Genomic DNA, 72089 nt, shown 5'->3' on the forward strand with positions numbered 1-72089 from the left:
TTGCCAAGAGAAAGGGCATTGGAGACAAAGCTGCCCCATTTACCTAAGAGATCTAAGAGATGGGAGAGTCGAAACATATGGCTCTAATTTAGGTAAAATCCATTGACTAACTCTTTTAAGCTTCATTCTAGATTCTGAATACATAATGTGATAAGATTACAATTGATGTTTTGAAGGATCGAAGAAAAGAAAGGAAGCTTAAGGGAAGAAGTGAGCAGAATCTAACCGTGAAGGAATGGATTTCGATCGCATTTCTCGAAGATTAGATTCTTGAACTACTACTTAGAGTTAGAATTAGATTGCTAAGAAAGATGTATTAGCATAAGTTTTTCAATGAGTTGCATTGTAAGGACAAATTTTTCCGCAGTAAAATAAATTTTGATTTTAAATTTTATTTATTTATCCTTACAATGGCGTGTATGAAAAAATTGATGTTAAAATGTTTCTATTTTAGCAATAATGGATTTGGTTCTTATTGTGTTATGGAAAGTCGAGAATTTACCAAAAAGGGAGAGTTTCTCATCGCCCAAGTATCAATTGGACAGAAACTTGGAATCATGCAACGTGGATGCACGATGAATGAGAAATTTCGTATTTGGAAATTAGACTAATTCATTGACAAAGTGTCAAGTGAAGGACTAGGAGATCGAGTACACAAAGTTGTGTGTTGATCAAAGTCCACCATAAGAGTAACAAGATATTCGTCATAATTTACTAAAGGTTTAGTAAATATGATTGTACTTATAAGATTAAGTGTAATTCTGAATTGATTGAAAATGTTTAAATCAATAGTAGAACGAATAAAAAGAATCAAGTAGGCAGAAAGATAAAAGTTTCTCCATTCTAAGAAGAAGGGAGAGTACCTTTTATGCTTTATGATAGGTCTTAATGATTAAGAACCATATTTCAATTGATCCTCTAAGTACAATTGTATGTTTAAGAAGAGGAATCAAGAATTGAAGAAATGGTTAAATCAAAAAGTCAATCATACTTCGTTCCAAAACAAGTCTTAAAGTTAAGATTGTGACATTGAGTGAAAAAAGTATTAAGAAGGTTTATAACATTCATTAAATGTGGTAAGTTGTGATGTCTTGGATAAGACAAAGACCAACTAGGACCAATTTATGAAGTGTTTTGATAAAAGCTACACTAACTATTGAATATTTGTTTGTCAAGAAATGATTAATGACAAGAGAATCTTATATGTCAAGGAGTCAGTGGGAGTCTTAATGGTCTTGAAAGGTTTCAAGAACAAATCAAATAAACCTTATCGATCATCACTAGCACACGAGTTAAGGTTTATAACCTTTCGTGATGACATTATTTTGATTCTGTGCCAATCCAATCGAGTTAATTATGCATGAGAGTTCTATGAGTTCTCATTTTGAACACATAAAAGGCAAAGCACCTTAATCAAATAAAGGTACATTGATAGGAAAGGGTGAGCTACTTAACTACTTGGAAGACATGGTGGGCAGCTGTGCTACCATAAGGTAAGAAATCAAGACTAAGAAAGTTCGGTCCATATGAGTTTGAATTTATTGTAAACTTTGGTTTCAACAAATTCACATGGATAGGAACACATACACTGTTTAAAATCTAATTGTCATAAGATTTCCTCCTTCATGAAAATGATTGTGAGGAAATGCTTTCACTAAGAAAGATTTTAAGAAGATAGTGATTGTAAAATTGCATTCTCGAATTCAATTATGGTTACGGTATCCCTTTCCATAATTTGAATTTTGAGGTTTGGCAATTAGTCTTAAGTGTTTAGACACATATATGAACTATCGAAGGCAAAGGTGTAAGTTCAAGAAGCCTTGATAATAGATTATCAAAGCACTAAGTATTAGAAACATGGACTTAAGAAATTCAATAGGTATTGTCTTTCTGGAAGTTAAGATGTTTATGAATACATGTCGAAGCTAGTGGGAGCATAAGTGTTATGTTTTATAATAATCATCATGATAGTGGGAGCATAAATGTTATGATTGTATGATTATTAAGGCACGTATTGCAAAGTTGACAATATTAATTATAGAAAACAAGAGTTATACCTTGCAAAGTAGTAAGGGTTATAAAGTTGTTTTGCTATAATTAAAGGAGAGAATATTATGCTTCATTTCAAATCTAAAGGCTTAGGTTGAGAAATGTTAATAAATTTAGTCAAAGGAACATAGTGTGTTCTTAAAATTTCGATTATGATTACGACATTCCTCTTCACAATTCGAATTTTGAGAACATAGCAAATAAAACATTATGCATTGTGTCCCATACGCTTCGGGTAGAGGATCGATTACAAATGCTTTAATGTTTGACCATTCAAAAATTTCCAAATGTCTAGCGCATTTAGAGGGAAAAAGGACTAGAATCGGTTTTGACTAAAATGATTAAACAACTATCAAAGGACAATCCAAAGTTCGACGAGGATTGGTCGCTTGTGAGTAGTTGGAAGTACAGTATTGGAAAATATGGAAATGTTTCCATATTGGATGGACCACATCGACATCATTACGAATAGATAAGATTCTATTAAGAATGAGTTGTCATATGGAAAATATGGAAGCGTGTCCATATTGGGAATTGAATATTGAAAAATCTATGACTAGATTAGAAACCTTTATGCAAAAGGATGTTCGAAGGAATGTACTTTGAGTGAGAAACATCATATCTAAGGAATTGTCTTGCAACAATCTCCGATAGAAGACTTTATAATATCATTGGCAATAGTCTTTGTGACTTTGGTGCAGTGACATTATGAAAGGATAAGTTGCATAGAACGTTAGAATCTAGCATATTCTATAAGTAGCAAGAATTTGATATTCTTTCACTTAGGCAAAAAGGATTTGGAGTTGTGAAATGAGAATGATTGGAAATGTGTTCAATGTGATCTATTTCATAAAGTAAGAACCATGAGTAAACATTGTGTGCATGCTAGGTGCATGGGACAAGTGTTGGAATTCAAGTAAGAAGTTGATTACCCGAAACGACAAATAATGAGTAATCAATATGGTGATAAATAAAAGGCGTTTTATTTATACTCAAAGGTTTGAGGCCATATGGGATTAGTATTATTCTTGTATTTCACATTTGCATGTTTTGACTTCCAGAATAATTGAGTTTATTAAGAATAATCGAATTATTCGAACGGGCCACAGTCATTCATACGTTGGAAGTAGGTATGAATAAAGACTGTCGTGAATTGGTGTGTGGATTGTCTAAAGAGCATTAGACAGAAGCAAATGTTTGCTGCAAAGTTCATGAGTGCTTATGAATATGAATTTGAGCATTGGATCAAACCCACGCTCACTTGGATCACTCCATGAATTGTATCACGAGTGATTAGTGAGACGATAACATCTTATATTCTTGAAACCGAGATGTGTGAGTTGTATCTTGCGAATCGGTTGCACATTGATAATATGTAAACGCACTAGTAACTTGGTGTTATAAAACATATTGTTGTGTGTGATTTGGTTAGTGAGTGCAAGCAAGCATTGTATCAAAGTTTATCCGTTCCTTTTATCCAAGGAAGGATAAAAGCGATATCTTTTGGGCCCCTCGATGGTTTAGTGATGACAAACGTAAATGCTCGGCCGGGCTAGGGCTAATTTGATTTGTTCAATTAGTCAGTCGTCATAAATCGGAAATCGAGGTATAGTACAAAGAGAATGATTTGAAATCATATCTCATACGATATCTAGAATGGAGGAATATATGATCCCTTATCTAAGGACATGCGTATCTGATAGGATCAGAGTTGACAGCAGCTTTGGAAAGCTACGATTGCAGATCAGGATCCGAAGTCATACGCATAATAGTTATTAGACTTATCCAAGTGGGAGACTGTTGGATTAGTGTCTAAGTCCATAACTATTTTGGTATGTACTTGACCCGATGGTTGGAGAAATAAATAAAGAGAGAGGTTATTATGATTTATTAATATGTTATAAGAATAATATATTAAAGGAGAAATCATATTTGTTTAATTAATATTGGTCAATAATTAATTAAGAATTAATTTTGTGATCAAGTGAATTAAACTAGATGGGCTGAATTGTAATTATAAGGTAAGGATTATCTTAAATATAGGGTGAACGAATTTAAGGAGATAATGCCTTAGAATTCGACTAGGATAAGGGTTTCTAAGACTTATCTTATGGTTGCTTGGTGGGCAAGCAACTAGATAAGAATAAGGACTAAAACCCTAATCTTTACACCTATATAAACCCCTTAAGGCTCTTGAATTCGTCCAAGCCTTCCCAAGAAGTCCTAAGGATGAATTCCTACCTCTCTCCTCTCTCTTTATACTTTCTCCATTTGCTCTTGGTGTTTGTAAGCCATTAGAGGAGTGACACTTGTGACTCTAAGCCTTCCAAAGTCAATTCAAGGAGGAATTAGGATTGTTATTGCTACATAACAATCAAGGTAATATCTTAAACCTAATTATATGTTAATATCGATTTCCATATAATAGAATTAGGGTTTATAGTCTTGGATAAATTGCATGTACAATAGAGAAACCTAGATCCAAGCATTAGGGTTTGTATGAGCACATAGGATGTCTTATGACCAAAACCCATCAAATCTCTCATCAAGCTTCCATTTGTATGCTCTTAAATGACTAGGGGGCCTCAGATTTGACTTTCATATCAAAAGGGAAGGCTTGACTCAACAAAAGAGATCCAAAGTTCATAATTGGGACAAACCACCAAAACCCTAGATAGATCTAAAGATTAGAAAGGAAAGATGCAAGCTTTTTCCCTCCAGAAGCTTTGCAAGATGCTTTTAATGCAGGAACTTGAAGCACCCACTTTATCTAAGCTTGCTTGACCACCCCTTCTACTTGAAATACACACAAAAAGGCCACAAATGCACACTTTTAGGCTCAAGAATGATATCACAAGGTTTTCAAGAGCATATGGACGATCTAAGGTTGGGGAGGCTCTCTAGGGTTTAGTCCACGGAACATAAGGTTGCTTAAATAGACCTTAAGTCTGGATAATTAGGGTTTTGCAACCCTGGCGCGTACGTCCCGCGTAACTCAAGGTACACCCAACATACCTTGATTCCTCCGCGACTTCATCTATGCAGTACGCTAAGCGTACAGTTAAGTACACCCAGCGTACTTAAGGGGCCATTTTGAAATTAATATTCTCTTTTAGGGTTTTTGAGACTTACAAGAATTTTGGATGTTACAACTCTCCCCCACTTGAACTAGACTTCGCCCTCGAAGTCCGTGGCTGAAAACCGGTCGAGGTAATACTCCCGCATCTCCTTCTCTGGCTTGCATGTCCATTTAGAGACCCTTCGGTGCTGCTATTGCATCTTTACCAACTTCAATTCCTTGTTCCGAAGTCCCTTCGTCTTCCTGTAAAGAATGACAATTGGCTTCTTGACATAATTCAGACCCCCATCCACCTGAATATCATCCAAGGATATAACCGCGGACTCGTCAACAATACACTTCCGAAGCTGAGACATGTGGAAGGTGTTGTGGATCTAACTAAGCTCCTCTGGAAGCTCTAAACGATAGGCTACCTTGTCCAATCGGGCTATGATTCTAAACGAGCCTATAAATCAAGGCCCTAGCTTGCCTCTCTTATGAAACCTGATAATCCCCTTCCAGGGTGACACTTTTAGTAACACAAAATTCCCCACCTGAAACTCAAGATCTGATCGCCGTCGATCAGCATAACTCTTATGGCGGCTCTGCGCGACCCGCAATCAGCCGCGCACCTGCTAGATCAATCTGGTGGTCTTGAGTACCACATCCGTGCTCCCCATCACCCGATGTCCAACCTCATCCCAGCATACTGGGGTCCTGCACCTCCGACCATATAATATCTCGAATGGGGCTCGCTCGATACTGGCATGATAATTGTTGTTGTACGAGAACTCTGCCAGTGGAAGGTACGTATCCCAACTTCCTCCAAAATCCAGCATGCATGCTCGCTGCATGTCCTCCAATGTCTGGATCGTCCTCTCACTCTAACCGTCAGTCTGAGGATGATTTGCTGTACTAAAGTGTAGTTGGGTACCTAATTCCTCGTGGAACTTTTTCCAAAACCTGGATGTAAACCGAACATCCCTATCCGAAACCACTGACACTGGCACCCCGTGCCTTGCCACCACTTCTCGAACATAGATGTCTGCCAAATTTTCTGCGGATATACTCTCGGAGATTAGAATGAAGTGGGCACTCTTCGTCAGTCTATCCACAATAACCCATATGGCATCCACTCCCCTCGCCGTCCTCGGTAGCTTCGTAATGAAGTCCATAGTGATCTCTTACCTCTTCCAAATGGGAATGAGTAACGGCTGAACCTTGCCATGAGGCCGCTGGTGCTCAGCCTTGACCTTCCTGCAGGTCAAGCATCGCTCCGCAAACCAGGCGATCTCCTGCTTCATGCAGAGCCACCAATAACTCAGTCTCAAGTCCCTATACATTTTTGTTGCACCTGGATGTATAGAAAACTTGGACTTATGTGCCTCCTCTAACAATCTCTGCCTCACTCCCCCTCCCAATGGTACCCAAACTCGCTCACACTGAGTCAAAAGGCCGCGACTATCTTTAAAAAACAAAGGATACTGACCCCAAATTTTCTCTATCTTCCAGTTCTCCTTCTTCACCCCCTCAAACTGAGCCCCCTTGATCAATTCAACCAAAGGCGAAACCATTATCATCCTCATACAAATGTCCCTAATCGGGGACCCCGATACCTTGCGAATCAAAGCATCGCCCACCACGTTGGCCTTTCCTGGGTGGTATAGGATCTTGCAGTCATAATCCTTCAGTACATCTAACCATCTCCTCTTCCGCATGTTGAGGTTCTGCTGACCATCAAATACTTTAGACTCTTGTGATCGGTATAAATAACGAACCGCACTCCATACAAATAGTGCCTCCAAATCTTAAGAGAAAACACCACCGCCCCCAGCTCCAAGTCATGCGTGGGGTAATTTGCCTCGTGAGGCTTCAACTGCCTTGAGGCGTAAGCAATCACATGACCAATATGCATCAATATTGCACCAACCCTGATATCGATGCATCATAGTATACCACTAAATCATCCAGCCCCTCAAGCAGTACCAGAACCGGAGCCTCGCATAACCTCCGTCTTAGGGTCTCAAAAGCCCTCTGCTGATCCTCACCCCACCGAAAAGTCACATTCTTCTTGGTCAAATGGGTCAATAGGGTGGCAATCTTGGAGAAATCCTGGATAAATCTCCGATAATAACTCGCTAAATCCAAGAAGCTACGAATCTCCGTGGCATTCCTCGGTACCTCCCATCATATCACAACCTCCACCTTGGCTGGGTGAACCGAAATACCATCTTGATTGATTACATGCCCCAAAAACTGCACCTCCCGCAGCCAGAAATCACATTTGGAGAACTTTGCATAAAGCTTCTCCGCCCTCAAGGTCTCCAACACTTCTCTCAAGTGCTGCTCGTGCTACTCTCTGGTTTTAGAGTAAACCAGGATATCATCAATAAAAATGATCACTGACTGATCCAACATCGGTCAGCACACCCGGTTCATGAGATCCATGAATGCTGCCAGGGCATTGGTGAGCCCAAATGGCATCACCACAAACTCATAATACCCATAGCGAGTCCTGAAAGCTGTCTTTAGTATATCCTCATCCTAATCGTCATCTAATGATACCTGGACCGAAGATCAATCTTGGAGAACCAAGATGCACCCTGAAGCTGCTCAAATAAATCCTCGATCCTTGGCAAAGGATAACGGTTCTTCACCGTTAGCTTGTTCAGTTCCCTGTAATCAATGCACATCCTGTGTGTTCCGTCCTTCTTTTTCACGAAAAGGATCGGTGCTCTCCATGGAGAACTGCTCGGACGGTTGAACCCTCGATCTAGCAGCTCTTGAAGCTGTGTCGATAACTCTTGCATCTCAGGTGGTGCCAACCGATACGGTGCCTTGGCTATCGGAGCGGCACCCGACACCAAATCGATGCGAAACTCCACCTGCCTCTCCGGAGGCACCCCAGGTAATTCTTCTGGAAAAACATCTTGAAAGTCCTGCACTATCGGCACTCTGCCAATATCCCCTACCGCCTCTAACCACGTATCTGAAAAATAAGCCAAAAATACCGTGCAACCCTGCTGCAAAAACCTCCTGGCCCTCACGACTGAATAGAGGGTCGGCCCCTACCAGGCCCTCTCGCCCTGAATTACCAGCTCTCCCCTCTTTTGGGTTCGAACCCGGACCAAATGTCGCTCACAATCGATCATGGCCTCATTGGCCCCCAACCACTCTATCCCAATGATTACCTTCAATCCTGACAACGGTATGGGAACTAAATCGACGTGAAACCTCTCGCCATCCACATTCAGGATGCAGTCCAGATATACCCTCGTAGCACTCACAGTGCGATCATATACAATCTCCATCTCGAGAGGGGTATCCAGAGTCCCTGGCGCGCCTCAGAACTTCTTGCTAAGTGCAAGAGACACGAACGATCGGGTAGCATCCGAATCAAATAGAACATGAGCTGACATACCATTGACCAAATAGGTCCCTATGCAAAACATAATACACACATATAAGTAATTATCAACACAAGATAGAGAAGAATAAACACATACCAGCCACGACGTTTGGTGCTGCTCGAGCCTCCTCGGTAGTCAGTTGAAAAGCACGACTTTTCACCGCTGGAGCCTCCGCCTTGACAGGGCGGCCGTCAGTAATCCTCATAGTGGCGGGCGCGAGTGCTGTCACTGATCCTCCTCCTCCTCCCTGCAACCTTGGACAATCGGCCTTTTTATGGCATGTTTGGTTGCAGTGAAAACATATCAAGCCCTTCTTGGGGTAATCCTTACTCATGTAGCCTGCCATCCACAAGAGTAACATCCTGATATCCCGGCTATCCGACAAGCCCCACTATGAAACCTCCCACACTTGGCACACTGACCCCAGCCCTGATGGCCCTTACCCGAAGAATCAGAGGTTGTCACACCCCCGAACCAGACGGCGGAAACGTCCGAGGGCTGTCGTGACTTAATTGAATACCATAACATTGAATATATATGAAACATAACAACATTCGTCACCATGCATTAATATAGTACAACTGATAAAGTTTACATGCAGTACATTGTTCAAACATTACATTCCCAAAAATAAATTGTTCGGTTCGTTAATAAGTAAACTGCAAGCCATCACTGAGTACATTTTCCTTTGATTCACTGGTTACCTGAGAATACAAGTATTTTGAAAAACGTCAACATGTGAAATGTTGGTGAGTTCATAAGCGTTATTTGAAAAACAATGTTTTGTATCGTTTTGAAAACCACCAGAAAATCCGATATTTTCTGAAAAGAGCTTTTGAAAACATTGTGAAGATCCATAAGTATGCTTGTTTGTTTCTATAGTTGTAAGAAGAATGCTCGTCAAAATTGGGTACATTTTGAAAACCTTGTGTATCGAAAAAAAAACCCTAGGAAAACCCGATGTCTTCCTAATTCCTTGGATTCCATGAAGTTAAAATAAAACCATTGCAGCGCGCGAAGTCATTAAGTCCAGGCGACGTCGGATTATTTTTGCGCATGATTAATTGCTATAAACACGCGTTACACAAACGACCCGTTTATAACTATACTAACGATCCCGTAGGCGTCGTCCGTACTAATCACGTTATCCAACCGCCCTGACTTCGAGTAATCCCACATCCGAAGAGAAAGAGGACACGAAGACCCCGATGACTCCATTAACCGGTTGGGAAAAAAAAAGGTACCAGGGGCCCTTGACCCGCCTCGCATGAAATACCGACTTTACTAGCAATACCATAGGACCCTTGGGGACCAATAGTATATAAGCCATTGAAAGTCCTTTTACGCTGTGTTAGATCATGTAAGACCCAACAACTCGTAAGGTAGAAGTCTTCGGGCCTTAAGATCAGGTCATTGGGCTAGCTAGGCCCAACAAACAAGATTTTACACTTTGGGGCCCAAAGATGGTGCGTAGACGTCTGTGCACTCTCACGTGTATATTGAATTACCAAATGTTTTCGTGTATGAATCGAGTTATTGTCGTGTTAGTATTTTCGGATTGTTATTGATTCGAGACCGAATCAATTCGTTTAACAACGATTTTTGGTATTGTTGTGTATTGTATTACGTAGGTAGTCGCGGTGCCAATATTTGATCAAGTTGCGTGTATTGAATTAGCCTTGAAAGTTTTCTGTTTTCAGCCCCTCATTGTTTGTAAAATTTACTTTTTCAACCCTCTAATTAAATAACTTTTCGGTTTGGTCCTTAAATCATTTTTCTTGACATTTTAACACCAAAAATTATTGAAATTAATATTTTTCAGCATATTTTTCATTGAAAACAGTTTAAGTCCCTGAAATTGCAGTTTTCTCGGTTATAACCCCTCTTTTTCGTAGTTTTTACAATTTTGGCCCAAATTGGAAAATTTTTGCAACTTTGGTCCTTTTTAAATTTGAAAAGCATTTTAAACCTTTGAAAAGTACTTGGAACACTAGTAGTCCACTGTTTTACAGAAAAACACAGTTTTGGCCCTCCAAAACAGAAAATTTCGCATAATGGGCCCTATTGGGCCGAAATTGTCATTTTTTAGCCCATTAAGCTTGAAATTTATATTTTTAATCCTCCAAATGAGTATATTTCCAGAAAATATTTTATTGAAACTGTTTTGACACTCCTCATCCATCAGAGTTCGTGATATGTCATTTTGGGCCCTTTAACTTTATATTTTTAACATTTTATGTCCAAAAATTGAGTTTTTAGCCCAAAGAAGATGTTATTAAGCCATTTAGCTATTTTTCTTGGAACACTTTGTATGTATAAATATATTTGATGCTAGTATCATTTAACATAAAGTATATCTCGATTTTTAGGGGTTTATGGCTAGATCCAACATCATAAACACACAAAATCACACATATAAGCATAGAAATCATACAAGGCATACAAAACACATATAGATCTACACTTTCACTTGTATTCCCCCCCCCCCCCCCCCCCACAAAACTCATAAAAACAGAAAATAGGGGGTATGAAGCTCACCTTAGGGTGTGATTTCGGTTTTTTAAGAAAAGATGGGAGAAAACTTGGTGATTTTTGGCCTTAGCACCCTTTTCTTGAAGATCTCGAGTTTGATGTGCTTCTAGGATGTAAGATCACGGGTTTTGAATGGATTAGGAAAAGATTTTGATAACAAAAAGAATCTAAGTCATAGATCTAAGCATAATCTTACCTTAGATGAAGATTTTGTGGAAATCTCCTCTTGAAAGCTTCCTAAATTTCGAGATCTTTGAGTGGAGAGGGAGGAAGTGTTCTTAAGAGAGTTTGAGAGATATTTGTGTATGTGTGTGTGTGTGTTTCGGCCGAGAGTGAGGGAGGGAAAAGAAGAGAAGTGATCCTTGATGAGATAGGTGCTTGGAAGTATGAGTTCCATGCATGGATATCCAATGAACAAAAATGAGGTGGCAATCCAAAGTCAACTCCTCCTTTACCCTTGGGCTTGGGCCGAAAATAGAGAGGGAAGGAAAGATTTTTGGGCTTTTTGCCTCTAGGCCCAATATTAGAGTTAGTTTGGGTGATCATTGGCCCTTTAAAATAAAATTGTGATTTTTATTCTTCATTAAGCTAGATTAGGTTAATTATGGATCAATGCTTTTAATTCACTTCATTCTAGGCCCACTATGGCCCAAAATGTTAAAATAAATGATTGTGGGTCCAATTAGAGCCCAATTAGGGTTCTAAGCCCATGATAGTCAAATTGGAAGCTTATTGGTCCATTTGGGCCCAATAAGGAAGTCCTAGTCCAAAGTGGACCTAAACAAGAACTTCTAGGGTTTCCAATTGTTTGATGACTATTTGTAGTACTTGTATGATGTATTGGATTGAAGTTTTTGATGTCATAATAATAGGTGTCACACATGTTCTTAAGTTTTTGATTCACATTAACTTGAGTGTATAGATTACATGACACAAAATTTCTAGTTGTGACAGAGGTCTTAGGCTTTTTAACCTGATCCCCTGCAGCCTGTACCTGCTCAGTATTCCACTTCGTGCGGGACTCCAACTCCATCTCCCTCTCATGATCCTTCTCCACCATCTCGTTCAGGGTTTTGCACCCTGTAAAGCTCATAAGCTCCCGAATATCATCCCTCAACATAGCATGATATCGGGTCCGCCTCATCTCCTCATCCGCAGCATACTGAGGAATCAACAAATCTCGCTCACGAAACTTGGTAGTGATCTCCGCCACTTTCTCAGTGGTCTACTGCAGCCCATGAAACTCCCTCACCAACCGTTGCACCTCAATAGGTGGTGCAAACTCCGTATCGAAACGTCGAACAAACTCAGCCCACGACATCTCAGCCACACCGGCTACTCCTACCTGGCTAGTAACTTCACCCCACCAATCTCTGGCCCTGTCCCTCAGCAAACAGGAAGCAAATCCAACCTTCGCCTCCTCTGGGCAAGAACTCGTGGGCTGGGCATTCTCAATGTCAGCTATCCAGCGTCTGCTCATACTAGGGTCCCTGACCCCAGAGAACTCCGGAACTCCACATGCCTTGAACTCCTTAAACGAGGGAGTTCGGGCTCCACCTTGACCCGCAGAAACATCGGCCCTGAATGCCCTAAGTCTCTCCTCCATGATCTCTATCATACCTTCCTCTACCGTCCCAAATATGACTAGGGTAGGGTCAAGGATGCCCTTCGTAACCTCGGCTGCAATCAACTTACGCAAACTCTCATCAATACCATCAGTAGAGCCGCCTGACCCAATCCTGGATCGAAATCCCGATCCCGACCCCTCTGCTCCCAACCGTTTCATCACCATGCTGAACTGAAATATCATAAATTAAAATAATTAGGATTTCCATATAAGGGATCTTCCTACTCTGGTCCTCCTTGAGGTCATCAGGTCTAGCAATGCTTCAGGTATAGGTCCTGTGCTTCCAGTAGTACGGGCCTAATACTACCTTCCACAACTACCTGTACCTTTCCCCACTACTCTACCTGATAACTTTAATTCGTCCCACAACCCAACCATACCCTGCAATACCAGGTACATTAGCCTTAGGCCGACCTAAGATTCCCTCCATTCACAGCAACCAAACCAATCATGACAGGCTACTCTATGCATGCAAACTATACACAGAACGGATCAAATAGACTTTCGAATAATAGATTCTACCCTAAGACTACATCCAACGAGGAAAAGATCATAAGGCCAAATCAATCATTCTGAGGCTATAAGCTCATAACCGTATACAATTTTTAAAACATACACTTAGCTAGTTCCATATAATCAACTAAGCTCAATATCAGTATAACATGGTTATTCAGATTGGGAAACTACTTACTTGGCTCGGCTGATCACGTGCGTCGCACTCTCATCATTTGGGTTTCTTTTAAATTCCCTTTTAGTTACTTTTGAAAACATTTTATCACCTCCTTAGTTTGAGTCCTGTCACACCCGAGGATGTGCCCAGATCCCTCAAACCAAGGCTCTGATACCAACTTGTAACGACCCAATTTTTTTACAATGAAATTTTTTCACCTTTGAGTTAATCAAAACAATCTCATAAACGACAGATTCCCAAACATATGTTTTCAAATTAATATTCATTACATCTTTGTTTTCCTTTTTAAAACATTAGAGGGTCCCAAATACATTAAAAAAAAAGATAGAGTGCGCGCCACGTCATCATGCCGGGCCCTTGCCCTTGGGCCCATAAGTACCTGAAAAAAATCAACAACCTGTAAGTGAAATGCTTAGTGAGTTTCCCAGAGCATACCACACGTAAACACATACACATATCCTGATAGCTAATTCAAGCTACACACATGCCACAGAAACCATGCAATACAATCAACAAGAATACCATGGGCTACACCACATGGTCTTTACCTAGCACTGCCATGGGCTACCCGACATAGCCTTACATCGAATGTCATGGGAAAAAAAGATATAGTGCGAGCCATGTCATCAAGTCGGGCCCTTGCCCTTGAGCTCAGAAGTACATGAAACAAATCAACAACCTGTAAGCGAAATGCTTAGCGATTTTCCCAGAGCATACCACACACAAACACATACACAATCCTGATAGCTAATTCAAGCTACACACATGCCACAGAAACCATGCAATACAATCAACAAGAATGCCATTGGCTACCCCCACATGGTCTTTACCTAGGACTGCCATGGGCTGGCCTTACATCCAATGTCATGGGCTACCCCACACGGTCTTTACCCAGGAATGCCATGGGCTACCCCACATGGTCTATATCTAGTGCCACGAGCTCCCCCCGGGGTCTTCCATACCAACATAACATCACATAACATAACAATTTATAAATGAATAACATACATACAACACGTATACATAATGGGTCGGCCTTGGTGCCGTAGACCCATAGGTATGGTGAGAAGACTCACCTCCGTCCGATGAATATGAATATTGCCTTCCTAATAATTTGCAGCCTCCCGAGCTGAATAACAACAATCATAATACAATCATTAATAGGGACTTAATTACCCAAATAGAGGCCCAATCTTCAAAGTCTACCCCTAAGGCCTAATTACCCTTTTCATACAAATGGGCCCCAAAGTCCAAGTCCAAAATCCTTAATGGGCCCCTTGGCCCAATAATGCCCAATTAATAAGTCCATGGCCTAAACAGGTAAAAAGGCCTATAACTCACAGAATCCAGTCAAGCCCAACAACGAAATGAGGCCCGAAGGCCCAAAACAGCTTAGGGCCCAACTGAGCTGCGTACGCCCAGCGTACCACCGTGGTACGCGCAGCGTATTGAAGGTTTGGGCACTACACACCGCGTACAGCTGGTTACGCCCAAGATACAAACGGCGTAAGCAATTTTTCCATTAAGTGCTTAATACTCGAATCTATCACGACCAAAAGTTAGATCTAAGTCTGAGAAGGTGTCTTAAGGCATAAAGTAGGCAACTTTATGCCCTTGTATGACTGATACGCACCCAACCACTCCATTAAGACCTTTCCAAAGTCTTTTACCCATGCACGAGGTCAAATCTCTCATTAAGCTTCCATTTGTATGCTCTTAAATGACTAGGGGACCTCAGATTTGACTTTCATATCAAAAGGGAAGGCTTGACTCAACAAAAGTGATCCAAAGTTCATAATTAGGACAAACCACCAAAACCCTAGATAGATCTAAAGATTAGAAAGGAAAGATGCAAGCTTTTTACCTCCAGAAGCTTTGCAAGATGCTTTTAATGCAGGATCTTGAAGCACCCACTTTATCTAAGCTTGCTTGACCACCCCTTCTACTTGAAATACACACAAAAAGAACACAAATGCACACTTTTAGGCTCAAGAATGATATCACAAGGTTTTCAAGAGCATATGGACGATCTAAGGCTGGGGAGGCTCTCTAGGATTTAGTCCACGGAACATAAGGTTGCTTAAATAGACCTCAAGTCTGGATAATTAGGGTTTTGCAACCCTGGCGCGTACGTCCCGCGTAACTCAAGGTACACCCAACATACCTTGATTCCTCCGTGACTTCATCCATGCAGTACGCTAAGCGTACACTTAAGTACACCCAACGTACTTAAGGGGCCATTTTGCAAATAATATTCTCTTTTAGGGTTTTTGAGACTTAGAAGAATTTTGGATGTTACAAATGACAAGTAGGCATGACACCTCATTCAACTCTTCCATTAAACCCCCCATTGTGGATGCTCTTAGTTCTTTCAGGGATCCATGGATGGGGTGGGACCCACTGTTTATTAACAATTTCTTTAATAACTAAATAATCAACAAGCATTAAATTAACGAAGAAGGAAATATACAGGGACAATATAGTTTTCTTTACATTTGGCAAGGACCAAACACATAATAAAAACATACAATAGGGACAGTCTGAGTTTAAAAAAAGTTAAGAATTAAATACATAAATTACCTCAAACCACAGAAACCATTCATGTAATTTACTCTAAAAATTATGAAATATGATGGTTATCTAGAAAGGATAGGATACATATTTTGTGAAATACAATGTTTGGAAATTTTGACTATATGCTAAAGTTTAAACCAACCAAACATGCTCATAAACATACAATTAAGAAGAACTGAATATATTAATTCATCTAATAATAACTTTAAACAATGTTGAATATAAAATTTTGCCTTATGGTATACATAATAGTTCTTATACTACATCAAATAACCCAATCCATAAATAATTGTGGATCCAAACCGAAAGACAAAGGAAATCCATCTAATAGTGATTAGCAATGCTAGAGAAAAAGAAAAACAGAGGTGGTAGCAATGTACGTTGCTCACTCTAGTGATGGTGGCATTAGTTGGTGACCACTATGACGACATCGTCAGGGAGACACGAGACACAGGGGCAGCGGTTGTGATTAATGAGACAAGAAATCTATTTGGATGGCTAGGTTAAAAAATGGAGGAAGAGTGAGCATGAGTGAATTAGGTTATAGAAAAGAGAAAAGAGAGCGAAATATTTTTTGAAAATCTCAAACGATGGATGTCAGGTCTTAACGAAGGGCATCCACGGTCCATTAAACTTTAAAGAGTTCAATGAATTGTTGTGTCACTGTCACATCAATATTTTACTTTTTATTCAATTATATTCTTTAACATTCAAACTCTATTAAACCCTACAAAGTTTACTGGATTTCTGTTTATATACATAATTATAGATTTAAAATTAATGTGTAATATTTTATCGAAATTAATATTTATTAGATCTATAACAGATAAATTTCTTTTTCAGTAGGTTTTTACTTTTAAATATTTTATTTGATTTATTCATTTGAAAAATATAATACCTAAAAATATGATATATTAAATAAAAAATACCTAAAAATATGGTTAATTTTATTTGTGGTTTACTTCAAAAAATATAGAAATCAAATGTAAAAGTAACAAGAAAATATGACTAAATATATATATATTTGGTTTGAAATTTAATTGAAAAAAAAAACTAAATCTATTATACCACTTAATAATCATTCAATCCTTCATATAATATTTCATTCGACTTCTATTCAATTATAGTCATTTTTTATTCAACTTTTATTAAATCTGATTATGGATGTTCTAAATGGGTCATTCCCACATATTCATTTTCTTTTATACGTATATATGATGAGAAGAATAATCCAAATGGTGTCCATGCCACTATTTGTACATGGGATCCGCCACTGTCCACAAATAACCCGATATGTGGATTAACTTAAGAATGACATAAAAATATTTGAAATATGACGTTTTCATAAAATATACATAAAAAAAATTGGTCCGTGAAACATTCTGAACCAAACTAGTTTTGATCGATTTGATGTGTTCATACGCTATCAATAATTCATTTGGAAAATGTAAAACTTAAGTAATCCGTTTGCGCATGATTTTTAGTTGTAATTTTAATATAAAGTTTACAATTTGTAACTCATTTATTGAAATTTATGTCTTCAAGTCCAATATGTTCGAAGGTTTTATCTAGAAGCTTATGGAAATGTTTAAAAGAACTTTTAAAACTCTATATTCATGCCAAAGCTCATAAATTTACATGTTTTTGTCTTCCTTTTAACGGTCTATATTTGTTTTCCACATGTGGTTCCATCTCTTGACTAACTAGATATATTTTTTCCAATCAAATCATCAAACTTTGACTTTGACTAATTGATACCACAACTTTCAAACCTACACCATACGCCACGCAAAAACCTGCATATAATAGCCTATGTCCTGTTAGAGGTTTAAGTTATATCACATCACCAAATCACAAGAAGCAAATCTTTAGAAGAACAGTAGCTTTCACACATGGCGTACACAAAACTATTTTGCTTCATGTTGGTTGCAGTTCTTCTAGCCTCTGTTTCAGTGGCCAGAAAACGAAACGCAACTCATATTCAATTTTACATGCATGATACTCCTACTGGCCCAAACCCCTCTGCAGTTCGTGTCGCAGGGCAACCGATCAACGCCACGGACTCCAACATGGGTGCCATGTTCGGGTTCGGATCCATCTATATCATGGACAACGCACTCACTGCTACACCTGATATCAACTCCACCCTTATTGGTCGAGCCCAAGGGCTGTATGCCATGTCTTCCCAGGAAAACGAGGTAAGCCTCCTCATGACCCTCACATACAACTTCGTCTCAGGGGTCTACAATGGTAGCTCTGTCAGTGTGGTTGGTCGGAACCCTGTCATGGATGAAGTTAGAGAGATGCCTGTGGTGGGAGGTACTGGCGTTTTTCGGCTTGCTCGTGGTTTTGCTCTGGCAAAGACACATTCGATGAATCTAGTTGATGCGATTGTCGGATACAATGTCACCATAATACCTTACTATTAAAAAGTATCTAGAGTTGAGTTCAATAGTTGATACGTTTTTACTTCAATTTTGGAATATCTACGTTAGTTTGATCATGTATGCCTGCCTTGTTATTGTACACCATAATTTACATCATAACAGATCATTTTTTTTTTTTTTTTTTTTAATACGAGCACTTTATGGACTTTCAGTTTTACTTTTCAACTTTTCTACATCTTTTAAATGAAATGACTTTTAATTTTAACTAGTAAGTGACCCAGGTCACTTATTTTGTTGGGTTTTTTGCTGCCACTTACATCTGTTATTTGAATTATTTTTAATGTCAGCACATGAATTCATCTGTCTGTGAATCAGTTTTGATAGAAGCCTCTATTATTCCCATATCCTGACTAACCTATACATTATACAAACAAATAGTATTACATTTCTTAAATAAGCATTCATTTTTCTATTCAACATATAAGGGTAAAACGGTCCTTTATTCTCATTCAGACAATATCTTGACTAACCTATACATATAAAGGTAAAATGGTCATTTATTCTCATTCAAACAATATCTTGACTAACCTAGACATTATACAAACAACTAGTATCACATTTGTCAAATAAGCATTCATTTTTCTATTCAACATATAAGGGTAAAACGGTCATTTATTCTCATTCATATAATATATCGAATCTGAAAAACAAATTATTCTTTAATATATATATATATATATATATATATATATATATATATATATATATATATATATATATATATATATATATATATATATATATATATATATATATATATAATGTTTGTTTTTGACTTGGTTACAAAAAAGAGACACTATGGAATAAGTGATGAGTTACAGGGATTATGCATTTAGATATATTAGGGTAAAGTAGTAATTTATTCTCATCCAGTAATACTTTATATTTGGTATGATAGATAACTATTCCCATGTCGGGTATGATAGATAACTATTCCCTTGTCCTGACTTAGCTATACAAACAAACAATTTGTATAACACTTTTCAAAATGAGTAGTCATTTTTTATTGAACATTATTTCACATAAGGGTAAAATGGTCACTTATTGTCATTCATTTTACCCACTCCTACTTTACAACCAAAATTGATAACATATATGTAAAAAAATCATGGATTTACAGTAACAAAAGCCATAGCTTCTTCACTTTTGATCAATAGATATTTCAAGAAAGAAAACATGAACAAAGCCTGAATATGAGAGACCAGCTTCAACTATTCTTTCTTGATTTGTATCTGCACACACATTCACAACATGAATCGAATTTTAAGTAAGTTGAAAAGCTTAAATATGAAGAAATAGAAGTAGGATACTATAAAAAACAAATCAATAGAAGTATGTTGCTATTTATTGAAATTACATAAAAGAGCTAAATGCAAGAAATAGCAACATACTTTCACTTATTTTTGTACTATAGCATCATACTTCCAAACTTTTCATTACAACATTCCACTTACAAATTTGCTCATTTTAGGACATTATACTTCAGTATTTTTTAATATAAAAATCAAAGTGATAATCTATAGAAACCACATCAAAAAAACTACTATAAACATATATTATTTCAAAATATAACGTAAGCCTTTCAGATTTATGTCTTTTAAGCAACCTACTTACATATTTCTTATAATACCAATTTCCTTAACATATTTCTTATATTATCAATTTCCTTATTAGAAAGCATAAAATTAAAAAAAAAAATGAAATATGTTTTTTTTTGGTAAAGAGGTGAGTTGTTATTATTAAGAAGAATAGAAGTTGGTACCTTCAATATGAGGGTAAGAAGAGTAATAAATGGTTCAACCATTTAAGGTAACAGCTTTTGCATACTTCAAAAAAAAAAAAAAAATATATATATATATATATATATATATATATATATATATATATATATATATATATATATATATATATATATATTTTTAACTTTTATCATTGAACTCGCCTCATGTCAACTGAGATGAAAAATGGCTCAGCCTGTACAATTAGTAGCCCACCATGGTGTAACTAAAATTATTTGGTCCACTTAACATTTACATGAGTCCCAATCTAATAATAAAAGGTGCATCACACCATAACTTAAAATAGAAGCCAAAAATACTGTGTTTTCATTTAAATTAAATGTATGACTTGGCATTAAAGTTGTTGGCATTTAGACAATAGCAGCCTACTAAACCTTCTCTATGAATGCAGACTTGTAGTAGATAAATAATCTTTGAACTTAATTAACTCCATGATAATTATTAATAGTATCTTTCCCTTTTTAATTCAAATAACAACTCTCTAGATCCGCTTATTTCAAAATTCAACTCAATAATACACTTAAATTACAGAATGGATACCATGATTTTTCTAATTTCCAGATAATACACATATCGTTGATATCGAGCATTCCCTGAATATAGAAATAACGAAATTTGCATGTTATTTCTTTTTATGTAAATATTACAAACAAATATAGCGCTTACATTCATATTTGAGTTTATGTGTTGTACCGTTTTATCAAGCCATATACATGAATATCCTTTTGGAGTTAGATTAGGGTCGAGGATTCTTAATACTTTCCATCCATACCACCACCTGTGTTTGTTATTTGATCATTTTTTGTGTAAAAACCAAACCGTTGACACAACACACGCTGATGTTGGCTTCATCTTCATCGTATTTGTCGAATTCTTTTCTTCTCCTTGTGCACAGAGATATCAGACATCCACAACACGCCGATTCCTCTTCCTGACTTTGTCTTCCAACACGCGATTGTATCATTGAATCCTCGAGTATTTATCGATATCGAGTCTTGGGTGAAGGTATGACTATCAGATTGTGTTTCGTTCCTCGATTCCAATGGAACTGGAATGAAGCCGTTCTTTGCCGAGTAGGAGCATGATTGAAGAAGTAGTTGAAAAATCAACAAATGCAACAAATTTTACATATCAAGAAACCATTTTTGTCGATATTTTTGCACAAATTCAGAAAGATTGGAGAAAATCGTTGATTTTTAATATATGTATATATAATACAAACACTTTATGCTAACCAGAGAAGTTCCCCGCATTGCTGGGGTTTGAAGCCTTCAGTATTTTTTGAGTTTTTAGGTATAGTCAAATGGTTTTATGGGCTTTGTTTCAAGAGCATACATGAAGTAGGAAATCATGCTATTTATAAAAATAAAATAAACAAACAACAAGTAAAATAAAAATTAAATTCGGGATATTTGTAGTCAAATAAACTGTATGACAGATGAAACAAATAGAAATGATAAATTTCTCACATTTATGAACTCAAGTTTATATAAAAAGGTTCATGTAAAAAGCGAGTATCAAATCTAATATTGAATTTAAAAGTTAAAAGTAAAAGTAAAGTCTATAAAATGAAAAATGATCGAAATTATAGCAATTTTCCTTGAAGGCTCCATTTTCAGACCCAAAATCTTCTCCTCACACGCCATCTGAAACCGGAGTTTGCAACAAATTAGCAAATGTTTTATAATGATGATTTCATAGAAACAAAAAGTAAGAGGAAGTCAATAAAAAACTCATGCCCATTAGCATTCAATGTATCGTGTTCATGAAAAATTACCATAAAGATTGAACATAGAAGCATATATGCTTTTGGGTTTAAAAATGAATAAAAAATGTAATATAGAATCACCAAATCATGTATTATACCAAGTCCAATGTCTAGACCATTGTAAGCAAGAGAAAGCTACAACAACAAAAGATTAATAAATTCAAATTTCAATCTCTAATCATGATATGAAACAAATAATTTGATTTTTTTTTTTGTTTTTTTTACTAACCTTGAATTGGAGTTGGAAAATTTTAAGATATTGAACAGTTTCCACAAGCATTGTGCTTATTTCAACCTTCATTAACAAAATAAAGTAATATTATTATTATTATTTTTTTTCATTAAATGGTAGTAAAATAAAGAAAACTTAAAAAATAATAGGTTGCCTATCAGACTACATTCTTAATCTTAAATTGAAGCTCGGTTCCTTTCCTGAAAAAGAAAAAAAAAAGTTACTTTATCAGACTGCAAAAAGGTTATTCCTCTTAATGTTGCCTTTCGATCTACTTGCCACCACGTGAATTAGTGCTACATTCCTGTTTTGAGCTTGACAGTTTCTGGTTACGTTATAACTTTTTTGAAATGGAGACGAAGGATCTTCAGGGTGGAACTGAAGTGGTTGCATTTATCTATTTAAGTGCATTGTAGATATGGATAACAAATGAAACCCCTGAAATAGCTAGAAATAGATGTAAAAATGTTGTTGTTCTTGCTAAGTATCAACCGATATCATACTATTTAGCATAGCCAATAAACGAAATCAACTTAAGAAAGCAAAAATCTGAACAGTACATTTCAATAGAGGGAATATGTATATGAACTATATACTTACGAATTGACATTGTACCGGATAAGGAAATCGGAACTGATGTAATGGAAGAAAGAAGAAGAGTACCTCAGATTACGAAAAACAACAGAAAACATATTTAAGCCACAATAATATTATCAAACTAACCGAATCCATATTAAAAAATCGGACCTACAAATCCAGCAAAAAAACATGTTACAAGTATTGTAGGAATCGATTCAAGAAAACGCAAGAGTAAAGTAGATAAACGTTACCGGATTAAAATGTGGTACTCAGAATCGGAACCAACTGACAAGCAACCAACATCAAAATTCAAAAGTTAAAACTTAAACATGTAATTGATTGAAAAAAATGCATATAAAGAAAGTAATCCCTGTTAGGCATTTGATCGAACAACTTGCCTGCAATCTGATTTCTATGATTTTGCTTATTCTAAGCATTTGATTTCTATCCTTCTATTAACTTTGAGTGGGTTGTTCATCATCAAGACTTTCGTTCCTAAGAAATCTAAGGCATAAGACTAATCAAATCAAGAGACATCCGATAAATGTAGACGAAGATGGATTGTTGACATCAGTCAACACACAACCACAATAAGCAAAAAAACATCATCACCATCACCAACGACACTGATAACCATGAAATTGGTATCAATATTGTCGATTTCAAAAGAAATCAGAAAAAAGGAAGAAAAAGGAACCTGAGGTGAGACGGTGTAGCTGTAGGGTACGAAGCTGGTGGTGGAGGAGGCTGTGAGAAAGCGGACCGACTGGTTCCAGGGATCCTTCTGTGAGAAGCTGTCGACAGCGGTGCATGAGAAGTTGTCAGCGACGGAGATTTCTGAAGGCCGTTGGAGAGAGGCAATCGGCGATGAAGTTTTCCTGTGACAGAGAAGCCGACGAAGATTATTCGTTTCTTAGAGAATATTGGTGGTTTGGAGGAACGGTGGAAGGAACTGGAAATGGAAAGTTGTTTGGTAGAAGAAGGGTAGGTGGAGTGATTAAACCAACCCTGTTGGAGTTAAAGGTGGTAAAGAAGAAGGAGAGGCGGTGGAAGTAAGCGACGAAGAAAAATCAGGAAGATGAGTAACGCCGTCCAGGAATTTAAAGTGGTGCATCAGTAGAAAGAAAGCAGAAGAAGAAGACGGTGGAAGAAAATGCAGGTGATTGGGCAACATAGGCGGTCGATCCGGGCCAGAACAGTACCGACCCGGGACCACGAATGCATATGTAATTTGAGCAGGGACAAATATTGATAAAACATTAAAACCCACAAACAACAAAAGTCCAGGGTCTAAAATGAAAAAGTATCCACTTTTCCTGTTCACAAAGGGGGTTATATATATATATATATATATATATATATATATATATATATATATATATATATATATATATATATATATATATATATATATATATATATATATATATATATATGGAAGAGTTATATGGAAAATGAATGATTAGGGCAACACATATTTGAACCAATGAAAACATGACAACACATCACTTCCACAATACATTACTTGTAAAGAAAGAAATGGATTGTGGAAGTTTTTGTGGAAGTGATGTGTTGTCATGTTTTCATTGGTTCAAATATATGTTGTCCTAATCATTCATTTTCCATATAACTCTTCCCTATATATATATATATATATATATATATATATATATATATATATATATATATATATATATATATAATGGAACATTGGAATGTGTAAGAATTTTGATTTATATAGATATCCAAAAAAATTGTCATCTAACTTTTTTACATTTTATAATTATAAATATTTTATTTGAATTTATAATATTAGAATTTGTTTTTTGTTAAACTACCCGTGTACCCTTGGAAATGAAATGACTTTAGTGTAAGTTCTTCACAAAAATCCTCCTTAATAAATGAAAGTTTTTTTTTGTCATATGTCAACCTCTTATTAATTTTGACAGTTGTCATTTTGTGGTATTTTAGAAATAAATATTATCCACTTGTCAATTTTTGGTTTATTTCAATTTTTAAAATTAAAGTCATATACTTATATATGTAAAGTATTAAATATGATATATATGATATTAAATTGCAATAAATATGTATCTTCTTTATTTTAAAGTTATACATTAGAAATTATTTTATGTTTACACTTTAATGTTTAATTTTTTTTTTTAAATCAATCCGTGTAATACACGGGTTTCACACTCAAATATAGTATACTTTTTGGTGTTATTGTTGGAACAGTAAGTTGATGAACGGTGTACATTATTCCAAATTTTTATAGCTGATTAACAAACGTCGTAGACGTAGAGCCTGAGTCTGTAAATAAGCCCATTCTCCCTGGGCATTAACGACCCACATCTTTCTAAAAGATTCATTTAATTAATACAACATTTGAACTTAAAAATATCATAAAAATAGATTTCGACTCTCGAACAAGCTTTTTAAAATATCAATTGTCAATTTATTTTGTTATAAAAAAAATTGTTTCAACAAATTTATTGAAGTTTGTTAATTCACCGACGGTGGAAACGGACAACATTAAATAACATGTTATAACACTCTTTATTTTTTATTTCTTTTTTATATTTTCTGATTTTTTAATTTCTATTTTTCCAATTGTTTTTTTTATTTATGTATGTCATAATATTTATAAAAACATATAAATTAAAAACACATATAATTTAATTAGATCCTATATTAAAAATAACATTAGCTAAAAACGACATTACAAAAAAAAAAAAAAAAAAAAAAAAAAAAAAACATTGAACGGAAAAAATACAGTAATCCTAAATTTAAAAAACATATAAATGATAAACTAGTAGTCATCATCCAAATATTTCTTCTTGATCTTTTCTTTCATCTTTCGGAGCACTTCATTTGTCTCAGTGTCATATTTTGTCATAAACAATATGTGAATAACCATAAAAATATGTTTGGTACTCTTGGTGCCATTTATAATCTCATATTATGTGAATAACCATATTTTGTCACAAACAATATCTGAATAACCATAAAAATATGCTTGGTACTTTCGGTGTCATTATCATCTCATATTAATGTGTCGGTTAACCTTACACACTCCATTAATCAATGATAATTTTTCGAGATGCCCATTATTATTCTTTATAGTTACTATTAGTGTGTCTGTTAACTACACACACTCCACTAACTACTATAAACTATAATGTTTAGTTTTATGGATTATAATACTTTTCACAGTTTTTTCTAAAATAACTAAGAGTGGGATTTTATAAAAGATTTTGGTTAGTTTATATGATTATACTTATTAATGAAGTTATTGTCCTATCATATCCATTATGCTAACGACTCTCCACCAAACAAGGAAGCGGAGGATGAGAGTGGACACTCATTCAACCGTCATTTTATAGATAGTTTCCTTATATCCCCTTATAGTTCAGCTTCGTGAATGAGACATACTAGCGATCCGACTGACTTAATCTTATAGATATAGTAATTAACTTTTAATATTTTATATATAAGGTGTATTTTAAAAACTTTTCAAAATACTAGGTTTAATTAAATTTTCGAAAGTAAGAAATTAATTTCATTTAAAATAAAGCAATTATGTTTTTAATCTTTATATTTTAATTAATCAAATAATTAAATGTAATTAAAACATAAGGATAATTCACAAATTCAGGATAACGATATCTGATTACTAAGATAATTATTCAGTTTTATATACAATAAAAAAAACATTATTTAAATTAGTTATCCTAATCAATTTATAAATTAAGCAAAAAAAATTCCGTTGATCAAAGGGTCCACCATGTCATGGCGAACAATCGTCATGTCGTGGCAGAACAGGAAAAAAATGCGGATTCGAAGATCAACACGTCGTGGTAGAAGAATGCCATGGTGTGGCGCCGCAACAGAATGACGATTATGTTTCCTCGAATTGGGTTTTGTTCAAGTTCAAGTAATGTACATTCAACTGTCAGATAACTATACGCTCTGATACCACTAATGAGTTTTAAATGTATTAACGCGGATAAATCTTTAACATTTAAGGGTACATGCAACCTAAAGATCTAAGTCGTAACACTATTCATGTAACATTCTATTGAACAACTAAAATCTAGAAAAAATCCTAGGTATTTCGAAAACCAGAATAAATTTTAGGGTTTACATACCTTGTTGATTGTTGTAGTAAACAATCAAGAATTCTTTCTTCTTTGATTTGGAAGCTAGCACCACAAGTGTCGTGGCTCGGATGGTTCACACCCAACCATATCAACAAGAAGTTTTTTAGAGAGGAAAGGGGGTATGAAATTTTCGGCTATCTCTTGAGAAAGAGGAGTGACTGAAAATTTAAGCCCAATGGGTCTTTTTATAGTGTAACTTGGAAACCCTAGATAACCCTAATTAGAATAAAACATTGTTAATTCAAATCGGTAATTATCCAGCTTCCTAATTATCTGTAAAGAATATTCCAGATTCCCTAGAACACCCGAATTTCGTCCAACCCTTCCAAGGAAGGTTATGGAACCTCTCTTGTTTAACTATTGAACAATTACACTTTAACCATTGCACTTTTAATTAATACAATTAATCCCAAAATTAATTCCAGATAATTTATGATTAATTATTAATTAAATATTATTATTTTTAATTAATATATTATTTTCATAACATATTAATAAATTCATTTATTGCTATTTATTAATCACATAATAAATCAATAAATCAGTCTCTCTCTCTAAAAATCAAGCTTTTCAATTACTAGGTTTGAGGGCAACCCAAAAGAACTTTGCTAATAATTCAAGTTTATACTAATTTAATTATTGGTTTGGACACCTAATCCAACAAAAGGCTACCCGCTTAGCCCAAGAATACACTTATTCTTCAAAACATGTAGCTCGGTTTGCCGACTACACTTATTCATACACCGAGTATCACTACTCGACAAAAAAGCTACATGCTTAGTCCAAGAAAACACTTATTCTTCAAAATATGTAGCTCGGTCCGCCGACCACACTTATGAATACATCGAGTATCATTACTCGAAAAAAACTACCCGCTTAGCCCAAGAATATACTTATTCTTCAAAACATGTAGCTTGCTCTGCCAACTACACTTATACATACACTGAGTATCACTACTCGACAAAAATGTTACTCGCTTAGCCTAGGAATACACGTATTCTTCAAAACATGTAGCTTGGTTTGCCGGCTACACTTATGCATACATCGAGTATCACTGCTCGACAAAAAGGCTACCTGCTTAGCCCAAGAATACACTTATTCTTCAAAACATGTAGCTCGAACCGCGGACTACACATATACATACATTAAGTATCACTACTTGACAAATGGCTACCCGCTTAGCCCAAGAATACACATATTCTTCAAAACATGTAGCTCGGTCCGCTGACTACACTTATGCAAACATCGAGTATCACTACTCGACAAAAAGACTACATGCTTAGCCCAAGAATACACTTATTCTTCAAGACATGTAGCTCGGTCCGCCGACTACACTTATACACGCATCGAGTATCACTACTCGAAAAAAAGGCTACCCGTTTAGCCCAAGAATGCACTTATCTTCAAATTGTATAGTTTGGTCTGCCGACTACACCAATATATCCATTACACATCAAAATACCCAAGAAACATGTTAGTTGACACCAAGTATCAACCCAGATATCTATCTAACATCTGTTGATGCCAATAACAAAACAATCATCACCAACAATAGTCAATGTACCAAAATAGACCAACCACATAATCAGAATCGGTTAGGCACATAAGTGAAACACCAAGTTCACGCTTGCCTACGAAAACAAGAGCATAACCGACTCACATATCCTACACTATCAAGACTTGCTAAGGAGATGAGAACGCAACACGCCGTTCTCCTCGAGACAAGATTCATAATTCGCCTGGACGCGCATCCCTTTATTTTCTAGAGAAGTTACCTTGGCCGCAGCATCCCGATAACGTATTGATAAGTCATCATACATCTCTCCCCCTTTCACCAACATTTCCTCGCTTGCAAGATTCATGTCTTCGGTAACACGTACATTTACCTTCGCGGCTAAAAACCGGTCTCGCAAAGTTAACAACCCATAAAAAATTTGAGATCTCGCCCGAGTACGACGGAGATAATTTTTTTTGCACGAGCTATAAACCGACATGCTTCGTTTAGCTCTTCCTCAAGCAATACACAAGAACGACATCCACTACGATGTTGGGAAAACAGAGTTAACAGAACAAAGTAATAACAAACAACGTACATCATAAATGTAAATACGCAACGCATGCCAATCCATTTACATACCAACTGGCTTGGGGGCCACACGACCAAAGGACAAGGGAGAGATGCATTGAGGGCCCACATGGGAAATCTCTTGGAGAAACTGATCAAATTAATCATGCGAATGGACTAGCCTACGTTTTCGACTGGAAGAGACACCTACGGGCGACGCAACTCCAACGGAGCTAGAAGAACCGACCTATACAGAACCAATAATAAGGCTAGATGTGTCCAAAAATTGCTCGATAGTGAAAGCATTCGACCCAAAATGTAGGAGCACAGGGGGCGATTTGGGTCTCACATTCATCTAATCCACATTTTGGTTAGGAACGATGTTATCCACCAGTATGGACTCGGGTGGGATATCACCGGCCAAATAAGATGTCAGCTGAAAGGATAATTTACTCCCATCTATAACAATAAATGAGCATAGAGAAAACACCCAGAGGTAGAATTTATATGAAATTACCCACAACCAGGAAAAAGAAAAGACAGAGGAACTCATGATAAATCTAGTAAAAAGGTAGACAAACTTGCATGACATACATATAACTGGACAAGATGAACTTTGTAATAACAAAGAACCTCTAAAAAGAAGCGAGACGGGGGTAACCGTAACCCACACACAAGATGTCGAAGGTAAAATCCAACCTTACCATGTGAGCATCAAGAACAGAAGAAGATGAAGATGGAACATGGAAACCAAGTACATGAGAAAGGTGATATTCATGACTATACCGCTCTATCATGCTTCAGTCCACTTTGGACGCCACTGTAGACATGTCGTCACCCATACCAATCACAATGATGGTAAGAGTCAAAGGGAAAGTATGTAAGGAAGTTTCTACAAGAACAATCAGGATTACCCGATAACTAATCAGAGGGCCCGGTTAAAGCATTTAATACAGGAAATCTAATCAAACCAAGCAAGATGACGTGCGACAACGCAAACATTTAATTCGTAACATGCGAAGGATTTTACAGTACCCGATATGGATTTAGAAGTCTGAACGGCAAAAATATTTCAGCAATATTCTTTCACCATTCAGACTGGGGGGGGGGGGGGGGGGGGGCTTAATGGTGTACTAGGCCGGTAGTCCGAGGAAACCCACTACCGGCCTGGAATCCACCAGGTCGGCTTTACAAGCATTGCAACTTGTTTCGGGAAAATATGTATTTGGATATATCGTACGTAAGCATCAGAATCGTATCCCAGAAAATATGTCGAATAGTACAAAGCAAATAAAATAAGAAAGAAAAGGACAAGAAGTGTGACCGCTCGTAGACTGGGTAATGAATGGAGGACCGGTCTAAGAAGTGGGCTTAACTAACCACGAACAACCTATAAATATCATTAGGAGACATGCTAACAAGGTAAGTAAGGAGAACTCATATTCCTTGACACAAAAGCAATACCAAAGGGTTGCAATCTAACTAAGGCATTAGAGAGCTATACCGGGGTCCAACCCTCGGTATGGCTGTCTGACCTGACCTAGTATTTGTTATTCTCACGCAGAATGGATTCTTAGACACTTAAATGACGAAACCCTCCTAAGTGAAAGAGTTCATCATGCGCCTGGAGTTCGCTGTATCAACATCCAAAATGTTTAGACATTTATATATAACTTTTTTTTAATAAACTCGTATAATATATGAGTTTCACAATATATATATATATATATATATATATATATATATATATATATATATATATATATATATATATATATATATATATATATATATTATTTATACACTCCTTCCTACTACACTCCATTCTATTTTGACTATTTTCATTGTGGATTAATATATAGAGTTCATTCTCTTTATTAATTAACCTTAATTTTCTCTCTTATTTTATTGGGTACAAAAAAATAGTTCAAATATAATATATATATATATATATATATATATATATATATATATATATATATATATATATATATTGATTTCTTTTTATTGTTTTATTTCCTAATCATATTTAATCTTTCATCTTGACACATATAGATTCGATATTATTTCACCATTGTTGTGCGCCCTGTGCTATCGTCGTGGGCCGTGAAATGATTCACAATTCTAGGTAGGGGTGTTTCTAAATGTTACCTCTTAGTTTGATGAAAGTGTCTCGTTTAACCGTTACGTGAATAGCCTTAAAACTTGTAGCTTAACTTTTATACGTCCAAGCTATCAAGTCAAAGTTATCTTGTATAATTATATTATCGTTTTATAATTATAGCATTTAGTTATTTTGTAAAAATTAAACGGACAGAGTAACGACAACATATAATAATTACCGATTATACGGGTAAAGTAACGACATCGTATAATAAGTAGTGATATTATACGGACATAATAACAACGTATAATAATTAGCGATTATACGGGTAGAGTAACACCATCTACTCTAATAAATAAGAATCTTTTTGCCACATGTCACATTCTCATTCATTTTGCCACATGTAATTTTATGGTAATTTTAAATTAAATTTTATTCCACATGTCATTTTATGGGGTTTCCATTTTATTAAATTTTACATAATATTAAATGTACTAATAAATGCATATCAATTTCATTAATAAACTTTCCTTTAAATTTCAAAATTATCAAGTTAAAGTTTTATTAGTTTCTTTTATTTACTTACCTAAATTATTTGTTTAAATTTAAAAGAGAAATAAAACACCTTAATTTTTATAATTCAACATTTTTTTCATTTTTCTTATAAATTCAAAGTTCTTAATTTTAGAATTTTATATTTAATTTTTATTTTAAATAAACCCATGTAATACATGGATCTCAGACCTAGTAGTATAATATTTAGCAATATTATATGGACATAGTAACCACAAGTTATAATCATTTAGGTGTAGAACTAAATTTCTATTATCATTTTAACCGGTTAATATGATACATCTTATAGTATAAAAATGCAATAAATGCGCTGCGAGGATACATTATTGACCCTATGGAGTGACATCAATGTGCAATTGGGGCCAACTCTTCCCTTGTGGGACTTCATGAAATGTAAAATTCTATTTTACGAAAATAACTATTATAAAATGAATAAAAATAATTACATCGAATGCAAAGAATACTTTCATCATCATATCATTATAGTTCTAAATAAAAACATATTGTTAACGTTTCTTTCAGTCGAAAAACTACCTAATCTTGGATCAACTCATATTTCTAATACGGAATAAGTTTAAAACAAAACATATTATAGGTTCATTACCAAAAAGACTACAAGATTAATTTTGTCTATTAAAGGTCGTTTGTTTAAACCACATAATTACGTTTTTTAATGGTTTATTAGGTTCAGCAATGAGACATCTTTGGACCACTTCTCTTTGCCCCAGCTCTTGCATAATATTAGAGACAATTGTAGGCTTCTTCTCCATGCATGGTACCTTGATGATGGCACACTTATCGGAGATTCGGAGGAGGTGGCCAAAGCATTGGACATCATTATGGTGATTGGCCCAAAATTAGGACTTCGGCTGAATATCAAGAAAACCAAGATCTATTGGCCCTCATGTAATGGTATGGAGTTACATGAGGAGCTATTCTCGGCTGACATAGGAAGGCCGCATTTGGGGGTGAAACTTTTTGGGGGATCTGTCAGTAGAGATGCTAGTTTCATTCACATCGTAGCCATAAAGGGAGTCGAAAACGCTGTGAATTTGATGCCCTTCTTCCATAATTGTCTGACCCCCAAAGTAAGCTCCTTCTGCTTCGATCTTGTATGGGTATTGCTAAGCTTTTCTTTGGGTTGAGGACGTGCCAACTCGTTCACATGGAGGAGGTGACAATATTCTTTGACAATGGGTTATGCGGGGCGATTGAGGACATTATGGTTTGTGGTGGCCCTTTCTTTGGTGACATACAGTGGCGCATTGCTTCCTTACCCATTAGGTTTGGAGGTTTAGGTTTATACTCGACAGTAGAGGCTACCTCATATGTTTTTGTTGCCTCAAGGACCCAATCTTGGGTATTGCAAGACCACATCTTACAGGATAGGGACATATATGGTATGGATTTTGATTATGATTGTGCATTAGCATCTGTTCGTAACAAGCTTCCAGATTTTGACCTTAACATTTTTACTACTAAAGACACCCCCTAAATCCTAGAATACACTGGTGAGTGTCCTTTTTCATAAAATTGTCCAAGATATGGAAGCTCATCACAGCGCGGCAGAAAGCGATTTTCCAGTGCTTACATGCACCACATGCTCAAGATTTTCTTATAGTTATCCCTATATATGGGCTTGGCCAACATATGTCTCTCATGGATTATTGTACTATCCTCAAATATCGACTCATGATTCTCATATTCCGAACTGACGAGATATGTCCGGTGTGTTGCAAGATATGTTTGGACTCTTTTGGAGAGCATGCAATTCACTGTAAGGAACTCCCGGGGTTCAAATACAGACACGATATGGTTAAGGATGTTCTGTTTGACATATTTAAGCATGTCGGGGTTTCCGCTAAGAAAGAGGCACCTGTTAACTTCTTGACTAACCCGACATAAGGAAGGTTAACCCCCAGACCGACTGACATTTTGATTTTTGGATGGGTCGGAAGGAAACACGCATGTGTGGACCTTACAGGGATATCCCCTCTTGTAGGCTTGAGGGTTGGGGGTTTCACGACGGGACAGACTACTTTAAAAGAAGCTACATGCAAAGTCATCAAACATGAGAAATTGTGCATGGAAAATCAACATGTGTTCATACCATTTGCATTTGATACGTTTGGTTTCCTCGCACCGGATGCGGTAGAGTTTCTTAATAGAGTACAATGGATCATGCATAGTAATGTTATATCCCATAGATATTCGGATGTAGTTTTAAAAAAAAATTAGTTTTACCATACAAAAAGGCTTAGCGGCGCAGCTTGTTACCCATTTGCGATCTCACTCATGGTACGATGATAATTAAATGAGCAATGAATGGTGACATATATAACATTTAATGTTCATTTATTGAAATTTAATGATATTTTAGGATACTAACATGATACATGTCATCATTTAAATGGGTAGGAGGATTGGTAGTACAAAATTTAGGTAGGATGATATTTAATTTCTCATTTGTAAATTCTAATGTTTAAAATTTCAGATATTAAATTACCTCCTATTTTTAAGCCTATAATTATTCATATCCCCTAAGCTGATGACAAATCACCATTCAATTTAATTTTATTTAATATATTCTTAAAATTTATGTAGAAAAACAATTTAATTTCTCTTAAAATTTACGTGTCCCTTCACTATTTTTACGAGCGCAAATAATGTTAGGCCCTATTAAACCTTATTAAAGAAAACCCCCACCATCACAACTCATTATTACTTTATGGCATGCTAATTATTTATCATTCGTTCCTTTATAGTATCTAACCTCTTCCAATTAATAATTGTTTGAAGTTTTAAAACTATGGTCGGTCATTTTATACAAAAAAATATCTATATTAATCGATACTTAGCCTCATTATTACCAACCGATGGCTAACCGAGTCGATTCACAATCAACTCAAGACTGTCTTCCATTCATGACCAGATTGGACAATTTTATATAAGAATAAATAATCATAAGAATACATGATAAAGAGATATAGGAGATGGGTTATAGTGTCGCCGAATTTGGTATAAGCATATGCATGTGGTGCAATAAAAACATCACGAAATTATAGTTCTAATGTAGCTTGGTAGAGTCAAGATGGCTGCTCCCTAACTCCAACTGCACATGCTATGCCAGGCTCTATGTCAATGGAGAGTATGTTCTTTCTTGGGGACCCCTGTCACAATCATCTAGGGACCTTGTGAAATAACAAAGATTTGGACACATGAGATCCACATATAATTTGTCATTGTAAAAAGTTATATTTAATGGATTTGGTTAAAAATCAGTCATTTTTTTGCGTAGTGTATCGTATCAAATATTATAATTTTGTAACATGAATAAGTTATTTGATGATGTTAATCGATCAAAGAATCTTGAAAATATTAGGTTTATGATTTTAGTTGCGTCGATCATCAGCAGCATCGCTGACTGTTCATTGGAAGATAAAGATGGGAAATTAGGAATACTCGTGTACAAACTTGTGTTGCATGTATGTTGACACATGATAAACCGACCTTTTCTTTCTATTTCAACATTATTATACTAACAAAGATGTGTCATATAACATGACAAATACATCAAATGCTCTTCTAGTTGTCGAGATTTTATATTGTCATATGCTTTGGCCTTTGGTTTGTCCGGCATTTTTTGTATTTTATAAAGGGTAAATAGCACAAAGACACTAAGTTTATACTAAAATTCTAATTTGACACTGTGTTTTTTTCGTCTTAAATTTGACACTGTATTTTCTAATTTTTTACAATTCTAACCATTTGACAGGTTAACCCAGTTACCTACTGACGTGACATGATAATCTATCAGTTTTGATGACGTAAGATGCTGATTAATACATTTTGCCACCATATAATAATAGTAATAATCAATATTGTTGCAGAATCGGTGATTGATCGTTTGATAATCTGCAATCGATTATAACTAAAAGTGTTTGGTGGAAATTGGTTAATATCGGTCGAACGCGGTTTCGTTGTCATCGGCGGTCCTTGGCGCTCATAGTAGGAAAAAAATTAAAAATCAAAATTTCAAATATTTCACCAAAATTTTTAAAATTTCAAAATTTTAAATTTTCAAATATTCAAATATTATACCAAAGATTTCAAAATTTAAAAATTTAAAAATTATAAATTTTCAAATATTTATTTTCTTAGGATATATTAAGTTTTTAAAACGTTTTAATAATAATTTATTGTCATTGACTAGCCTCGTCTATACCAATTAATATATTAATATCAGTCAATAGTCGAACCACCGTCAAACCTTTTTTACGAACATGGTAATAAATAAGGGATAATGTTACTGTAGCACAATGAACTTTTGTGATTTGTCCGACTTGACCAATTATGTTTTTTTTTTTTTTTTTTCCTGCGCATTAGGTCATCTAACTTTTAATGTACATGTCAATTAGGTCATTATCGTTAGTTTTTAACCATTCCTCCGTTAACTAGTTATCTAAATTACACGAATAGCCCCTATGGTTTAAATTTCTTTCGTAATTGGTCGTTATCAGCCATGTTTCAAATCATACGACTAAAACTACCACAATTTTCAAACTCTAGGGACCAAAGTGTAACATTGTCATCCTCTTCCCTAAATTCTTTCCTCTATTACTCTGATAAAGTCGCTAGGGCTCCGTTACATTACACTCACCAGCCCTCGAGAGGTAGCCGGAAGGATTCGTAGATGAAGCATTAGCACTCACCAGCTGTCGAGATGCTTCCCTGTTGTCTTCCATCAATTCCGTTTTCCGTTCGGCGGTACAGTGGGACAGCGTTTGGAAGAGTTTCACGCCGTCGGAGTACCTGCCGGAGACGGCGGACGGTGGTTCAGTCACATCGAAAAAGGAGATTTATCTGCATCTCTGCAATCATCCAGTCATCTTAGATGAAGGAAAGAAAGTAAACTTTTGAATAACTTTCGTATTTCATTTAATTTGACTCTGGTTAATTTCATATTTTCTACCAATCTTCATAAACACGAAAAATGCTCAAAACAAATTAAATTTAGAGGTCTCGAATGGGAAACAAGTTTTGAATAGTATCGATCGGATTCTCTTAATCCAATTTCAACAGAGTTTTTGGTTGGATAAAAGTAGCGAGAAGAAACGCTACATGTTAGCTGCGAGACAGTTATCAATCGCTTCTTCCGATTCCCCAAATTGTTGGATATGGATGCCAACAACAGATTCAAGGTAATGTTAGGCTACTCGCTCATAGCTATTAACACCTAAAAAATTATTCCTCTATTTTAACTCCTCGAATCTCGAATTACAAATTCACAGAGGCAACCGAACTGATCTGTGTGAGTTTGCTTGAAATCATTGACAAAATCAGTATTTCAATCTTCTCCCCTGATACAACTTACGTTGTTCTTCTCATGTTCAAAACAACACCGAAAGCTTATGGGTTTGAGTACCAACCGGTGGAGGTCTGTATTGGTTTTCACAGCGACCGGAGTCAAACCCGGATGGTGTATCTCGACCCTGAAGCAGGATGGAGACGAGGACTCTGATCAATGAGAGGAATTGGGATGTTTAGCAAAGTAGGATTTGCGAATTGGGATGTGCCTTCGCTTTCTAAAGAGAATGGTTCGGAACAAAGAGACGACGGGTGGTTTGAGATTGAGATCCGAGAATACTTTAATGGCGGTGGTGATACGACGGAACTAGAGCTGCATGTGGTGAAGGTGAATGAAGGGAATTTGAAGACTGGTCTTGTTATTCATGGTATCGAGTTTAGGCCTAAAAAATTGTAAGTAAGAATTAAGAATTAAGAAAGTAGTTATTGTGTTGGAAATTGAAAATCAATTAGTTTTGTTTATTGGAAAACAACTGATTTTTTTTTTGTTTTTTCCTTTAGCGATATGACATGGTTGTAATTCAGAAATTGAAATTGTAATGTATTGAATATTGTTTGGGATTTTTTACATTAAAAAGTTCCGAAAGAATTTACACTTTGGTCCCTAGAGTTTGAAAATTGTGGTAGTTTTAGTCGTGTGATTTAAAACATGGCTGACAACGACCGATTACGAAAGAAATTTAAACCATAGGGGTCATTCGTGTAATTTAGATAACTAGTTAACGGAGGAATGGTTAAAAACTAACGATAATGACCTAATTGACATGTACAGTAAAAGTTAGACGACCTAATGCGTAGAAAAAAAACATAATTGGTCAAGTCGGACAAAATCACAAAAATTTATTGTGCTACAGTGACATTATCCCAATAAATAAAGATCATATTTTTTTATTTGAGTAAATTATATTTGCGGTCCTCGATTTTTGTGACTTTCGCAATTTTATTTTTTAAGTAGTTTTGGTTACTATTTGACGTTTTATAACTATTGATCTTTGTTTCAATGTTCTATAACAATTTTAGTCCTTGTACTAAGTAGAATACCTATATTATCTTTTATAAAAAATATATAAATCTTTATAAATTATGGTATTCAACACTTTCAAAGCCAACCCCAAATCAATTATGCTTCCCTTTTCCTTTCACCTTCTCGTTCTAAAGATCCTCTTTCTCTTTCCAATGACCCGTTCACTCCCATTTTCTTTCCTTTTCTCGTGACGCATTTTTTTTATTGAAGATTAAATTACACGAATGATCATTTAGTTTTATAGTTTTTCCCTGAAATGATCCTTACAAAACTTTTTTCCATGAGAGGGTCTCTACGGTGCAAACCTTGCACACAAATGGTCATTACCGTTAATGTCCGTTAGATTAATTTATAAAGTTGAAATTTTTTTGGATAAGGAACATTTCTACCATTTTAAACTTGCTTAACCACCATTCCTTAAATTTTTACACAAGGAGCATTTGAAATACTACAATTTTAGTCTCTTCCATTTTTTCTTTTTACATTTTCAACCCTCTTTTTATACAACTTTGTTATTATATATTTTTTACATATATAAATAATTTTTGCTGTCTAGATTTTATCTAAAATATTTAAATTAAAATATGTAATTAAATATTTTTGTTATTACTTTTTTTATTTAAAAATATTTGAAGAGTAAAAACATCATTTTATTACTTTTTAGTTTTCATATGATGTGTTATTATAAAAAAAATATGTTATTATAGAAATAATAGTATGTTGCTATTTTATTTTAAAAATATAAGTATGTGGTTTTAAGTTTGAAGATAAAAATATATTTCGGATTTGATTTCATAATATAAGTACACAAAATTTTATATTGATTTGATATAATTTTTTTTGAACGGAGCTTCGATATAAACTTTTGATATTTAATTTTAAAAAATTATTTTTGAATATATTCCTTAATATGACACAAACTTTTCAAAGCAAAATTAAAAAACGTTTGTTAGCTAATACTTAAGTATGCTACTACAAATGCTAAGATAATTAACGATATCAACAATATGATATTAATTCTGTTTAATTCATTTTATCTAATAGAAAATAAAAATATTTTATATATTTATAAAAATGAATTAAACATAATTAATGTCATATTAAACGGAACTAAATGAAAATAATATGACATTAATATTGTTAAAAAAATTATTTTCCTTAAATAAAACAAATTAAACAGAATTTAGTTTCATATTATTTATATGGTTAGTTATTTTAACATGTGTAGCTACCAAGTTAACTATTAGCTAACAAATGTTTTTTAATTTTGCTTTGAAAAGTTTGTCTTATTAAGGAATATATTAAAATTTTGATAAACTAAATAATTTTTGTTAAATTAAATATCAAAATTTTATATCAGAGCAATATAAATTTTACTATGCTTATATTATGAAATCACAACTGAAATATATTTTTATCTTTAACACAAAACCACATACTTAGATTTTAAAATAAAATAGCAACATACTATTATTTTTATAATAACGTATTTTTTTTATAATAACACATCATGTTTTTTTTCATAAAAATAAATATATATAAGATAAATAAAGATAAATATTAAAAATTACATCATATAAAAATTAAAAAGTAATAAAATAATGTTTTTACGTTTCAAATATTTTTAGATAAAAAATAGAAATGAAAATATTTGATTATGTATTGTAATTTAAATATTTTAGATAAAATCTAGACAAAAAAAATTATTTATATATTTAAAAAATATATAATAAAAAAGTTGTGAAAAAATATGGCCTAAAATATAAAAAATAAAAAATAAAAGACTAAAATTGCAATATTTCAATGGTCATTGTGTAAAATTTCAAATGGTCATTAAGCAAGTTTCATAAAATGACAGAAATAGTTTTTATCTAAAATTCTTTCAACTTAACAGATTAATCTAATTGTCATCAATGGTAAAGATCATTTTTATGCAAAGTTTGCTTCGTAGAGACCCTCTGAGGGTAAAAACTTTTGTAAGGACCATTTCAAAATAAAGCCTATAAAGCTAAAATATTATTGGTGTAATTTACTATGGACTGAAATATAAGAAGATATATCAGATCACAAACAACATAACACTAGGAAATACCTTATTGAGACTAGATAAACTAATGTTTAAGAAAATGTAAACTTTTCGTAGAAAATAGAAATCATAACAAACTATTACCATACTTAAACTATAATAAATAAAAGAAAAAATTGTTAATTATAGAAGATCTAGGGTTTATTTTATTAAAAATAAGGAAGAATATACACTATATTGTCTAAAAATATTGCATATTATAATATGTAAGCCTGATCTTTGACAATATTCATCCTTTAACTTAAAAAAATAAGTTCCATAACCTTCTACTTCCAACAACCTAATAACTTCGACCAATCTTGAAATGAACTAGATAAACCATACTTAGTCAAACATAAATGTTATAAAAAAATCCTTTTATAGTTTTAATTGGGTTTAATATATATATATTATATATATATATTTAAACCCAATTAAAACTATAAAAGGATTTTTTTATAACATTTATGTTTGACTAAGTATGGTTTATCTAGTTCATTTCAAGATTGGTCGAAGTTATTAGGTTGTTGGAAGTAGAAGGTTATGGAACTTATTTTTTTAAGTTAAAGGATGAATATTGTCAAAGATCAGGCTTACATATTATAATATGCAATATTTTTAGACAATATAGTGTATATTCTTCCTTATTTTTAATAAAATAAAACCCTAGATCTTCTATAATTAACAATTTTTTCTTTTTTAAATCACCATATATAATAATTTTTAGACTAATTGGGGATTTTTTAACAGTTTGTCATCATTAATTATAATTTAGTAATTCAATATCATAAATTTGACTACTTAGGGAATTTTTTGAAAACTTTGACTGTCTGACTTTTTTATCGGTTTAAACCCTTTAGACCACCTAGGACCATGTAACACCCAGTTCTAGGTAAGCACCATTTTGCAATTTCTGATTAAATTCTTAAAGTTTAAACCCTGGTCAAGAAGTGAGCACTTAGGTGTCACGACGTGACCCCAATTGGAAGAATCGCTCATACCCTTGAGACTCACGACGTGATCCCTTATGGTTCACGATGTGAGACCTGTATGTGAGGTAAACCCTAGTTTTTGGGGATTTATACCGTATTTAAAGGAAGTGAGGGCTAAGGTTAGCCCACCCTTAGCCTCCATCACCTCCTAATACTCCCCCTTTAAACCCTAGCACCTTATAGTTGATTTTGAGCTCATTTGTGGTGATTTCTAGCAAAGAAGAAAAAGAGGAAGAGCATCTAGTACACCATCTTAGCATTCAAGCCTCACCACCATTCATCTTCACACCTTTTGGGCCCTTGTGAGTTTCCAAGTTCAATGCTTTATGGGTTAATAAGCTTAGATCTATGTTTTTATGCATTATCTTTCATGTCTAGGTCGATATAGTGTTTGGGGTCCATAAAGTTGCCAACTTTATGGATCTACAGTGCCCCTTTGATGATATAAGTGTTGGATCTGAAGTATGGTTGGGTTTTGAGACTCATATGTGAGCTCCTAATACCATTTTTTCCTTTTTGTACCCTAGCTTGTGTTTGGGACATGCATGTCCAAAAAGCCATGATATTTATGATGTTCTGAAGTACATACGACAATTTAGAAGTTTTGGTTGCTTGTCTAAAAGGATTAAGAGCTTATCGTATTAAGATATTCAGAGCACTTGTTAAGAAGTGAGCACTTATGGCTCACAGCATGATAATGGAATAACCCGATTATCTTGTCTTATTAGGTCACAACATGACGACTAGATAGTCACGACTTGACACAACTTGATGACTGGCTGTGTGACTTTTGAGTATGGATTTTGACCATTGAATGTTGACTGTTGACCGAGTTTGAATTTAGGTCAAATAGAGTGATTTGAGTAGTAGATTAAGGACTTGTCCATGTTTGTTGTATAGGTGACATGCAGATCCCGTATTTGGATCAACGTTTAGTTCAGCGGCTATCTTTCAGACATTGAGGTGAGTATTCCTCACTATACTTGTGGGTTGAAGGCATCGAGGCCGACCCACTAGCTTATGTATCATGGTATTTAGGATCATGTTGTGTTGGTTATATGTTAGACTATTAGATCTGTATAATTACATGTATTCATTGGTGATATGTTAGAATAGTGTATATGTATGATTACCTATACTTACTAGCTATTGGTTATAGTTGTATATGTTGACATGTTATTGTGTTATGGGATTGAGGCGAACCTGATTTGTGCTGAAGGCCAAGATACCCGAACGACCTAGTTGATATTATAGACCCAAGGGAGCAGTCCAACTTATGTTGTAGGCTCAGGAGCGGTCCAGCTAGTAGCTGAAGGCTCAATGACGGTCCAACCTAGTGTTGCGGGCCTAGTTGTGTGCATTGTATTATGTTGTTGTGTGTGCTATTTTGAGGGAACTCATTAAGCTTTGACTTACAGATTGATTTTATGGTTTCAAGTATAATAGCGGACAGGGGCAAGACGAAGGCGTGATTGTGCACATCATTATGGATTTTTATTTGACTTATAATTTTGGGATACTCTGATTTATGATTACGGTTTTGGAAACTATGTTTCTGTGTAATTTATGGATTTTAGGGTGGATTTAAAAAACAAAAATTTTGTCTTGATTTTTGGAATATTACAGACTGCCTATAGTCGCCTAGAAACGACTTGACTTAACTCAACTGACTAGCATTAATCCTAGACAGTAAGAGGCCGCATATGCCAATTTTTACAACACTAATATATATATATATATATATATATATATATATATATATATATATATATATATATATATATATATATATATATATATATATATATATAGAGAGAGTTATGTTCAAATGTTTTTACTATCTATTGTGTGCTTGTAGGATTGATTCTGGACCAATCATTTTAGTTATTTTAAAGAAGTAATTAATGCATACTAAATGCTGAAGTTCTAATTAATGCTCATTATATCTTTAATATCTAATATGCATGAATTACTTTCTTAAAATAACTAAAATGATTGGTCTAGAATCAATCCTACATGCACACAATAGATAGTTAGAACAATATAACCTAACCCTATATATATATATATATATATATATATATATATATATATATATATATATGGGTGCGATCAACATAGAACAAAAAAAAATCATAGAACCATAAAACCACCAACAAAAATCAAAATCTATTAATTCTTTTAAGTTACTATCCAAAATAGTATGAGATCATTAAAATACATATTTATGGTCATTTATGAACATTTATATGTATATGTTCATTTCTAAACATATGTATTTGTAAATATCCAAACATAGGTATATGTACATAACTTGTTACCAAATTAATATTCATAATTGAACATTTATACAAAAATTCATAATAAGTCAAGTTCATACATGTTCACTTATGAACATTTATACAAAAAAAAATTCAACAAATATACACTAGATTAATTTGATAATTTAACGTTCATATTCGTATACGTTCATAACTGAACATTCACACAAAGTCATACATGTTCATACAAAATCAAACATGTTCATACAAAATCATGCGTGTTCATAACTAAACATTTATACAAACTCTTACATGTTCATGCAAAATCATCCGTGTTCATAACTGAACATTTATACAAACTCATACATGTTCTATGTTCAAGCTTTGTTACATTTCTGACTTTTATACAAAATAACGCATGTTCATAACTGAATGTTAATATTCATATATGTTCATAATTGGACATTTATATAAAATCATACATGTTCATAACTGAAAGGAGGACATTGTTCTTGTGACTTCTTGAGTGTAATGAAAACCTTATCTCCAACCATCCATGATCACTGCACCTAAAACACGAGATTCGTTCAAACAAAAATGTTAAAATTTCAACAAATGATGACTTTATTACTCAATTTCAATACATATTCACTTGTGAACATATGTCCATGAATGAACAAATGTCCATGAATGAACACTATTCAATAAATATTCACTTATCACTATAAAGATTACTAAATGTTGAAAATATTCAAAAAAAGAATGAATAAAAAATAAAATGAAAACACAAACTCACTGTAGCACCTGGTTTCCGGTATGTGAATTTTATTTGAGCATTGCCCTAATTTAGCCTTAGACTCGGCGAGTCATAGGGTCCGACTCGCCGAGTAGGGACGAGACTCAGAACGCGTTTTAAGTAGGCGACTCGACGAGTCCATATCCTGGACTCGGCGAGTCACCGCTGCGGGATGAAACCCTAAGTTTCAAGGGTTTGCACCCTATTTAAACTCTCATTCCGCCCCAACTCGTCCCCATTCACCCCCAGAACTCCCCCTACATCGTTTTCCCTTGTTTTCTTGAGAGTTTGAGGTATTCTTGGTGTGTTCTTGAAGGTTTTGAAGAGTAAGAGGAGTAGATCAAGAAGAGGAGAAGGAGATCAGCCATCCTTGTGTCATTTCAACTTTTCCTTTGAGGTATAACCCGTTTTCCCCTTGATTCTATGCTTAAAACTTCATTTGGGTCCTTCTTGGTCAATTCCCCAAGTTTGCATGTTCATTATATGTTGTAATAAGGCGTTTGGCCTTTGGATCTATGTAAGATTGAGCTCCAGGAGCTCAGATCTGTTAGCTTTCTGGCCTCATGAGGCTTGTTAGCCCTAGATCTACCATTTTGAGACATTTTGAGCCTTATAATCCATATTGGTGAATATCCACACGTAAAGTTGGAAACTTTACGTGTGATTCGTGTCCTAGAAGTCCAGATCTATGAATGGCATGGTCTGGAACCGAGCAAATCGGTATATTTAAGGAGTGCATGGCGACGACTCGGCGAGTCGCATAGGTGACTCGGCGAGTCTGGTCGCGAGTCACCGAATTGGTCCCTTCTTCGTGTGTCGAGTTGAGCCTTGAGTCACAGGGGGTGACTCGGTGAGTTGGGAGCTGAACTCACCCATGTTAGGACTTGGCGAGTCAATGCCCTGACTCGGCGAGTCCAAGGCAATCTTCATAGCTCAAGAACAGACTCGGCGAGTTGTTCATACGACTCGGCGAGTCTTAGCATAAAGTGTTCATTGGATGAAGATGAACTCGACGAGTTGTTCATACAACTCGGCGAGTAGGATGAAGGTGTTGAATGGCAGTTGGAAGGTGAACTCGTCGAGTCATAGCCCGACTCGACGAGTAGAACCAGGGACCCAGGACATTGGTTTGCTAGGGACTCGGCGAGTGGTGATCCACTCGGCGAGTCGGGTCAACTGAAAGTTGACTCCAGCTTTGGCTTAGAGTTAATCCAGGGGTAAAATGGTCATTTTACCTAAAGGACAGTTAGCAGTGTTTGATTGAGTATGTCGTGGAAATTGCAGCCGGAGGACTCCCGGAGCAGCAGCAGTCAGTTAGTTCCCGATCAGTTCAGCAGCTACTTCGAGGTGAGTTACCTTCCAGTAGCGGTGGGTCTAAGGCCACAATGCCGACCCACCAGTAGGAGTTGTATGATAGATGATTGTCTTTGTGATATCATCTAAGTTCGCTAGTACCTGACATGTTATATGCTAGCATGATATGCTGTATGTGATAGTAGTAGAGTCTGGTTGTTCGGACCGAAGGGTAGTCAGACACCCCAGATACGTCTGACAGTATGTGACGATATGTATGCATGCTGGCTTGTTATGTTATATGTGATCGTAGTAGTAGGGGTGAAATAGTCCCCGAGGATCGGTTGTTAGGACCGATGGGTAGTCAGCACCCCAGAATGGCTTGACACGGGTAAGACGGCACCCCAGAATGGCCGTATGGGTAGGTCAGCACCCCAGAATGGCTTGACACGGGTAAGACGGCACCCCAGAATGGCCGTATGGGTAGGTCGGCACCCCAGAATGGCCGTACCGGGTAGTCAGGCACCCCAGAATAGCCTGGCAATATATATGTTATGTGTTTTGTATGGTATGCGGTACGTTGGGGGAACTCACTAAGCTTTGTGCTTACGTTTTCAGTTTTGTTTTCAGGTACCTCTGCATCGAAGGGGAAGGAGCCGACGCGGTAGCGGCACGTCATACACACACTCTTCGGTTTCCGCATTTATGAGATTACTGGGATTGTACTCTGATATTTTGGTGGGATGTACGGTTTGGCTTTGAGAACATGGTTGCAATGTGTTATGGTGTGAACAAACAATGTTTCTTTTATTTAGACAACGTTTTATTTATTACTGTTTTTCTAAAGTAAAAAAAAAAAAAAATTTGGGTCGTTTCAAGTTGGTATCAGAGCCCTGGTTTGAGGGATTCGGACACGCCTTCGGGAGTGTTGGACTCAAACCGAGGGATTGAAAGATTTTTCCAAAAGAAATTATTCTTTAAAAACCCGGAAAAGAGTCACGAGAAAGAGTAAAGTGTGTGACGTGCGCAACCGGCCGAGCTCCAGTAAGTATTCCCCATAGTACCCATACAAGTTTATGTTATGTTTATCAGCTTTATGAATATTGCATGCTAGAATAGGCTAAGGATCTAGGAGTGATGCCTTATGTGCCTGTTTATTTGTTGCAGCTTATTGAATATTGCATGCTAGAATTGAGTAGACAGCAGTAGGGTAGCCTGTTTAGGTTATGCCTGATAGTATGAGCTTAGCATCCTATGTTAAGTGTCGTTTCTTGTTTTAAGGACAGTTTTGGCTTGAGTCTGTTTTTCCTTATCCGAATGCTGCTTGCTTCGTGCTCGGTGGGATTCTGAGTAATGGGAGTGAGCCACTAGGTAAACACGTCACACCACATGTAATCGGGGTTGAATAATCCCAAAGTGTTGGAACTGGCCCTATTGCGCAGCTCTTGTTTGAGTCCAACCGTTGTAGGGACGGGCCTTTTACTTGAAGGATGATCTAATCCTCATCACAGGTGGTGGTGTTTAGGTGGTGGCTAACTGGCATTATGAGGAGACCTACAGCAGCTGAGGACCAGTTGTGTTGAACTTGAGTTCTCCCTAGGGCAAGTCTAGGGTGAGAATATCGGAGAGTAGCAGTAGTAGAGGGGAGTTGGTGGAGTCGAGGAATTTCTCGGAGAAGGTACGGATAGATGTGGAAGGTAGTATGGGCCCGTACTACTGAAAGCAGAGGATCCGTACCCGAGCCGAGGAAGGCCAAGACAAGACCAAGGAACCTGTAAGTAGTTGAGATCCCTCAGAAAGTAGCAGTACCACTAATGATCATTATTGATGCTTTGCAGAATGGTGGTACTTCGACCGAGACCGACAGATGGCGGGTTAGGAGAGGGGTCAGGTTCGGGATCTGGCACCGAGCCGATTGAGGAGAGGCTACGTGAGTTCATCACATCGGAGATCACTAGGGGCATCCTTGAGTCGACCCCCATCATCTTTGGGTCGATCAAGGAAGGGATCGTGGAGATGATGGAAGATCGCCTACGGGCATTCAGGAGCGACTTGGCCTCTAGCCAGTCAGGATCTCGCACACTGTCCTTCAAGGACTTCAGGAGCAGTGGTGCGCCGGATTTCCATGGGGTGAAGGACCCCATTGTCGCCAGGCGGTGGATTGCGGATATCGAGTCTGCCCAGTTGATCAGCTTCTGCCCCGAGGGGTCGAAGGTGAGGTACGCAGCAGGATGCTTACGGGACCGGGCCCGAGATTGGTGGGAGTCAGTGGGTGACTCGATGGGAGCCTCGGCTATCGAGGCAATGACCTGGTCGGACTTTGTGGCTAGGTTCAGGGCAGAGTTTGCGCCAGCGGTCGAGCTTCAGCTGCTGGCCAGGGAGTTCTTAGACATGAGGCAGACGACAGAGACCGTGGCGGAGATCACCGCCAAGTTTCGGGAGAGGGCTTTGTTGGTGCCCCAGTATGCAGGTGACGAGGATATGAGGAGGACTCGTTACCATGATATGCTACGAGCTGACATTCGGGAGCATGTTAGTTTTTCGGCTTGCCCTACCCTGGACTCCATGATTGCCAGGGCTAGGGAGAGGGAGATAGATTTGGAGCACATCCGGAAACGGAAACTTGAGAATGGTCAGTCATCGGGGGCTTCGGGGAAGAAGCCCAAGGGATCAGATGGGAGGCCGAAAGGCCAGTCGGGACCAAGCCGCTGCGGGAGGTGCGGCAGGCCGCACGAGGGGGCGTGCAGGATGGGATCGTCAGGCTGCTACAAGTGCGGCAAGTTTGGGCATATCAGCAGGGATTGCACTGCTCCTGCGACCGTTATTCAGACATCGGAGTTGCTGTGTTTCCACTGCAACCAGAGGGGCCACAAGAAGGCCAATTGCCCCATGTTGACAGCTTCAGTGCCAGTGAAGGCGCCAGCTCCAGCGACCCTGCGGATCACGGATGGCCGTCTGGGCAAGGCAGAGGCTCCAGTGGTGAGGAGTCGGGCATTTCAGTTGACTGCCGAGGAGGCACGCGCCGCGCCCGATGTGGTGACGGGTATGATTCCTTCCTTCTATCTTTTATTTTACATTGTTGTGATATTGATATGTGCTCCGTGTGTATACATGTGTATTAGGATCGTTCCATGTGAACGGCATCCCGGTTCAGGTATTGTTCGACTCGGGTGCATCCCGATCGTTCGTTTCTCTTGCTCTTAGCAAGAGATTTCATGAGACTTCAGGCGAGTTAGATTGCCCGTTAGAGGTAGAGATTGCCGATGATCGATCGGTGCGAGCATCGATGGTGTTTCGAGATTGTGTCCTGCGCCTGTTTGAGGATGACTGTGGTGACTCCCCTGTTGGAGCAGATTCGGGAAGCTCAACAGGAGGCTATCAAGGAGGAGCATCGGAAGAACGAGCGCGTAGTAGGTCAGGTTTCCTCCTTCGATTATGATAGCCGAGGGTTATTGACACTACACCGTAGGGTGTGGGTGCCGTATCATGGGGGCGTGCGCCAAATTTTGATGGAGGAGGCGCACAAGTCCCGATTCTCTATTCATCCCGGGGCGACGAAGATGTATAGGGATCTTCGTCTAGGCTATTGGTGGCCCTGCATGAAGCGGGATGTGGCATGGTACGTCGAGCGGTGCTTGACCTGCAGGAAGGTCAAGGCCGAACATCAGAGGCCGCATGGCAAGATGCAGCCGTTGGACATTCCACTGTGGAAGTGGGAAGATATCACGATGGATTTTATCACGAAGCTTCCCAGGACCGCGCGTGGAGTGGATACGATTTGGGTCATCGTGGATAGATTGACCAAGAGTGCTCACTTTATTCCGATTCCGGAGAGCATATCGGCCGAGAAATTGGCCGACATCTATATCAAGGAGATTGTGGCACGGCATGGGGTGCCAGTATCGGTGATCTCGGACAGGGATGTGCGTTTTACTTCCAGGTTTTGGAAGAGATTCCATGACGAGTTGGGCACTCGTCTGCATTTCAGCACCGCCTTTCACCCGCAGACAGATGGACAGAGTGAGCGGACCATCCAGACTTTGGAGGACATGTTGCGGGCGTGTGTTCTGGATTTCGGTGGTAGCTGGGATACCTATCTTCCTTTGGCTGAGTTCTCCTACAACAACAGCTATCACGCGAGCATCGACCGCCCTCCCTTCGAAATGTTGTACGGACGGAGGTGTAGGACCCCGATATGCTGGGGCGAGGTTGGCCAGAGAGTTATGGGAAGCACCGAAGTGGTGCTCAAGACGACTGAGAGGATACAGCAGGTCCGGAGCAGGCTTCAGACTGCTCAGAGTCGACAGAAAAGTTATGCCGACAAGCGTCGATCCGATTTAGAGTTCCAGGTCGGGGATATGGTCCTCCTGAAGGTGTCACCGTGGAAAGGCATCATCCGATTCAGGAAGCGGGGCAAGTTGGGCCCGCGATTCATCGGACCGTTCAGGGTCTTAGCCCGGGTGGGCAAGGTAGCATATAGGCTGGATCTGCCAGCCGAGCTTAGCCAGATCCACAGCACTTTCCATGTTTCGCAGTTGCGGAAGTGTCTAGTGGACGATTCTGCAGTAGTACCTTTGGATGATATTCAGGTTGATGACAGCCTGAACTACATCGAGCGCTAAGTCGCAATCCTCGACAGGAAGTCGAAGGATTTAAGGAACAAGAGGGTGGAGCTAGTGAAGGTGCAATGGCAGCACCGCAAGGGTTCAGAGTGGACTTGGGAGCCGGTAGACGAGATGATGGAGCACTACCCCGAGCTGTTTCAGGATCAGGCGGCAGACTTCGAGGACGAAGTCTAAAATAAGTGGGGGAGATTTGTAGCACCTGGTTTCCGGTATGTGAATTTTATTTGAGCATTGCCCTAATTTAGCCTTAGACTCGGCGAGTCATAGGGTCCGACTCGCCGAGTAGGGACGAGACTCAGAACGCGTTTTAAGTAGGCGACTCGACGAGTCCATATCCTGGACTCGGCGAGTCACCGCTGCGGGATGAAACCCTAAGTTTCAAGGGTTTGCACCCTATTTAAACTCTCATTCCGCCCCAACTCGTCCCCATTCACCCCCAGAACTCCCCCTACATCGTTTTCCCTTGTTTTCTTGAGAGTTTGAGGTATTCTTGGTGTGTTCTTGAAGGTTTTGAAGAGTAAGAGGAGTAGATCAAGAAGAGGAGAAGGAGATCAGCCATCCTTGTGTCATTTCAACTTTTCCTTTGAGGTATAACCCGTTTTCCCCTTGATTCTATGCTTAAAACTTCATTTGGGTCCTTCTTGGTCAATTCCCCAAGTTTGCATGTTCATTATATGTTGTAATAAGGCGTTTGGCCTTTGGATCTATGTAAGATTGAGCTCCAGGAGCTCAGATCTGTTAGCTTTCTGGCCTCATGAGGCTTGTTAGCCCTAGATCTACCATTTTGAGACATTTTGAGCCTTATAATCCATATTGGTGAATATCCACACGTAAAGTTGGAAACTTTACGTGTGATTCGTGTCCTAGAAGTCCAGATCTATGAATGGCATGGTCTGGAACCGAGCAAATCGGTATATTTAAGGAGTGCATGGCGACGACTCGGCGAGTCGCATAGGTGACTCGGCGAGTCTGGTCGCGAGTCACCGAATTGGTCCCTTCTTCGTGTGTCGAGTTGAGCCTTGAGTCACAGGGGGTGACTCGGTGAGTTGGGAGCTGAACTCACCCATGTTAGGACTTGGCGAGTCAATGCCCTGACTCGGCGAGTCCAAGGCAATCTTCATAGCTCAAGAACAGACTCGGCGAGTTGTTCATACGACTCGGCGAGTCTTAGCATAAAGTGTTCATTGGATGAAGATGAACTCGACGAGTTGTTCATACAACTCGGCGAGTAGGATGAAGGTGTTGAATGGCAGTTGGAAGGTGAACTCGTCGAGTCATAGCCCGACTCGACGAGTAGAACCAGGGACCCAGGACATTGGTTTGCTAGGGACTCGGCGAGTGGTGATCCACTCGGCGAGTCGGGTCAACTGAAAGTTGACTCCAGCTTTGGCTTAGAGTTAATCCAGGGGTAAAATGGTCATTTTACCTAAAGGACAGTTAGCAGTGTTTGATTGAGTATGTCGTGGAAATTGCAGCCGGAGGACTCCCGGAGCAGCAGCAGTCAGTTAGTTCCCGATCAGTTCAGCAGCTACTTCGAGGTGAGTTACCTTCCAGTAGCGGTGGGTCTAAGGCCACAATGCCGACCCACCAGTAGGAGTTGTATGATAGATGATTGTCTTTGTGATATCATCTAAGTTCGCTAGTACCTGACATGTTATATGCTAGCATGATATGCTGTATGTGATAGTAGTAGAGTCTGGTTGTTCGGACCGAAGGGTAGTCAGACACCCCAGATACGTCTGACAGTATGTGACGATATGTATGCATGCTGGCTTGTTATGTTATATGTGATCGTAGTAGTAGGGGTGAAATAGTCCCCGAGGATCGGTTGTTAGGACCGATGGGTAGTCAGCACCCCAGAATGGCTTGACACGGGTAAGACGGCACCCCAGAATGGCCGTATGGGTAGGTCAGCACCCCAGAATGGCTTGACACGGGTAAGACGGCACCCCAGAATGGCCGTATGGGTAGGTCGGCACCCCAGAATGGCCGTACCGGGTAGTCAGGCACCCCAGAATAGCCTGGCAGTATATATGTTATGTGTTTTGTATGGTATGCGGTACGTTGGGGGAACTCACTAAGCTTTGTGCTTACGTTTTCAGTTTTGTTTTCAGGTACCTCTGCATCGAAGGGGAAGGAGCCGACGCAGTAGCGGCACGTCATACACACACTCTTCGGTTTCCGCATTTATGAGATTACTGGGATTGTACTCTGATATTTTGGTGGGATGTACGGTTTGGCTTTGAGAACATGGTTGCAATGTGTTATGGTGTGAACAAACAATGTTTCTTTTATTTAGACAACGTTTTATTTATTACTGTTTTTCTAAAGTAAAAAAAAAAAAAATTTGGGTCGTTTCACTCACAATAGGTTCAAGTTCTTGATATCCCCCAAATAAGTAGGAATCTCACTATTGACAATATGCTTTCTGTTTAAGTCATTTTTACAATGTGAAGACAAATGTGACTTTATAAAGATATGTTAAAATGATTGAAAATATACACAGAGGGTGGTAACTATTCATTTATGTTAAGACAACACCAAAATAGAAAGCAACATGTAGCAACCAAGAATAAGTATGAACAACAGACAACCAATCACTTATGTCCATTCCATCTCCTTTAAAAATAATCACCAATGCATTCTCTAAAACATGAAAAAAAATATGAAACAAAAATACAAACTTACAATATGGATTAATGAGAAAACATGTGTCCTTCACTTTGAACAAAGTGTTCAAACATATAAATTATTAGATAGAAATCAGGAGTTGATGGGGGCTTAGGAGAAGTATGCAGGGGACCTATAAAAGATTTAAGTATGTCTATTCTTTTGGTGATAGAAGATTTTATTGATCACCATGGTTGGTTACAAAGAAATTAGGTGTTAATGGTGCCTAAGAATCACCGTCGACTAAACCCTAATCCATCAGCATTGCCATAAATCGCTGACGAGGAGGTTGCATTCAGATTTTTTTCCTTCCGATCACATAAACATACTACATATACACACATTCTTAGCACATAGATTGACATCACCAACATGGTATTAAAGATAAATCAAGAGTTTATGGCACTTTATTATTGTTGTTGAAGAAACCCTAGGAATATCAACATCGCCATGATCATCCGATAGGAGGCCTTTCATCCTCCTCGAACCCTTGTAGATGATCAGGGGCCAAAAAATATGAGATACAGTGGTGGAGAATTGGAGATGGAGAGCAAGACATGAGTTACTGTGAATTTTTTAGGGAAAACTTATTTATAGTGATAAAAATAATCAATTTAAAAAAATTGCATTCAGTTTACCTAATTAAGCAATGATTAGATAGACAAGGGTGCATAATTTACTATGCACCTCTTTTATCTAGATCACTTAGATAATAATCCAAAGGCTATAAATATGGCTCTTTGGTTTTATGATTTTAAAGTTTGTCTACATTCTAGATCATTTAGTAATAATCCAAAGGCTATATATATATATATATATATATATATATATATATATATATATATATATATATATATATATATGGTTCTATGGTTTTATGACTTTAAAGTGGTTCTACATTAATATTTCTTATATATATATATAATGAACCTTTTAACTAGCACCCCCTCTCCATAAAACGGATTCATCAAATTCAAATTTTCTGTAAGAATTTTTTTCATATATCTTCAAGTAATTGGTGCATATATCAAATGTATGTAACAATGAAACAACCTTAACAATTCTAACAATACCATCAATTACCCTTTCTTAAAAAAAAAAAATATACATCCACCTTAATATTTTGTTCCTTTTATAAAAGTTAGAAGTAAAGTAAATAATATCAATATTTTGGTCCTTTCATAAAGGTCAAAATCAAAGTAAATAGTATCACTAATCTATTATCATTGAAGTTATCTACTAACCCAAAATTATTCAGTCCCATTCAATAACACATTTAAAGTCTAAAGTATCTCACAAGTAACAGTTGCAACTCCTCTACATTTTGATTTAGTTGAGGACATGTAAAATTGTCACACCCGCTAGATAGGTCTAGAAGATTAAAAATAATAGGATAATTGTTTGAAACAGAGATAAATAGATATTATCAATGGAAGGTTATTTAGGGAAAATAATATATACGAAAGTCATAGTAGTCATTAAACCAAAAGTGTGCATATAGAGAACATCCAAATCTAACTTCATATGAGGAAGTTATGATTTTTTTAAAGATTCATCATAGCAGTGCACGACACAAAAACCAAAATAGAAATCGGTTGATTGTTAGCCGAAAAAATCTAAATGAGAGTTGAAGATCTCATAGATACAATTCTATTGATATTAAGAAAGACGAGAACAGATGTCATACGGAAAAGTTATGATTTCTATACGGACTTTAACAGTCTAATCCTAATACGAAAAGTGACTTGATGGGATAAGATGACTCTGATTACGCTGGTATTTTTTGAAGTATAGGTCACAGACGTGCTACACATTCACTTTATTATGATGTTTTGACACTTGGATGTCAATGTTACATGATATTGTTCCTTTTTCTACAACTGAATCCGAGTACATGTCCATGAAGAAAAGAATAAAGGAGGAGATATGGTTGCAGTGGATGATTCAGAGCCTTGGTCTTAAGGTTGAGATGCATGTCTTTTATTGTGACAGTTAAAGTGATATAAGTATTTCTAAAACCATGTGTATTATGAGAAGAAAAGGCACATTGATGTCAAGCTGAATTTCATTAGGGACATTCTAGAAGAAGACAAGTTTTCAATATTGAAGATTGATACCAAGGTGAATCCAACAGATATGTTGACAAAGTCATTGCCCACAGAGAATTTCAAGCTTTAGTGGGACTTGGTTGATGTTCGCAGGAAGTAGGTCCCTTCGGGGATGGATGGCAAGAAGTGAGAGGAAGTTCTTGGTTAAGGTGGATAATGTTGAATGTGAATTGAGAATTTAGAGCATTCGTATGGATCATTTGAGTTCAATAAAGCACTTGGAACTCAATGGAGCACTTGGGGTTCATGGAGCATGTAACAAAGAAATGGATCATCTAAGAATGGAATGAATCATCTGACAAAGGAACGGATCAAGTGTCAAAGGAACAGATCATCTAAAAGGGGGGTATGGAGCATCTAGAAGAGGTTTAGAGTACTTAGGAGTGGAATGGAGCAACTGGATGCATAGTTGTGCTATTTTATTAAATTATGGACTAAGTGACAAGCATGTTGTGCCATTGGCATACATGTGCCAAAATGGAAGAAGTTGAACCAACCTGGAAGATCTTGCACCACCTTGGAAGGAATCTATACCACTTAGAAGGAAATTAAGGCAATATTGAAGGATGGTGTGGCATCCTTTCAAAAGATAGGCCATCATCATGGAATATGCGCCATCTTGGTGCAAGATACGCCATTTTGGTTCCTTGATGAGACATGTTATCCTTGTTGAGCCACACATGATATGAAGTCCTCTATGATGATCAATATGGTTCAAGGATGCTCAAAAGTTGGTGATGCTCAAGGAATAAACCAAGTTGTGCCAGCATGATGGATATTAGGCCACTAGTTTCCATGATGCACCACATGTGCATAATGATGCTCTACTATGGCTCATGGTGCTCCATCGTGTGAATTTCTGATACTCATGTGTTATATGTTATGGATGAAAGTTCAAGAAGCTACTTCATAGCGGACTATGATTGGTTGAGACCATTCACGGGCCTATGATTGGTGCTAACTATTTGAAGTAGATCTGAGGATTCTAAAGTTTTATACACGATTTTATTACACAAATTTATGTATTTCATTCAATGAACTTTGATTACACCTAGGTTTTGTAGTTGTAACATCTCAAATTTGCAGGTATTTTTGAATCCTTTCCTTGATATTTCATTTGTGACATTTTGGTCCTTGGAGTTGTTTGGAGTTAGCACTAAGGAGCCCTAGTGGCATTTTGGAAAATTTAGAGGGCATGAAATGTACGTTGCGCGTACATGTGGGTACGTTGGGCGTACACATATGTATGTTGAGTGTACTAGTGTCCGAGTGAAACCCTAAATTTTAGGGTTTGAGGAGTATTTAATCATCATTATGGACCAAGTGCCCTTATCCTTTCAGCCTCCAAGTCCCTCAATTGTTCTTGCAAAACCCTAGCCCCTCAAGTGAGAGTGACAGCCGTAAAGTGCGTCTTTGGTGTTTTAGAATCAAAGGAAGCGCGTCAAGAAGATTGGGAACGTGAAGGAAGGCTTGGATCTAGGGTTTCGGCATCCTTTTTCATCATCCAAAGGTATAAAGCTCATACCATTATGGTTGTTTTGCTAGATCTCTTGTTGGGTTCTGTATTGCTTGTTTTTGGTCACAAATGCTCTATTTTGAACATGGCATGTTCTGGGTGATTTGAGCTGTCCTTTCAGACCCTTAAAGGGGTCCTTCATCATAAAAATGAGGTCCCAATGGCTAGAAGTGTCCTATGCATTTGGTAGGAAGGTCTTAATGGGCTAAGATCTTGTATTAAGAACTTTTGGCCGTCTAAAGTCATAAAGTTGGAAACTTTATGACTCTAAGGTGCATTTGGACCATGGATCTTAAGTTCGGGCTTAAGTGCTTAAGGCATTAAGCACTTACTAAAGTTTAAACTTTGTGAGGGTACACCCCGCGTAGAAGGGAGTATGACCCGCATACGCGGTCAACGCCCCCATTCCCAGTCAATCTGAGGCTCGCGTACGCCCTGCGGGTACGCCCAACGTATGCCTTTTGTTGGGATTCGGATTTGGGCCAGTTTGGCTTGGGCCCTTAATGGACTTTCAGAGCAGGAGTATTCTGGGCCATTTAGGGATTTCGACCTTAGGATGAGGTCTATTAGGGATTTGGGCCCGATTTGGAAAATTGGGCCAATTATGGGCCTTGTACATTTGGATCTTTTTGGATCAAGGTTTGGACTTGGGCTTTGGCCCAGTTAAGGAAGAGTTAATCGATAATTATGGGTTAATGGATTTGAGGTGATAATCCGATTATTAATTGGAGGTTTATTTACTATGATAGTTCGAGGTTTTCGTGAGCTAGCGGTCGGAGGTTCTATTTGATACATCAGTGTGAGGTGAGTTTATCTCACTATACTTGTGGGTCGAAGGCACTAATGCGAGACCCTTTGGATTGTTATCTTGATTATCGTATGATTGAGTACTATAGTGATATGTTGATCTGAATCCTGGTAGACAGGGTAATACTATGCTTATTGATATGTATGATGTATGCTTGCTTGTTGATTGATATTATATGTTTATATATGTCGAGATATGTATGTGTGGTTAGGTTGAGGTGGTCATGCTTTGTGCTATAGGCCAACAGAGCTAGGGCGGTACGGATAGACTGAAGGCCCGCGAGATGGGCCAGTCAGGCCAAAGGTCAGAAGAGCGGTCCATATAGGCTGAAGGCCCGATGAGGCGGTCCAATCATGATGTAGGCTTTGTGTGCATGTTGTTGTTGGTTATGTGTATGTGGTGGTATTTTGGGGAAGACTCACTAAGCTTTGGGCTTAAAGTTTTTTATTATGTTTCAGGTACTTCAAATGATTGTGGGAATGTGAAGGCTTGATCGTCCACCTCCTCGAGTTTTGTGTTATGATTTCTTGGAAACTCTGATGTGAAACTTATTTTGAAAACAAATTGTAATGAAGTATGGTTTTGTGTTTATTTAAAAAGTTTAAAATTTCAAAAAAAAAACAATTATGAGTGTTACAGTAGTAGTTTAAATAGTATGGTTCTATAATGTGTAAAGACATAGATCTATAGGTTGCATGTGCACATAATTAGATTATATATTAATTCTGTTGTACATATATGTTTAATGTAACCTATAAACCCCATCATTTAATTAGTGCTTATAGTATGTAAGTGAATGTTAGATAATCATACTACGTTAATTGGAGTTAAATGAAGAAAATTAGGGTTGATTTATACTTGTTGTTCGTCGGACACGGTGCGCCTCTGAGCTGGAACGACATGCTTTTGGGGTTTTTTAAAAATCCGAGATTTGCTTGCCTTTTTTGGTTTAGGATAATTACTTGATAATTAATTGTTATATTAATCACTTAAAATTGAATTCTTAATTATGTAATTGGATATGTATTAATTTGAAAATCAAGGAAGATAATTGTGGAACCTAATTATTTAATTAACAGATAATTATGATAATCATAATCCATAAAATATTACTAATCTTAATTATTTGAGTATTAATAATTTCTTGATTAATTAGATTGAAACCTTGTAATTTTAAAATGTTTTAAAATACACCCTTATATTGGGGTTTTTAGGTTACAATTACATTGTACATGCGGAATTTAACTTAACACTTAAGGATACATGCAACCTAAAACAAGATCTATGACTTTTCACTGTTAATAGCAACATACTTTATGAAAAAAAAAACATAAAGTCTACGATTATAAAAATCATAAGTAGAAAAACATACATTTTCTTAATTCCAATTAAGCTATCAAAAACTTTGAAGATCTCCTTCAAGTATCCTTGAAAACAACTCCCAATTGTGTGGTAGCCTCTAATGCATCACACCAGAAACCCTAGAAACCCTAGGATCAAATATAGGAGAAAAGGGGAAAGGATGAATCTAATTTCTTGAGGTATGAAAGGTTATGAACGAATTTGGATAGGGGACACCCCTATTTATACTTGCCAAATACCCTAGAATCCCTAAATTTGAATAATAACATAATGGTATTTTATCCATATTCAAATTCCATTTCCTTATCCGAATTGGAGACTTCTAGAAACCCTAAAGAGGGACTCCAAAACCGTCCACCTCTTGGAAGGTTCTAGTTGTCTCTTTTGCTCAACCATTGAACAATTGCAGTCAAACCCTTGTACCTCTAATTAATTCTAATTAACTCATAGTTAATTCAAAATTAATTTTGCCTAATTCTTAATTAGTTATTAATCTTTAAAATCAATATATCAATCATATATTATATTAATAATTCATTTATATCTCTCTTATAACTAATCCAATCCATTTCTTAGTTATGAGGGCAACCCAAAAAGGATATTACTATTATTCTTTAAGATTATACCAATTTAGTTAAGACCTTACACACTTAATCCGACACCTTGTATATTATAAAAGTTAATAATAATATATTTATAAGATTAATAATTGTTATTCAATTCAAAAGTATCTTTCATTCACGAAGTTATGCTATAAGAGAGGTATAAGGAGACAACCTATAAAATCACCGTCGAATGAGTGTCGTTTTCACCCCCGCTTCTTTGCACAGTGGAGGTCGTTAGTCGAAAAGGTTATGATAGGAAACTAATCACATTAAAAGTATAATATAAATTACTAGAACATTCTATAAAATATCACTCTAGTTACTTTAGGAAAAATGTGAAATTGTATGCTAATCTATGAAAACACACATTATTTCTTTATGAGTCGTTAGTGCAACATATGTGGTTAACTGACACACTAATGAAGAACTACAAAGATTAAATTATGGTACAAAATTGATTTTATGATTGTTGATGGAATGTGTATGGTTAATCGTCACATCAATGTGAGATCGTAAATGACATCGAGAGTGTCATGCATGTTAGCATGGTTATTCACCTCTCGTTTGTGATTCTCGGCATCTCAATCACAAAAGTGAGAGTATAACCTGAGATTAAATATGTCATTGATAAGATGAAATGAATCTCAAAAGATCTAGGAATTTCATATAGATTAAAATTGGTAAATAAATCTTACCTACCTAAAATTGATTCTTAATTTGATTACGACATCCCTCTTTATAATTCGAATAAAAATATGGATCATAGTCGTACTTTAAAACCGGATTAATAATTAAGGATTGAATTGACTTATTTAAACTTTCTATTTTAGGTTATATGTAAATCCTCTCCCACCTCCTTGTGCTCATTTGAATTGTAGCTTCTCTCTATTCTCCTTCAAGAATTGCTCATTTTCTATGGAATCCTCCATGATTGAACGATCTGAAAGATGTCCTCGATGAGCATATTCCTCAAATCAATAATGTGTAAACCTTGATTAAGTTGTTATTCCCATAAACATGTAGATTTGTCAAATAAGGTCTCTTGCATTATTATCTCTATGTCCTCGCCAAAAGGATCTTTTGTGAACATGTGAACATATGAAATGAATTTTCAATTAAGTGAAATGTTTCACTAAAAGGAAAGTAAAGAATGATTTGAAAAATCATCAAAATTCCATAACTGCATTCGAGTTAAGGAAAGGTTTTGTATGTGCTTAATGAGAGTTCCATAGACAAACACAAGAATCTCAAGGTTTCCGCTGACAATAGTCTTGTTAATCTTGTACTCGGATCTCCCACTAGCTCTTATGATAATTTAAAATTGATTTATCATATGAATAATATGGAGAAGACATCAATGAAATTCTTAAAACTTCTCCAAACTGTGGAAACCGAATTGATTAGATTTCTTATCCAGTTCCAGTTGTCGTCCTTTTGGATGTTGGCAGAAAGAAGAGGAAACATTCGAATCCTAAATTGAAAGGAACGATTCCAACTGGAACTTCCCATTATAAGGGAATGGAATTAGTATGTCCTCTATTCCATGCAACCATGATTCAAAAGAGTCAAGTTGTTATTAATGCAATGACAAGGATCATAAGAACCAAAGCTGCCCTAAGTACTTGGAGATGATAAAGTCAAATGCCAATTTGACTCTACATCATGTGCTTGAATAATAAAACTCCAAATACATCCAATTTGTGAATCCTAGAATCATAATCTGGTAATCACATTTGAATGGCATTATAGGATTTAAAGGAAAAGGGAAATTTAGGCAACAAGAGCTAAACCTAATCATTAGAATGGACGAGTATCTCATGTCTTGATGATTATAGATTTTAAGCTTGTGCTTAGTAGTGGTGTTAAGAAAAGCTCTAATTATTTTCTATTACTCTTCGGAAATGTTTAGAAACCTAATTTCATTTTTATGCATTGTATAAACATGAATTTATTTTTCGTTTGATAATATAAAGGTGACAATTATAGTTTATAAAGACGATGGTTTTATGTCTAAAACATCTTGTTGCAAATGGAATCCATGAAACTATAATTTGTGCGTCTAATAATAGTAAGGTTAAGTTAAATATTGATTCCTCTAATAGTTTAGATAAGAACGAACTTGTAGCATAACTTCCTTGGCCATATATGTAAGCGTTTCATCGCCAAGCTCTAATTGGACCGGAATTGGAGTCATTCGACTTTGGGTAAGATGATGTATGTGAGTCATGTTTATTGGCAAGATGACTTAGCCACCATTCACATGAACCTGTAATAGAGGCAAAGGATTGTTGGATCTTGTACACACTAATGTGTGTAGACCCTTCAGATCCATCACAAGGGATGGCAACCACTACTATGTCATATTTGCGGACTGTTTCAGTAGATGTGATTATGTTTATATGATTAAGAATAAGTCCAACACCTTAAAAAGGTTTTAAAGAATACCAAAACAAGTAGTAGGAATCAATTAGGTAGGAATATAAAAGGGTTTCCAATCTGAAAGGAATGGACAATGCCTTAGTTTCAAGTTCTACTATCATCTTAGATGTTGTGGAGTGGTTTCCATAATTTTCTTCTGTAAGGACACCATAGTTGTGTTGCTAAAAGTAGAATCGAATGCTATATGGTTTGATCTATAATGAGTCATGCTTTGCTACCAAGTTTATTATTTTTTTTTGGGAATATATAATTGAAATATTTGAGCATTTTTTAACCTTGTAACCAACTAAGTAGGTTTGAAAGCAACTCATGAAATGTGGACTTGGAAATTTTCCTTACATTTAGGTCTAGTGTTGTGAGGTCTTCCATTATACGAGAAACTAATAACCAAATTGAATCAAGATCTGAGAATTGTTACACTTTTGGGTCTTCACTAAAGACTTCTAATATTTTTTTTAAGACCCATGAGAATGTGGTGCTTTTATCTTAAAAGGAATGTTCCTTGAGAGAGAGAGAGAGAGAGAGAGAGAGAAGTTAGTGGGAGTAATATTGATCTTGAAGAAATTAGAGATATGACCAACAATTAACCTATAGTTGGCGCTCGCTCTCAACTTGAAGTTAACATACCAGTTGATTCAAATGACTTCTCCTTACTTCTTCGCAGATCTAGTAGAGTTAGTGCACCTCCCAAGTTTTATGATTTTCATCTAACTGAGGAACGAGACATGTTGATTAGTAATAACACACTAATCAATATGAATAAAATAATAGCTACTAGGAAGAAATGGCAAGCCTTGAGGCTGCCAATAACAAGGGTCTAAGGATAGCGCAATTTAATTCATGAAGGACAACCCATGTTTTAATTAGTTGATCCAAATCCTAGTCATATGACAATGGGTTCTAATTAGATCTTCAATATGAAGACTAACAAGGATATGAATATACACACTTTCAAGGCTAGTATGGTGAAAGTGATTTTGCTCAGACTCAAGAAATTGATTATGAGGAAACATTCTCACCAATATCTAAGAAAAGGGCTATTTGGTTATTGTTACCATTGTTGCCTTCTATGATTCTAAGATATGGTAAAATGGATGTTTAAACAAATTTACTTAATAGAAAACTTTCAAAGGACATATACTGGAGGGATTTAAACATATAAAGTATCCAAAAAAGGTGTGTAAGCTTGAAAAGTTTATTTATAGATTTAGACAAGCATCGCGTAGCAAGCATCTGAGCTTCACTGAGAAGAGTCAAAGAGTATTGGTTGTTTCTAGAAGTACAGATGAATCTTGAGTACATGTCAAAGCTAATACGATTGTCACTATCTTCCTGATGTTGCATTTTGATGACAATACTACTCATAGGAAACAATGTCCCTAAATTGCAAATTGTAAAAGTTTAGGAATTATTTCACTATAATGGAATTTGGGGAAGCGAAATTAATACTTGGTCTTCGTATCTAAAAGTATAGACCAATACTTTTAATAGAACTCAACCAAAGCACATGTATGAATAATGTGTTGAAAAGTTTCAACATGGAAAATTCCAAGAAAGGATCTCTTTATATGCATCATAGTAAGGGCTTGAGTGAATCTCAAAGTTTTTGTTTCTAGTCATACAAATGATAAGATGAGTCGAATCCCATATAATTTGGATATAGGATCAATCATGTATACTATGACTTATGCTTGTTCTGATGTCTCAGATGCTTTGAGCATTATGAGAGAGTGTCAAAATTTGCACAATGGAATCACAAGACAACTATCAAGAAAATTATGAGGAATTTGAGAATTAACAAGGACTGGTTGCTTATAGACAGTAGAGAACATGATTGAGAAGAACTAATGTAACATGGATTTTAGGTATGAATCTGAGTCATGAACATTCATATTGAACTATAGTGTAGTAACATAAAATGTTTCATGTAGGAGATGGTGGTAGATTCAAACAATATAAGTCGAATTACTTTAGTACAAGTGAAGTATCCAATTAGTGTACCTGGACTAGAAGAGTTCATAGTGATTTTGGAGTTGTTTTGAATAATAAATTGCCATTAGAAATTTTTTGTGAAGATGCACTCACGTTGACTAATGATTCTTGAAATCATAGAAGGTCAATGCATAGAATGAGTAAATTTCACTACATCTAAGATAAAGTTGAGGATAGAGATCTAGTTGTGAAGTAAGTATCGTCCGGTGATTTGTTCACGATAGTAATGACCAAGGGAACCATGATATGCATGCTAAGAGCATAGGCATGAGAAATGAATAAAATCTTAGTTGTTAAATCAATAAATCTGTAATTCTATGGTGAATATATAATATCCCTATTAATATTCGAGAGTATGATACCATAGACGATTGGGTTTTTATAGCATTTCATTTTGCGTGTTTCTTCCTGAGTAATTGATTTACTCGAAACACCACAGTCGGTCATGCTTTCGGGAAGTAAGTAATTATTTAAGACTGTCATGGAGTTTTAGTAGTTGTCCACAGTGATTGGACGTGACATAGAGATTGTTGCTAAACTCATGAGTACTTAAATATTGATTTTAAGTATTGGTTTCACTCACACTTTGAAATTACTTCATGGATTTAATGAGTAATTCTAAGACAATATATTTTAATATTCAAGCGGAGATACATAAGTTATAATTTGCAAGTCTGTTGTGCATTGGTTCTATGTAAACGCATTTGTAACTTGATATCATAAAACATAGTTCCATGTATGGCATGATGAGTAAAGGTTGTAATTATGTAGTCAAAGTTTATTCGTTCCTTTTTCCTTAACAGTAAAAGTGATATTTTTGGGTTATCAGTGATTTGATGTTGACATTAACGTACTAAGCTCAGTCCAAACTAAATTGATTTGTTCAATTTGTAGTTTGATTTTAGTCATCGTAAATCAGAAATCAGGAAACATAATCTTGTATTATGAGATTGATTTGTATCAATGTATCGTGTCCATACGATATCTTGTTAAATGAAGGAATAGTTGATCTCTTATCTAAGGGCCAAATTTTGGTTATAGCAGAGTTCGGAAGTGGCTTTGGAAAGCACATTTTACTTGTTATTCAAGGTCTAAATGACTTTTCCAAGTGGTAGACTGTTGGAATAGGTGTCCAAGGTCATAACTAAATTGGTCAAAGTCAAAACTAAATTGGTATATTCTTATGAATAAAAGTAAAGTATTTTTTTAGGTTGCCCTGAATAATTAGAAATAGCTAGTGATGACTATAACAGAGAGATAAAATGATTTATTAATTTATTATATGATTAATAAATTAATTAGAAATTGATTATATTTAATTTAGAATTAACCATAATTAATTGGAAATTAATTTTTGATTAATTGGTATTAACTAAAGGTGCAAGAGTTGAATTATAATTGTTCAATAGTTGAACAAAAGAGGCAATTCTAAATTGTTCCTAAGGGTGGACATTTTTGTGGAGCTTTTAGGGTTTCTGGAAGCCTCCTAGAGTTGATAAGGATATCTAACTTAAATAGATAAAATCAAATTATTTTATTATTCAAATAAGGGTTTACTCTAGTGCTCCCTTAGTTATAAATAGGACCCCGTAAGCATCAAATTTCATGGTTATCACTTCTCATAAGGTGGATTCTAAAGTGTTATGTATGATTATAACACAAAGGTATGTATTTCATTCTACAGATTTTGATTATACATAGGGTTTGTAGTAGTTTCAATAGTATGTTGCTATAATGTATAAAGACACATATCCATAGGTTGCATGTGCCAATAATTAGATTATGTGTTAATTCCATTGTGCAAATATGTTTAATATAACCTGTAAAACCCATCAGTTAACTAGTGCTTAAAGTATGTAAGTGAATGATAGATAATCATACTAAGTCATCAAGAGTTCAATTAAGGAAATTAGGATTGATTTAGACATGTTTTGGTAGCTTAAAAGTGCTTAAACCTCAAAGTGGTGTTGTTTGGGAATTCAATCAATCATGTGGAATTTCAAGAACAAATATACTCGATCGATTAAAAGGATGTGACTGTTTTTGTAACTTGTACATTAAATAGCCAAATCAACTCTAGTTTCCTTTAATGTTTTTCAATAATCCTAGGGATATTATATAAATATTAAATGAGATGTTTAGGATTAAGAACTTTGATTAAGAAAACTAGAAATTAATTAGTCAACAAATACTCAAGTTATGCCTATTCTTACATGTTAACTAGACATATAAACAACATTGGAAGTGAAGTAGTGAATTACAATATGTTGAGGTGGGTTATTATCCAAGTATACATGTCCATATTCTTATTTTATGATTAAGGTTTTTCTTATAATTGAGCTTATATATATATATATATATATATATATATATATATATATATATATATATATATATATAATTTCTATTAAATATTATAATTAATATGTGTTGACTCACAAAAATACTTCTACTATGAATTTTGCAAACAAGGATTTAATTATTGATTTTGAAAGAATTTTCATCATGATCATTGCATCAACTTAGGATGGGATGAGACTTGTGTGTTGTTGTGAAACCTCGAATTATGGGAATACGGTCCCATGAAAAATGATGTTTGTGAGTTGTGATTAACATTCTACAAAGTCAAGATCGATCGGATGGAATTTGCAAACTCATTCTATGGTTTCATGCATAATAATCACATGTTACCATAATCTACAAATGAAGCCTCAAAATGGATTTAGAAAAAGATGCTAATACCTTTCTTATGCTTCGAGTTTCCATCTTGATGTACCCTTAGAGAGAAATGGACTTATGAGTGTAGATACTTGGGTAATGGGAAGTAAAAGCATTGGGATTGCATTATCTGTGTATGATGATTTGTTATTGAAGAGTTATAATGTTAATTTAGCAATGTTTATATTCTACAAATGTTGATTTAGCATTATCTATATTCTACAAATGTTTTTCCTCAAAAGATATTGATACTAATCTTTTGATAATTAAATTTTTTATGGGATGTGACCTTGGGTTTGGATTCTTTTTTTAACGGGAAAATATATATTAAACATGAAACAGCCTAGTAAGGTGCTAAGCAACAAAAAGATTACACAAAGTTTATATCACTAATTTGATCTTCTAACCAATCGACACAATTAATCGAACAGTTGTTACTCCATTTGTTAATCAAGAAAAAAGACTCAAGACTTAATGACTATAAATAAAACACGAGTATTCACTAGGGTTTCCATACCTCATCTAATACCTCACTAGGATTTTTAAGTAGAACCTGCATATTTTGGTATTTATTCAGATTGAAAGACTTGGTTCAAGACCGAATGTGGATTTTAGCTTTCATATATTTAGAAGATAATGTAACTAAGAGTTCAAATGTATGTAAGGATGTTGACTTTGTTAGAAATTCGGGGTAATAAAAGGCTTGGAAATTCTGAGAATCGTGTGTACACTTTCATATTAAAGTATTTGAGTGATACTCCCAACCTTTAATCGGATAAGACTCAGAAGAGTTTCAAGAATAGAGAATATGAAGTATGATTTTCATGATTGTTGTACCGGATAAATGATGACCAAAATGATTAAGTACTTCATTTGTTTGAAAACTATCAAGACAGTTTTCTTTGTCTAAAAACTACTCCAACTATCAAAACAGTCATAAAATGTCACAAAATCGGATCATTAATAAAGGTCAAAACAAAGTCAAAAAACTCGATTCATTTACGAAAAAAAAACTACTCCAACTGTCAAAACAGCTCGACCCCAGCCAGGGGCTCTGCCCCTTGGACCCTGCCCCCAGGGTTGCTGCCCCCGAACCCCTGTTCATTTAGGGGTTTCGCCCCTAAATGATAGTCTACTTTGAATCTTGAGTGAACTTAAACAAGTGTGCACTCCGCACCTTCCTTACTTGTTTGACATTCATCAAGATTGATTTTTGTTCAACAAGTCAATCCATTACACTTAAATACACATTGATGATACAAAATCAACAACAGACTTTACTGTTGCCTCTGCCAATTTGTTATATTTCCGTATGTATTAATAGTTTAAGCATTTTTTTTAATGTGAAAGACTTGATTGTTTGAGACCTTTATCCACAATTTGTTTTACAGGTGACACAAAACCTTTGTTTTAAAAAAGACAATTCTCAAATAACCCGTACAATGGGTGTTTTACATTCGCTTGGAGTTTGAAGAGTTAAATTCATTTAGGTTTCATTTTTATTCTTCTTGGAAAAAGTTTACGCCAAAACCAATTTGAGTTCAAGCTGAAACTATGAAATGATTTCTACATGAAAAACGAATTTGGAAACAAACAAACCGGACCTCAAAACAACTTAAAAACATGATTGATCATCAAAACAAGAGGTTGATGTTCTTTTTTTTTTGAACGGCAAGAGGTTGATGTTCTAGCTAAAGCTAAAGCCAAAACACAATCGGCCAATTCTAGCAGTTTGGACAATCTTATACCCGGTTGCTACAAGCCTACATTATATGTTTTTGTTGTCGTTTTTGTAGATGAATTTTTTTATTGGGTTATTTAATGGAATGTTTAATATATAAATTTAAGAAAAAACTTAAATAAATTATAGGATAGCACCTTGCTTCATTTCTTAAATAGAGAATAAGTATGATAATACCTTAGAAAAAACTACAAAGATAGAGTTCTTGATTGGGTTATTTAATGGAATGTTTAATATATAAATTTAGGAAAATAGACTCGATTAATTCGGATATTATATCATTAATGTTGTCTTACAACTTTAATGCAGGTCGCGGACTAAGTAAACACCCTCAGTTGGTATTAATCTTTATTGAAGAAGAAAAAAGATATTACAAATATAATACACTGAGGATTGGACGTGGCCAAACCTAAACTGCATGCTCCATCACCCACTTTCACCGCCCAAAATGGTACTTCTCTCTTATTCTTATTGGCACTGATAATCCAATAATAATTTTATTCTATTTTTTCATTTTACATAATTATTATTTGGTAGTATTCGGTATAGAACGGCAATTTCTATACGTACCTCTCCCCTAATATTGTGTACCTCTATATGGCTACATGTGATTGTAGTAGTGTTTGTTATGTAACATGTATGTTAATGAAGAAGATACTTATAATACAACACTTTTATTCTTATTCAAAAAGCTTATTTTGTCTTAAACTATTTAACTTTCTGAAATGAAAAAGTTATTATATGTATAAAAACCAGCTAATTCTTTCGCTCAAAATATATAATGTTTCATTTATATAAGATTTCTACATAGATTATAATATTTCAAATAAAGCATCATCTCTTGTCGCTATATTATAAAGTCGGTTGTAATTTGTACATGCAGGTCCTGAAAAATAAAATATTCTTAAAGGCCCAGGACGAACAAGAAAAAGGGGCCCTTATCTTTATTATAATTTTGTATTTTTAAATAAAAATATATAATAAAAAAAATTAGGCCCTATGTAGCTGCCCACTTTGCTCCCCCTCTAAGCCCCCATGAATTTGTACAACAATAAATAATTCAATTCAGAAAAGTCTGCTCTATGCTTGTTTCACCATGAATTCTTGATTCTTGTAGTTCCCTCTTCTTTATGTTGTTCTTTGGTTGTCTAAGGTGCTTTTCATCAATATTTTTTCCCATTTTCATATTTTTAACAATTTCAAAAATAAAGTTTGCATATTCATTTCTATTTAAATGTCAATAATAATAATAATAATGATAATCGTACTTAATTTCTAAGTTATTATCCTTAACTTTTTTTAGAAGGGCATGTTAGTATATATCTGGGATGGAATCTAGGACCTCCTTGTTAGTAACTCCTAGTTAGATAATTTGTTATCCAAGTGGGCTAGCCCCAACTTGTAGTTATTATCTTTAACTAGTGTTATATATGTTGATAATAATTTATCCAAATGAAATTAACATTAATATGAGGGTTTAAATTATGATTTAATATAAGTTAGTAGGTAAAAACAATGTAACGTCCCGAAAATTACAAAGAGATTTTTCATTTTCAAAATAAATTAACCAGTTAAAATCTTTGTTTAAAAAACAATCAAGTAACATTTGTTTGTTAAAACCACACATTATTAGAGTCAAGTTTACAAAACCGCAGAAACGAATATCTTCGATCTGTGTGTACAATCCTACCAAGCTATTCTTACGAACAATCTGCAAAATGTTTAATCTACAACTATAAACATAAAGCTTATTGAGTCCCCCAATATACCACATATTCCAACATTCATAAAATGCATAAAAGCAAAGTCGTCGGCTCTAACACTATACAACCAAACCTCCTATCTAGGGTGGACACATGAATACATAGTAGGTGTTATCGTGATGAAATAGGTGTTGCCGATACATGAAAATTAGGTAAAAAATCGATTTTTTTTCCACCGTGGACAAAAAAAGTAGGTGTTGCCGGTGCAACATCGGGACCTTGCTAAAACCCCTACCTCCTATCCACACATATACATAACAATCATACGAGTCATCTACCATACTCTACCATTAGATCTAAACCACGACTGCTATTGGCTTTCAGTATTCATACAATCATCGGCCTATCGCCAGAACCATATCCATACCTTGGCTAATGCTAATACTAACGATCGCCTCATGAATATGTAGCCTCATATAGCCGGGAGCCAGATAGATAGTTGAACAGATGATCTCACCTAAAAGCCAAGGTTGGTGCCAAGGATTTAAATATCTTCAAATGCCTAGGACGAGCCAGAAAAAAAGGGCCCTTATTGATATTATTAGTTATATATATATATATATATATATATATATATATATATATATATATATATAATATTAGAAAATTTGGGCCCTATGTAGTTGCCCACTTTGCCCATCCTCAACACACCATATGCTAAAACCCTTAATCAAATAAGAACACACAAAAAGGCTTTAGAGCAAGAGTTCTCAGACTATCTAACTTAAGCTACAATTATTCCCTAGGGTATCAACTCAATAACCAATCAATATCATCATTTCCCTATCCATTCCTGACTATACAAGTGTTGTGATCCAACCATAGTCTTTCATACAGGTGATGTGATCTGACCATAATCTTTCATACAAGTGTTGCGATCCAACCACTATCGTTCATTTAGGTGTTATGATCCAACCACAATCTTTCATATAGGTGATGTGATCCAACCACATTCTTTCATACGAGTGATTTGATCCGACCACAATCTTTCATACCAAAAGTCCTAAAGACAATCTAACATAACATAACAATAAGTGTCCTACACTACACATATATAACAAGAAGCTATCTAGGTCAACTAGCATATTTGCCCTCTAACAGTACCTTTATCCTACCATACAAAGGATATTCAATGGGATATGTGGCATAATGATAAAATCACATAAACTAAATAGCCGAAGAAGCACAACAACACTCTCATGCCTTGCACTGCTTAATCCTGTAAACTGACTAACATCAAAAGAGATAAATCCTCAATCAACAACCAAAATCATCCAAGTTTGACCCCAAGTGAAACTGGGCAAAAGTCAACGATCAACCAAGTCAACAACCACCATGGCGTGGAGACATCTTGGCTATGTTGTGGGCATCACAGGAAAAAACAGTCGACTTGCATGACATCACCACATCGTGGAGCTACCTTGGCCATGTCGTATGCATGTTTGAACAAAACAATCATGAAGCTGGGCTCCACCATGTCATGGTTACTGGCAGATTCTATAAGTCTTCATTAAGAGCTTAATCCTTACAGATCAAGACTCAAAACTTCAGATCTAATCCTTCTCATTGACTTAATGGATAAAGCTTCCCACTTTATCCATTAGGATCTCACTCCAAGGAAAGATCTACTACCCTAAGTCTATTAAGTGCTTAATATGTCCAAAGCAATCTCAAAAGCATAATATAGACCCCAAACAATAAGTTTTGGAGTACCTCAAACTCCAAGAGCATCCACAGAAGGGATCAAAATCATCTAAAATGATTCATTAACTCAGAAATTAGAAAAGGGTGATGGATCCAAGCTAGATCCTTGCTTCCTTGCACCAATATGAACTTTCTCTTTCCTCAAGCTTCACCAAAATCTAAGAACAAGCTCTTAAATCAAGCAAACAAGCTCTCAATCATGCATAGATGCTAGGGTTTCAAAATAAGGAGATGGAGGCTGATGGAGAAGACCTAATCCATGAATCAAGATGCTTAAATATGGGAGAAACCCTCAAACATCATGGGTTTGGGCTGTAACATTCACCACGTCATGGAAAACTTCATGCCACATTGTGGTGTCCATTAGGATACGTGTACATAAAAAGCCATTCCATGTAGTGGTCATCACCACGTTGTGGCATAAGGTTTCAAAATGGGGAGATGGATGATGCTTTGGCCAAGCTGCCGACCAAAGCCACCACCACCAGCAAAATCTACCTATCGCAACTCTAGTCAAATAACTCGATTTGACTTGGTAATTTTTCCAAAAGCGGTTTACAACTGCAAAGTCT

At 36.1% G+C, this 72089-nt stretch overlaps 1 protein-coding gene, 1 long non-coding RNA gene and 1 pseudogene across 6 annotated transcripts; 2 read left to right on the plus strand and 1 right to left on the minus strand.

The window, feature by feature from the left end:
• Positions 1–17758: 17758 nt before the first annotated feature.
• On the plus strand, positions 17759–18545 carry LOC111915683 (dirigent protein 22). Its single transcript, XM_023911316.3, has one exon. The coding sequence runs from the start codon at positions 17834–17836 to the stop codon at positions 18368–18370; it is 537 nt and encodes a 178-aa protein (XP_023767084.1). The 5' UTR covers positions 17759–17833; the 3' UTR covers positions 18371–18545.
• A 1749-nt stretch (positions 18546–20294) lies between these two features.
• LOC111915702 (uncharacterized) lies at positions 20295–24045 on the minus strand. 5 transcript variants are annotated; one of them, XR_008230546.1, is made up of 4 exons: positions 22185–23992; positions 22054–22090; positions 20881–21833; positions 20295–20780 (listed from the first exon to the last, which is right to left on the minus strand). It is a non-coding gene; the product is annotated as an uncharacterized LOC111915702 (long non-coding RNA). The 5 variants fall into 5 exon arrangements; XR_008230545.1 differs by lacking the exon at positions 20295–20780 and having other exon boundaries at positions 21579–21833; positions 22185–23270; positions 23464–23986; XR_008230542.1 differs by lacking the exon at positions 20295–20780 and having other exon boundaries at positions 21579–21833; positions 22185–22934; positions 23018–23983.
• A 10952-nt stretch (positions 24046–34997) lies between these two features.
• Positions 34998–37432, plus strand: LOC111915663 (putative F-box protein PP2-B12; annotated as a pseudogene).
• The last annotated feature ends 34657 nt before the right edge of the window (positions 37433–72089 follow it).

Source organism: Lactuca sativa, chromosome 1 (assembly GCF_002870075.4).
Source record: "Lactuca sativa cultivar Salinas chromosome 1, Lsat_Salinas_v11, whole genome shotgun sequence".
Classification (NCBI taxonomy): Eukaryota; Viridiplantae; Streptophyta; class Magnoliopsida; order Asterales; family Asteraceae; genus Lactuca; species Lactuca sativa.

Coding starts and splice junctions, on each gene's coding strand:
- LOC111915683 (XM_023911316.3), top strand. CDS start 17,834: ATGGCGTACACAAAACTATTTTGCTTCATGTTGGTTGCAGTTCTTCTA.